The sequence below is a fragment of the Odocoileus virginianus genome, unplaced genomic scaffold (genome assembly GCF_023699985.2).
Source record: "Odocoileus virginianus isolate 20LAN1187 ecotype Illinois unplaced genomic scaffold, Ovbor_1.2 Unplaced_Contig_92, whole genome shotgun sequence".
Classification (NCBI taxonomy): domain Eukaryota; kingdom Metazoa; phylum Chordata; class Mammalia; order Artiodactyla; family Cervidae; genus Odocoileus; species Odocoileus virginianus.
In genome coordinates, this window is record NW_027224409.1 from 1 (window position 1) to 51,533 (window position 51,533).

A 51,533-nucleotide genomic window follows, 5' to 3' on the forward strand; every position below is an offset into this window, starting at 1 on the left:
CTTGGCTTTGTTATACATGAACATATATCTATTTTGGGGGGAGGAGGTCTTTTCCCATATAGGTTCTTTCAATGTATTCAATCAGCTCAGTTCAGTTCAGTCGCTAAGTAGTGTCTGACTCTTTGCGACCACATGGACTGCAGCAGGCCAGGCTTCCCTGTCCATTACCACCTTCCAGAGCTTGCTCAAACTCATGTCCGTGGAGTCAGTGATGCCCTCCAACCATCTTATCCTGTGTTGTCCCCTTCGCCTCCTGCCTTCAATCTGGCCCAGCATCAGGGTCTTTTCAAATGGGTCAGTTCTTCACAACAGATGGCCAAAGTATTGGATTTCTGGCATTTCCATAAGTCCTTCCAATGAATATTCAGGACTGATTTCCTTTAGGATGGACTGGTTGGATCTCCTTGCAGTCCAAGGGACTCTCAAGAGTCTTCTCCAACACCACAGTTCAAAAGAATCAATTCTTCGGCACTCAGCTTTCTTTATGGTCCAGCTCTCACAATCTATACATGACTACTGGAAAAACCATAGCTTTGACTAGATGGACCTTTGTTGGCAAAGTAATGTCTCTGCTTTTTGATATGCTATCTAGGTTGGCCATAGCTTTTCTTCCAAGGAGCACACTTCTTTTAATTTCATGGCTGCAGTCACCATCTGCAGTGATTTTGGAGCCCAAGAAAATAAAGTCTCTCACTGTTTCCATTGTTTCCCCATCTATTTGCCATGAAGTGATGGGACCAGATGCCATGATCTTAGTTTTCTGAATGTTGAGTTTTAAGCCAACTTTTTCACTCTCCTCTTTCACTTTCATCAAGAGGTTCTTTAGTTCTTCTTTGCTTTCTGCCATAAGGGTGGTGTCATCTGCATATCTGAGGTTATTGATATTTTTCCCGGAAATCTTGAGTCCAGCTTGATTCCAGCTTGTGCTTCATCCAGCCCAACATTTCTCATGATGTACTGTGCATCTAAGTTAAATAAGCAGGGTGACAATATACAACCTTGGACAGATTCCTTTCCCAATTTGGAACCAGTCTGTTGTTCCATGTCCAGTTCTAACTGTTGCTTCTTGACCTGCATACAGATTTCTCAGAGGCAGGTCAGGTGGTCTGGTATTCCCATCTCTTGAAGAATTTTCCACAGTTTGTTGTGATCCACACAGTCAAAGGCTTTGGCATAATCAATAAAGCAGAAGTAGATGTTTTTCTGGAACTCTCTTGCTTTTTTGATGATCCAGTGGATGTTGGCAATTTGATCTCTGGTTCTTCTGCTTTTCTAAATCCAGCTTGAACATCTGGAAGTTCATGGTTCACGTACTGTTGAAGCCTGGCTTGGAGAATTTTGAGCATTACTTTGCTAGCCTGTGAGATGAGTGCAATTGTGCAGTAGTTTGAACATTCTTTGGCATTGCCTTTCTTTGGGATTGGAATGAAAACTGACCTTTTCCAGTCCTGTGGCCATTGCTGAGTTTTCCAAATTTGCTGGCATATTGAGTGCAGCACTTTCACAGCATCATCTTTTAGGATTTGAAATAGCTCAACTGAAATTCCATCACCTCCACTAGCTTTATTCATAGTGATGCTTCCTAAGGCCCACTTGACTTCCCACTCCAGGATGTCTGGCTCTAGGTGAGTGATCACACCATTGTGATTATCTGGGTCATGAAGATCTTTTTTATATAGCTCTTGTATGTATTCTTGCCTAATTAATGTCTTCTGCTTCTGTTGGTCCATAGGGAAACCGGAAAGGAAAACAAAGATAATCATCAGGGGAAAAAAAAATGTTTGCAACCAAGGGAAAAATAAGGAATGCATTCCCCAGACATGCAAACAACTCATGCTGTTCAATTAAAAAAATTAAAAAATGGGCCAAAGACCTAAATGGACATTTCTCCCGCATAAGCATCCAGATGGCCATAAAGTATGGGCAACAATGTGCACATCACTAATTATTAGAGAAATGGCAACAAAACTAGATCTAGGCATCTTTTCAAGCCTGTCCGAATGGTCGTTCTCGAAAAGTCTACAGACAATAAATAGCGGAGAAGTTTTGGAGGAAAGGACTCTATCCTGCCTTGATGCTGGGAATGTAACCTGCTCACAGCCAGCTCAAAGGAGAAAATGGAGGTTCTTTAAACAAGTGAAAAGCAAATGAAATTATCAACACTCCCTAACCCCATACTGGAAAAGAAACTCCAAACCGATTAAAGAACTAAAAGAAGGGCCGATTACTCTAAAGCTGTTGAGGAAAATATAGGCAGAACACACTTTGACAGAAATGGCAGCAAGTTGTTTTTGGACCCACTGTTAGAATAATGAAAAATAAGACATAACTCAGCAGAAGGGCCCTCAGTAACCTGAAAAGCTATTGCCCAGCAAGGAAAACCCTAAAAAAAGAAAGGACAACACGCGGCATAGTAAAGCAGTTTGCAACCAAACATAAAAAGTCAGAATTTATCTAGAAAACAGGCAGACAGCTCATAAAGCTCAGTAAAGAGAATAATAAAAAACCCAACCAATAGAAAATGATGCCAAAGATCTAAATGAATATTTCACTAAAGAAGGCAGCCAGAAGGACATAAAGCGCATAAAAGATGCTTAGCATCACTGTTAGATAAGTGCCAGTCACCTCACACAGGGCAGAATGGCCCTCCTCCAAAAGAGAAACAGAGAGTAAACGCTGCTGGGAAGACGGGATTCTTCTACACTGGGGGCGGGGCTGGCAACGGGCAGGTCAGGTCACAAAGGAAAACAGCATGGAGGTTCTTAAACCACTAAATGCAGAGTTACCACTCACTCTGGCAAGCCCACCTCTTGCCTCAGATCCGGAGAAAATCATAATGTAAGGTGATATTTGCTCCCCTATATTCAGGGCAGCACTACTGACAATATTCAAGACAGCAGACGTGAAAGCCTTAGTTGCTCAGTCCTGTCCGACTCTCTGCAACCTCCGTGGACAGTAGCCCAGCAGGCTCCTCTGTCCATGGGATTCTCCAGGCAAGAATGCTGGAGTGGGTTGCCATTCTCTTCTCAGGGATCTTCCTGACCCAGGGATTGAACTCGGGTCTCCTGCATTGCAGGCAGATTCATTACTTTCTGATCCACCGGGGAAGCCAGATAGAAAATTAAAATTAGCCAGAAATAAAACCCAAAAAAAAAACAAAACAAAAGCCAGTGTGGAGCATGAAGAAATGCTGCCGCCTTGTGGCCATTTTGGGTAACAACAATGGAAACCTCTGCTGATGGGTACTTAAAAGTCAGTCTCCAAGCCTGAGGGGATGTGGGAAAAACACCTGTCCTTAACAAATGTCCTTGGGTAGGTTCTGGAAAAAGATTTCAGATCAGGGCAGACGGTCAAGAAGACAATTTTGAGAGATCATTTTTGCTCATAGTGTTGTTTCTTTTTAATCACATGAAAAACTTTCAACATCATGAACCTTATAAAAAATCAAATTACAACGAGGTATCAGCTCATACCTGTCAGAATGGCCTTTGTCAAAAAGTCTACAAACAATACACTTTGGAGAGGTTGTGGAGAAAAGGGAACATTCCTACAGTGATGCTGCCAACGCATGTTGTTAACAGCCAGAACGGAGGACAGGGTGGAGGCTCCTTAAATACTGAAAAGTGAAAGAGTTTACATCTCTCTCTCTAACCACTTGTAGAAAACAAAGCTCCAAATCAATTAAAGAGCTAAATGGAGGGAAGATTATGCTAAACGTCTCAAGGAAAATATACGCAGAACATGCTTTGACGTAAATCGCAGCAAGTTCTTTTTGGATCAACTCTTACAATAAGGAAAATTAAAGCAAAATTCAACAAAAGGGACCTCATTAACCTCAAAAGCTTTTCAACAGCACGGAAAACCCTAAAGGAAAGATGACAAACCTCAAAATGGGAAAAAAATGTTTGCCACCAAATTTAAAAACAAGGATTTCATCTCCAAAACATCCAAACAGTTCATACAGATATATATATGTAAAACAATCAACCCAATACAATATGGGCCAAAGATCTAAATGGACATTTGTCCAAAGAAGTTATCCAGATGGACATAAAGCACATGAAAAGATGCTTTGGATCACTTTTAGTGAAATGCCACTCAAAACTGCAATGAGGTGTCACATTACCCCCCTCAGAATGACCATCTTAGAAAGTGAAAGTGTTAATCACTCAGTCGTGTTTGCTCTTTGCAACCCCATAGACTGTAGCCTGCCAGGCTGCTCTGTCCATGGGAATTCTCTAGGCGAGAATACTATAGTGGGTTGCCGTTTCCTTCTCCAGGGGATCTTCCCAACCTAGGAACTGAACCCAGGTCTCCCGCCTTGCAAGCAAATGCTTTACCATCTGAGCCACCAGGGAAGCCCTTAATCTGCAAAAGATCTATAAAAAGTTAAGTGCGGCTGAGAGCAAGGAGAACAGGGAATCCTCCTACACTGTTTCAGAGATGTATATGGGTGGGTGCAGCCACGAAGGAAAACGGTGTGGCGATTCCTTAAAACACCAAATACAGAGTTACCACCTGATCTGGCAAGCCCACTCCTTGTCTTAAATCCAGAGAAAATCATAATTTAAAATGATACCTGCACCTCTATTTTCAAGGCAGCACTATTGACAACCTCCAAGACAGACCATGCACCAAAGCCATCCTACCATCTCATCCTCTTCATCCCCATCTCCTCCTGCCCCCAATCCCTCCCAGCATCAGGGTCTTTTCCAATGAGTCAACTCTTCGCATGAGGTGGCCAAAGTACTGGAGTTTCAGCTTCAGCATCAGTCCTTCCAGTGAACACCCAGGACTGATCTCCTTTAGGATGGACCAGTTGGATCTCCTTGAAGTCCAAGGGACTCTCAAGAGTCTTCTCCAACACCACAGTTCAAAAGCATCAATTCTTCGGCACTCAGCTTTCTTCACAGTCCAACTCTCACATCCATACATGACCACTGGAAAAACCATATTACTCAGCTATAAAAAGGAAAAAAGTTGAGTCAGTTCTAGTGAGGTAGATGAACCGAGAGCCTGTCATACGGGAAGTAAGTCAGAGAACAACAAATATTGTATATTAATGATATATATGGAATCTAGAAAAATGGTATTGAGGAACCTGTTTACAGGGAAGGACTGGAGACGCAGATATAGAGAATGGACTGGTGGACAGCACTGGGGAAGGACAGAGTGGGATGAATGGAGAAAGATGGCTCGACATATAGACACAACCACGTCTCACACAGATCAGCCGAGAAGTTGCTAGATAGTGCAGGGAGCCCAGCGTCCTGCTCTGTGATGAGCTAGAGGGGTGGGCTCGGGGAGGGGGAGGGAGGGAGATTCTCGAGGGATGGGATATATATGTGTGTGTGTGTATATATATATCATATATATATGTGTGTATATATAATTATGACTGATTCACATTATTGTATGGCAGAAACCAACATAACATTGTTAAGCAATTTTTCTCCAATTAAAAAATATTTTTTTAAAAAAACATTGCCATGCTAAGTCGCTTCAGTCATGTCTGACTCTTTGCGATCCCATGGACTAGACAGTCCATGGAATTCTCCAGGCCAGAATACTGGGGTGGGTAACCTTTCCCTTCTCCAGGGGATCTTTGCAACCCAGGGATCAAACCCGGGTCTCCAACACTGCAGACGGATTCTTTAGCAGCTGAGCCACCGGGGAAGCCCAAGAATGCTGGAGCGGGTGCCTATCTATTCTCCAGGGGATCTTCCCGGACCTAATGAAGCTGAAGAGTTTTGCACAGCAAAGGAAAACACCGACTAAAGAGTGATAATAGACTAAAGAGGAGAAAATAGTTACAAATAATGTCAGGTTCACTAACATGAGGAACCTGAAAAAATAAGCAAGGTAGAGTGTACAACAAAAAAGCAGCAGACTCACTGATATTTTGAATGACTAGTGGTTTCTCGTAGGAGGGCAGGGGCTTAACTATGGTGGGGAGGAGGAGGTACAAACTTCTGGGAGTAAGACAGGTTCCCCTGTCCATGGAATTTTTCAGGCAAGAATACTGGGATTGGGTTACCATTTCCTTCTGCAGGCGATCTCGCCTACCCAGGGATCGATCCCATGTCTCCTGTGGGTCCTGCAGCGGCAGGCGGATTCTTGAACACTAGTGCCAGCTGAGAAGGCCTAAGAAGCCTCAAGGATGGATCGTGCAACACGGGGAATATAGGCAATATTTTATAAGAGCTGTAAATGGAAAGTGCCTTTCAAAATGGTCAATGAAATAATTTTAGAATTTAAAACAAAGGAGGTGAGTTGAGCCTGTGTGTGTGAGTAAAGGCTTCCTGGACTCGAGCCCAGGGGAAGTGAGGGAGGCCAATGGTGAGAGGTCTCGGAGTGGGGTCTAGAGTGTGGGACAGAGGGCAGGCTTTCCAGGCTCCAGCTGGGACCAGGCTGAGAAGGGCGGGGTTTCTCTCTGAGGGGGTCTGGCTGGGGCCTCCAGCATCTGGAGAAGCTCTGTAGGAAAGTGAATGCTCACCTTGGAAGTCAAAGTCATGCCTCAGTTGCGTCTGGGAGATGCTGATACGTGTTAGTAGGTGAAACACTGAGACCTCAGTGGAGGGAAAAGGGATCCAGGGTCCAGGGAAGGGGCGGCACCGAGGACAGAAGCGTCTGGAACACAGGGAGGGGCAGGGAGGAAAGGGAGGACAGGGCTGACCCAGGAGTGTGCAGAGCCGGAAGGGCATGTGACCCACCAGGGTTCTTGGAATCCTAAGTCAACAGACATTGATAAGAGGCCAGACAGGATATTCAGACAAGGTTTTACTGCACCTCTGGGTGCATCAGGAAGGGAGTCAAACAAGTGACAAGATCCCTTGTTTGCTCCTGGGGGGTGAGGGGGTGTCGGGGCGCGTGTGGGAAATCTGGTCCATTAAATAGGGTGAGGGCGGCCTGGGTCCAGCATTGGGCGGGAGGGCTGAATGCGAGGTCTGTGCAGCCCTTGGTGGTGCTGTGTGAGGCATCACGTCCAGGACCCACTTTAGTTCTCCAGCTCTGAAGGGTGACTGGAGTTTTGATCTTTTCTTTTTTGATCTGGTGCATCACTTGCCCCCGCTGCTCGTGTGTGTAGTGATTGTTAGTCCCTCGTGGTTTCCTTGCTGTCTGTGGCTCAAGAAGCTGTGTGTCCACGAGGAAGCACTGCAGCCCAGGTCCCAGCGTGTCTGAAATCTAGAACCTGGAGAGCGGGGAGGGGGGGAGAATGGAGGATGGGGCAGGCCTAGGAGTGTGCAGAGCCCAGTAGAATCTAGAAAAGCCGGGGATGGGGAACGAGTTTAAGGGGCCAGGGGTGAAGAGAGGGGCACTGCCCTGAGGAGTGGGAGGGGAAAGTCAGGGAGAGGATTAACTCTGATCGGAGGGGATGGACGGGGCTGCCTCCCCAGTTTCCGTTCTTGAGGCAAATAGAGGCCTCAGGTGCATCCAGCGCTGTTGGAACCGCCAGCCTCCTGGGCCCCGCCTTGGGAAGCACAGAGCATCTTGGAGTCCACACCGTGGTCCACACGCTTCCTCCGGGGCGGTCCTTACACTCCGGGGGCGCCTCCGTGGCGCAGAGCTTCTCCTTCTCTCTGTTCTGACCCTGTTCTGTCCCTTGGTGACTGGCGCCCGGGCCCTGTGCGCCCCGACCCATCTCAGGGCCGCCCCGGCTCCTGTGGCCGCTCCGCTGAGATCAGGAGCCCGTCTCCGCAGCCCCGGGTCTGCGCCGCAGCGCCTCGCCTGCTGCCGAGGACGCCTCCTCAGGGCTCCCCTCCGGAATGCCCCGTTGGGCCCCTCGCAGCCTTCCAACCACTGGGACTCAGGTCCCTCGGCCCTCCTGCCCCCAGGACCCTGTTCTTCCAATGGCTCCTGGCTTCTCTCCAGATCTCCTTGCCAAAATTGGGCCTCTGTGTACTGGGGCCAGAGTACATCAGAGAGAGAGAGTTTTAAGTGAAGTGGAAAAACTAGCTTTACCGCTTTGCCACTTTTTGACTCGCAGCAGAACTAGGTGCAGTGAGTGTTGGTGACAATGTTGGTGACTCATGTCTCCATTAATTCACACACGGTTAAACAACAAACTAACCTGGGGTCCATACCAGAAATGGACTTAATATTGAACATTTCCCAGATTATGTGAACCTTAGAAATACTTTATTTGTAAGCGCTTACTTTTCTTTAAGTCAATTAAATGGAGCTCATTTAGAAATGAATCTCAGGAATATTAACTAGAGACAAAGACACAAACTGAGTCATACGTATATTTAGATAAGATTAGGTCTCATTTTTTCATCAGCCTTGTTTGACTGTTTTCCTTTCCACATTTTCTCACTTCTCTGATTAAATTCATTCTTCTTTTTTTGTTTTTTCTAATCTCGCTGCAAGGCATGTGGGACATTCATATCCCAACCAAGTATTCAACCTTCACCCCTGAATTTGACTGGTGGAGTCTTAGCCACTAGACCTGGAGTGAAGTCCCTACATTTATTCTTGGTGAAAGTTTTCTTTACAGACAAAAGGCAAGCAGAGGACTTGGCTGGGGGGTTATTCTGGGAAAGCCTCAGAGGGTCCTGCTTGGTTACAATCTCTCCCTTCCCTGGTCTGCCCCTGGCTGGAGTTTCAGCTCCAGGAGAAGGAAGTCAGCACAGAATCGGGCAGACCACAGGAGAGTTCAGATGTCCTTTATATCCTTAGAGTGAAGGCTATATGTTGTTAGGGGGCTCAGTGATAAAGAAAATGCCTGCAATGCAGGACATGCAGGGAACACGCATCTGATCTCTGGGTGCATAAGACCCCCTGGAATAGGAAATGGCACCCCACTCCGTATTCTTGCTTGGGAAAGCCCATGAACATAGGAGCCTGGTGGACTACAGTCACAAAGAGCAACTGAAAAGGCCCACAGGTCATCCATTGTCAGGAGGGTAGGGGTGGTGTGTTGCTGCTAACAGCAAAAATTCTGTTTCTCAATTTTTCTTCGTGTTAGAGCAAACTGTTGTTGAGGAAGCAATAAAGGAAGATAAGCTGGTAATCTCTGTCTTCTGAATACTATTATAATCTTAGGGATGTCTCCCCAGGTTCAAATCAGTGTTGTTGGTTAGGCAGGCAGAGTTGGGATGTATACATCAGAAGGAAACTGAAATCTTAGCCGCAAACATCCCACAATGATGAGTCCTTTTACACAATAATGCATGATGCTGTCTTGTTAAGACTTCACAAAGATAGCATAGATACTGAACTGATACATAAATAGAAATTAAGCCATGATGACTTCAGCTAGTTGGTGACCAAACTTCTTAAAGACATATATAATCTTATTCCTTAAGCAACTCACGCCTAACGGGTTCCATGTCTCCAAATCCATCTGGTTTGGACAGAGAGCAGCAACCATTTGACTAGGTGTTTGAGCAACTCACTGAATGGCCTCCAGGCCAGCCTCAATTCATCCACTTGTAATTTATTTTCTACAGATGTCTATAACATCTCTGTGAGAAGGTCAGCAACTATATTTTCAAGAGTTTCTTTGAGCTTGTTCTTGGTTAAATAAATCAGTGACTCCATGCTGAACAAGGGAGAGTTTCTGTTCCTTTTAGTCTAGGTCCTGAATTTACTTGCTCTGACAGACATATGGGAAGTCTCCATCTCGTAGAGGCTGTGTTTTGGCTATTGCTTACTGTGCTGTTGGATACACTACTTTGTTGCTATCTACAGTACTTTCTTGAGTGTATATGAATGGATATAAGAAAAAACTTTTTATACTTTTATAATGTTTTCTCTAGTGGATATAACAAAAACAATTGTAATATACACTACTTTCCTGGCCAGTAGTGGATATAACAAAAGAGCAGCAGAAGGATATTTTGAAACTCGTGGTTTCTAGTGGGAGAGCAGGAGCTTAAATATGGTGGGGAGGAGGAGGTACAAAATCTGGGAGTAAGATAGGCTCCCCTATCCATGGAATTTTCCAGGCAAGAATACTGGGATTGGGTTACCATTGCCTTCTGCAGGCGATCGCCTACCCAGGGGTCGATCCCGTGTCTCCTGTGGGTCCTGCAGTGGCAGGCGGATTCTTGAAGCCAGCTGAGAAGGCCCAAGAAGCCTCAAGGATGGATCGTGCAACTCAGGGAATATAGGCAATATTTTGTAAGAGCTGTAATGGAAAATGCCTTTCAAAATTGTCAACAAAATCATTTTAGAATTTAAAACGAAGGGAGTTGAGCCTGGGTGTGAGAGTAAAGGCTTCCTGGACTCGAGCCCAGGGGAAGTGAGGGAGGCCAATGGTGAGAGGTCTCGGAGTGGGGTCTAGAGTGTGGGACAGAGGGCAGGCTTTCCAGGCTCCAGCTGGGACCAGGCTGAGAAGGGCGGGGTTTCTCTCTGAGGGGGTCTGGCTGGGGCCTCCAGCATCTGGAGAAGCTCTGTAGGAAAGCAAATGCTCACCTTGGAAATCAAAATCACATCTGGGAGATGCTGATACGTGTGAGTAGGTGAAACATGGAGACCTTAGTGGAGGGAAAAGGGATCCGGGGTCCAGGGAAGGGGTGGCACTGAGGACAGAAGCATCTGGAACATGGGGAGGGGCAGGGAGGAAAGGGAGGACAGGGCTGACCCAGGAGTGTGCAGAGCCGGAAGGGCATGTGACCCACCAGGGTTCTTGGAATCCTAAGTCAACAGACATTGATAAGAGGCCAGACAGGATATTCAGACAAGGTTTTACTGCACCTCTGGGTGCATCAGGAAGGGAGTCAAACAAGTGACAAGATCCCTTGTTTGCTCCTGGGGGGTGAGGGGGTGTCGGGGCGCGTGTGGGAGATCTGGTGCATTAAGTGGGGTGAGGGCAGGCTGGGTCCGGCATCGGGCGGGAGGGCTGAATGCGAGGTCTGTGCAGCCCTTGGTGGTGCTGTGTGAGGCATCACGTCCAGGACCCACTTTAGTTCTCCAGCTCTGAAGGGTGACTGGAGTTTTGATCTTTTCTTTTTTGATCTGGTGCATCACTTGCCCCCGCTGCTCGTGTGTGTAGTGATTGTTAGTCCCTCGTGGTTTCCTTGCTGTCTGTGGCTCAAGAAGCTGTGTGTCCACGAGGAAGCACTGCAGCCCAGGTCCCAGCGTGTCTGAAATCTAGAACCTGGAGAGCGGGGAGGGGGGAGAATGGAGGATGGGGCAGGCCTAGGAGTGTGCAGAGCCCAGAGGAATCTAGAAAAGCCGGGGATGGGGGATGAGTTTAGGGGGCGAGGGGTGAAGAGAGGGGCACTGCCCTGAGGAGTGGGAGGGGAAAGTCAGGGAGAGGATTAACTCTGATCGGAGGGGACGGACGGGGCTGCCTCCCCAGTTTCCGTTCTTGAGGCAAATAGAGGCCTCAGGTGCATCCAGCGCTGTTGGAACCGCCAGCCTCCTGGGCCCCGCCTTGGGAAGCACAGAGCATCTTGGAGTCCACACCGTGGTCCACACGCTTCCTCCCGGGGCGGTCCTTACACTCCGGGGGCGCCTCCGTGGCGCAGAGCTTCTCCTTCTCTCTGTTCTGTCCCTTGGTGACTGGCGCCCGGGCCCTGTGCGCCCCGACCCCTCTCAGGGCCGCCCCGGCTCCTGTGGCCGCTCCGCTGAGATCAGGAGCCCGTCTCCGCAGCCCCGGGTCTGCGCCGCAGCGCCGCGCCTGCTGCCGAGGACGCCTCCTCAGGGCTCCCCTCCGGAATGCCCCGTTGGGCCCCTCGCAGCCTTCCACCCACTGGGACTCAGGTCCCTCGGCCCTCCTGCCCCCAGGACCCTGTTCTTCCAATGGCTCCTGGCTTCTCTCCAGATCTCCTTGCCAAAATTGGGCCTCTGTGTACTGGGGCCAGAGTACTTCTGAGAGAGAGAGTGTAAAGTGAAATGGAAAAACCAGCTTTACAGCTTTGCCACACACGGGGGACCAAGCAGGCTAATGCCCTCAAGACTGTGTCCTGGGACTTCTCTGGGGGTCCAGCGGTTTAGAGTCCACCTTGAAATGCAGTGGACCTGGGTTCGATCCCTGCTGGGGAATCTAAGATCTCACAGCCCAGGAACAGCTGAGCCCTCGCCCCATAGCTGGTGAGTCTCTGCGCTACAAGCAAGATCCCACCAGAGGTAGGGACTATCTCGCACCTGCAAATCAGAACCAAGGCAGCCAAATAAATAGATAAATAAATAAAATATTAACATAAATAAAAGGCTGTGTGTCTGGTCCTGGAGGGGTCTGAGGAGTCTTATGGTGTTCAAGGAGCAGAGCCTGATCAACGCGAGTTCACTCTTCTGTTGGGTCTGTGATGAGGTCACGGGCAGCAGCAGCATCACCCTTGTGGTTCCAGCCGGTCTCAGGTCTTCCTGCTTGTGGGCGGCATAGTTCACTTCTTCCATCTGGCAGGGGTTTCAGATTCTGTAAAAGGGGTCAAAGGTCCTGGCTCCAAATATTACCGATAGCCCTTGAGGAAGAGCTAACAGTCCATGAGTCTGTTTAATAGCTACGATATTATTATTTTCACTTCCTTGACAGTTTCCTTTCTTTCTGTATTGGCTCACTTCTATGATTAAATATATTGTTGACTGAAGTTGTTTTTCATAGATACGAGGCAGGTGCACATGGGTGGGGATCTCCGAAGCCCTCATAAGTTCCTTCTTGGCTCCAGTTCCAAGGGGACTCAACCTATGTAATTTGAGGAAAGGACACAAGAGCTGGAAATAATCTCAAGTTCCAAGCTTCATTAGCATCAACAGTTTGTGTTGAGGAAATATTATTTCTCTCTTTGATTGCCTTGTTATAGCCCTTGGACCAACATTTGAAAAACATGAAAGCATATTACCATGATGATAATGATTAATGATTTGTGATATTTTCCCAAAGAGTCTTCCTATTTTAGAGGGCAACAAGGAAGATGAGTTTTTGAGTGTTTCCATCTGATAAATATGTAGGGTCCCAGTGGTCTTTGCTGTGAGGCTAGAGCTTGAACTGTCTCGTTCACAATTAGTGTTGCAACTAGAGAAAGCCCGTGCTAGCAACGAAGAGCCTGTGCGCTCCATCAAAGACCCAGCCTCCAAGAAGGAGGAAGTAAGTCAATCATGAAACTATATGTACAAAAGAGAGTCTCAGACTGAATTCCAGAAAACAAGGAACCAACACCATTTTACCCTCAGGAAATTGAGGCTCAAATCCTGCCATTTGATTTTGCTTGCAGATTTCTCTCTTCTAAAGGGCCCCAAAATATGAAGATTATTGCAAATGTCAGGAGACAGTCATTTTTATTTACCTGATAAGGCTGCTCAGAGTTCAGCATCTCTGACTTCTGGAGAAACCAAGAGAGAGAAAAGTAACATATTTCCGTTTTACTCACAGAGGGCATTTACTCAGTTGCTGTCAATCACTAGTAGCTTGAGGGGAAGGGCTGGGCTTTATCTAGAAACCCAACAGATCAATAATATTTCATAGCAAAAAAAAAAAAAAAACCCATAAACTTTAAAACTATATTTACAAGTTGACTCAGTATTTCATGTTTTGTTAAACACATTTATAATACCAGCAGGTTTTTTAAAAGGAGATTTTAAATTTTCTTATCCAGTTAGTTGCCTGGTATAATGTGAAATTGATCAGACATCAGTGCTTGTCGAAATGGTCTCTCCTATGAATCTTCTTGGGCAATGAAGACCTTTTGCAAAACCATCAGAGTATAGTAACTGTGTGCTACTGACGTAAAGATCGAAAGTCATGGTGACGCACCTGAGCAGAATGTAAGCGGTTAAGAAACTTGGTCACAATAACCAGAACTGTGACTTGGTAGCAGAACTTGGTATGCCCTGGTATGTCCTAATTATGATGTTAGGACCTACCAGGTTTGTAGTAATTCCATAATTTTTTTTTCATCAAATCTCTATTAATAATATCCATCCCACTTTAACCTGAGAAAGCTTCTCCTTCACTTGATAATGCTCCCCATGGTGTTTAACATACCAGTGATGCTAGTTAATCTAATATTTCCCTCTGAGATGTCTCACAGTTCCTCTGGAACACTCAGAGTTAGCTAGAGAAAGAGACTTACCATCTGTTGTCCAAGGCAGCTCTATATTCCAGGAAAGTTTGTTCTGTTAACAGAGAGAAAACCAACTTCCAGTATTATTGTAGCTTACTATTAATAAAAAAAAAGTCATTTACTTAATTAAATTATATTTTATTTTAGTCAATCCTGAACTGTACACAATTCTTGCTAAAGTCACATCATGAGAAATGCTGGGCTGGAAGAAGCAGAAGCTGGAATCAAGATTGCAGGGAGAAATATCAGTAACCTCAGATATGCAGATGACACCACCCTTATGGCAGAAAGCGAAGAAGAACTAAAGAGCCTCTTGATGAAAGTGAAAGAAGAGAGTGAAAAAGTTGGCTTAAAGCTCAACATTCAGAAAATTAAGATCATGGCATCAGGTCCCATCACTTCATGGCAAATAGATGGGGAAACAATGAAGCAGTGAGAGATTTCATTTTTTGGGGCTCCAAAATGACTGCAGATGGTGTCTGCAGCCATGAAATTAAAAGACGCTTACTCCTTGGAAGGAAAGCTATGACCCACCTAGAGAGCATATTAAAAAGCAGAGATATTACTTTGTCCACAAAGGTCCATTTAGTCAAGGATATGGTTTATCCAGTGGTCGTGTATGGATGTGACAGTTGGACTGTAAAGAAAGCTGAGCACCGAAGAATTGATGCTTTTGAACTGTGGTGTTGGAGAAGACTCTTGAGAGTCCCTTGGACTGCAAGGAGATCCAACCAGTCCATCCTAAAGGAGATCAGTCCTGGGTGTTCATTAGAAGGACTGATGTTGAAGCTGAAACTCCAATACTTTGGCCACCTGATGTGAAGAGCTGACTCATTTGAAAAGACCCTGATGCTGGGAAAGATTGAGGGCAGGCCAAGAAGTGGACGACAGAGGATGAGATGGTTGGATGGCATCATTGACTCAATGGACATAAGCTTGGGTGGACTCTAGGAATTGGTGACGGACAGGGAGGCCTGGCACGCTGTAGTCCATTGGATCGCAAAAGGTTGGACACGACTGAGTAACTAAACTGAACTGAACAGAAAATGTATAATAGATAATATTATATTATATTGTATTATATATAATATATGCTATGTAATCTATCTTATGACATACACATTATATATTATATAATATGTTATATATTATTTAATTATATAATGGGATTTATAGTATATATAATAATTAAAATATAACATGATAATAAAATATATATAATATACTTTACAGAGAGTAAAGTGAATATAACAAAGTATAATAATAAATCTTATTTTATATATTATATATTTGTTTTATATGATACTGATATATCTTATATGTTATATAGCATATATTTTATATCATGTATTTTTATATGTGATAATAAGGTATATATTTATATAGATATTTATATCATGTTTATATGAATATCATATTTATATTTTATATAACATTCTATTTTTATATAAATTTATATTTACATTTATATTTATTTCAATAATTGACTAATAATTTAATACAAGTATATATTACATATAAATTAGTGTATTATTAATTTATATATAACATATTTATTTACATATTCTTATATATGTATATGTAACAACTTATAGTATACATTTACTTAGTTATATTTACATATATAGTTATATTATATCCAATATATAATATATATATCATGTATATAATATATGCAATTATATAGAAATCTATATTATATAAAAATAATATATTATAATATATTATGTAATTATAAAATAATGTATATATTACATATAGAAAATATATTATATATCAAAACAATTATATTAAATATATTAATTATATTTATATTAAGTATATTAAATATTATTTAGTTATTAAATGTTATATAACATACACATAATATTATATGTATATTATATTATATATATATGTTACTGAATAGGACTATATTGCATTAATATGCATATTTGTTAAATAGACAATATATTATTACAATAAACATAACTTACAATTTATATATTATATAAATTAATATATATTAGATGATGATATTATTATATTAATATTAATAATGATAATATATAAATTATATATATGTAATATATATTCATATATGATATGTATTATGTTACATATATTATATATAATAATTAAATTAAAAATACTAGACATATAATATTTATTATATATATTATATATTTTATTTTCATTTTTAGTATAGTTATATATAATCCATTTCAATTATATATTAATATTAAATAATATTGTTTATATGTTATATAAATAATATAGTATATATATAATAGCTTTAAGAATTCTAATAATAAAGTATATGTAAATATACTTTATATTTATATAAACTAAAGTATATATAATAAAGTTTAATAATAACTATATGTAATATATTTTGATATATAACATATATTACATTTTACATGATATGTAATATATCATTATAGATCACATATCATATATTATATGATATATATAAAAGTATATAAGATATATTTAAGCAATATGTGTACAATATATATATCAAGTTTACAAAGTATAATCGTTGTCTTTATATATAATATATATACATAATTCTTATATATGTAATTATTTTATATAATATAGCAATTGCATATGATGAAATGTAAGATGTAAATTAATATATCTCTACATGTATATATATTTATACATAAATTTATATGTATAATCCTCTATATAAATATGTGTTTTATTATTAACATATATGTTATATATATATTTAATGTACTTTGGTATATATTATATATTTGTATTTCATATATACTAAGTATATTAAATATATCCTTATTGGTATGTATAATATTATATGTAATAGTAATACATATTATATATAATTTTTAATAAGTATACAATTGTTTAATGGAAATTTAAAAACGTTTTCAATAAATTTTTATAAATATAACAAAATTTTACATATAAGATATAATAATTGTAATATGATAATATAATTATAATACACAACAATTATAATATATACATACACATCATATATTTATATTTTTATATATTTATATATTCCTATGTCATAATGTCATATATTATTTTATTATTTTTATATATTGTGTTTTCATTTTCATTTCATTTATTTAAATTTATTATATTTTATTTATTATTATTTATTTTTACTAGATGTTAAATCATATCGCATTTTTAAAATGCCTTAAAACTTAAAACCAAGAAACAGGCAATTGAATTTTTTTATCAACAGTAGATTTTGTAACCTATCAAACATCCATATCTTAGGGCACAATTTTCCTTTATGCCGTACAAGATATGTACTTAAGAAACTGAAATATATTTAGTGTTTTTTCATAAAAGGCAAAGGTAAGTAAACATAGACTTGTTCAGAACTCAATGTTTCAGTATTTTATCTATGCCATTTATCTCAGTTATTTATGACAATATAGCAGTGTGAGTGAACTTTCTTGCTGACAAATTTTGCAACAGGTGTGACCTAGTGACTTGCACTAGAACTCAGTACAATGAAAGAATGTTGCTGTCTCCTGTCTCTAGCAATAGACACAGTTAAACAGGCTAAAATGATGTCAGTACCAGAAAAAGACTTCATGAACATTTCCCAGATTCTGTGACTCAGAAATACAATATTTGTAAGCGCCTATTTTCAGTCAGTGCAATAGAGCGCATTTAGAGCTCTATATGTGAGAATATATAATATAATCTCTATATAGTAATCTCAGGAATATTATCTAAAGACAAAGACACACTGAGACATACACACGAGCAGAGATCGGTTCCTCATTTTACATTTCATGAATCGGGCACTGCAATTAAACTTGTCATTTCATGAAAAAGAGAGAGAACAGTCAAATGTACGCACTTGAGGTCAAAGGCTTTTTCTTCCCTCCTCCCACCCCCCTTCCCTGGCTCGGTTGCAATTCTAAGTAAGCCAAGGCTGAGACACAGGCAATATGGGCTGGGTTTGTATAAATACTTAGGGACATGGTGATGGTAGGGGAAGCACACTGATTGAAACCGCCTGCCCTGGCCAGGCACCATAGTAACCATTTGCATGAGTTGTTTTATGACAGGAGATCCTGATAAGGAATATGGAACTAATAAGCCACCACCAACCGGAAGAGTTTGGGAAAGGTCAAAAGGAGACACCGCGTGTCTGTCCACTTCCCAGAATCCCTCTCGCTAGCATCCATCTTGGCTGAGCGATGCGTGTGCCACCAGGAAAGACTCTGAATTAGAATGATTGGCCAAAGACTATCCAGAAACTAATCCCATCACCATAAAACCCAAGACTGCCAGTCACTGTGGCAGAGCAGTTCTCCTGGCTTCCCTTACCCTCCTGCTCTCCACTTGGGTGCCCTTCCCAATAAAATCTCTTGCTTTGTCAGCACATGTGTCTCCTCGGACATAGGCCCTGGAAGGGGTCGTCCTTCCTGCAACAAATAGCGACTCTGGTGGGACTCTTCTTCGCTGAGACTGACATCCTGACCACTCGGGGTACTCAGGGGCCAGCTTGCCTGCCAATGGACCAGACCCAGCGGCCGCAACTGGGACCCTTTTGTCCCTGGTCTCCTCCTGATGCGCGGACAACTGGCCAGAGTGCCCCGACCAGTAAGGAACAAGAGACTTTATTGACCTCTCTCCCCTTCCCTCTCTCTTTCCTCTCCTTAGCCCTTCCTATCCTTCCCGTTTTTCTAGTCCCCCGGTCCTGGACGCAGGAATCTGGTCGAAGGGCCTCAGCTTGAGCTGAGGATTGGAGACTGATCACCTCCTCTTGGCAGAGAACTCGAATTTTCTGGTCTGGTTTCTGGTAGGGCCGAGTTCCAGTCCTCCCTTCTCTGGAAGCCCAGGGTAAAGTCCCGTAATGCCTGGGTATCTGCAGGTGGCAGGAGACGTCTGTAAGGCCACCCCTTTTGCCCCCCTTTCCCGCCTCCTCCTCCTTCTTCTTTCAACCTGGCTTCCTTTCCTCCTTTTGAAATCTTTGAAGACATCTGAAGTTTTGTGTCTCTATAGAAGGTTTTCTGAGAGACTGTATTCTTGTATTTAAGGGAGTGTCTGATGAGGACTGCCAGGTTTATATGTGTGTGTTTTAACTCTGTTCTGTGTTGTGATTTGTGACGGCCATTTTGCTTTGTCTGGCCACCATTTAGACCTGCCGCCATTTTGTTAGAACTTGATTTTCTTTCCCTGTGCCTTGAGACCAGGGCTCTCAGGAACACTTATCTAGACCATCTCTAACTCCTGAGACTGAGAGAAAAAGGAAAAAAAGCCTTTAAAATGTTATTTATTTCAACTTTTTTTATAAACTAGTAAATTTTATATTGTAATATCTAATTCATGACCAAACTTAGAAAATGAAGCTAGATCTTGCACTGTGTCTGTCTAAATATGTCTTGGTATGTCTTTGTCTCTGGGTAATATTTTTTAGGTTAATTTGTAAATGAGCTCTATTTAATTGGCTTAAAGAAAGGTAAGCACTTACAAATCAAATAATTCTAAATTAAACAATAAATTCCAGGTTTAGGTGAACTGGGAAATATTCAGTACTAAATACCTGATATTAATGTTTGTTTGTTGACCTATCTAATATAGACATGTCTTAGAGTAATTAACATCAAGTAAATATTTTCATTGTACCTAGGTTTAATATAAGTTAAATATTATGCCTGTTACAAGTTTGTCAACAAGGAAATTACCTCGAGTAAAAAAAAACTTCTAAAAAATGTAAATGAGGTATGAGTTTGTATATAAGCTCTATTAAGAATAATTATTCTTTGAGAATATCTGTCTACAATAGTCTCTCCAGATTGGTGTAACTTGAATTTCTAAGGGTTGTGCTAAACTAAGTATTGGAAGTCTATTAAATAATTAGGTCATTTCCAAATGAAATAAGATTTTGAAACATTTACTACTAAACACTGATTTCCTTTTACAGAAAAACTAAAGAGATTTGGGACTATAAATGAATAATGTTTGATGCCATCCTAAAATGTTTTAAGAAAGCAAGGGTTTTAGAAATTATCACTGGTATTTATGCTCACCAATCTATAAAATGCTAATATAAAAGTTAGCTCTTGGTTGCTAAAGGAAAGCAGGAAGTGTGCTTTCAGTAAAAAAAAAAAAAAAGGTATGAAAAAATACTAAAAAGAGTTATGCATGATCAGGATTTTCTAAAATTGGATTACAATTAGTTAGATAAATGGATTTTGTTAGGAATGACAGGGTCATAAGAAAACTGGTTAGAGCCAATTAGGTCCAAGATGGCGGAGCTGACTTTCACTAGACCTTGAGCCTTGGTATTTGCACCCATTGTGACATATCAACAAGCTAAATGATACACCCATCAACATTGACTAAATCTGACCAAATGTTCTAAATGCTTTTAATTGATCTTTTTGATAAAACTTCCTAAATCGAATTCTTTTGAAGTTCCTTTGACCTCTAGCTAACTTTGGGGTGTTTCAGAGGGCCCCTGAAACATCCCAAAGAGAGATATTAAACTGTGTTTATTTGGTTGGTTAAATTACATGAAAAAGATTATCAAATGAGTAATAAATCTGCTCATGTTATAATGTATGGTAAAATTACTAATACAGATATCCTAGAAATTATATGGAGTTCTTAACATTTTGATATGTCTTGGTGTTCTAATGAGAAACCTGATGACTTCACAAAAGTTAACAAAGGACTGAATGAACCAGCGAATATGCTTATAACTTTTATGGTTTCTATCTGAAAAATTACAGGTTTGAATCTTGTGTTTTCCGGGAGTAGGGAAAACCTTCCTCTCAAACTAATTATGAAAATAATTTGGTAAAATTATATGTTATAAACAAAACAATTATATTTTCTCTCTATCTGACTCCTCCAGAAATTTGAAACTCTTAGGTTTCCAGTAAGTTTATCAAATGAGCTAGGAAGGTTATCTCACTAACAGGTACAAAAATCTCAAGGAATTTTTGAGACCTTAAAAAGGGAAGAGTTCACCTAGATTTGTTAGGCAAAATCTGTGATAAGCCTTTGGTGTGAGTTTCCCAGCCCTGTTTTATATTAAAAGTTCAGTCTGAGATCCTATAAGTGTTTCAGCAAAATAAAAAGTCTATGATCAATTATGGTTATATAAATCATCAGACCAAAATTAGTGAGAACAGACCTATTTTGCAAACAAACTAGCCTTAATTTGGTTGTATTTGATAAAAATGAGGGTAACTTTAGGGAGAAAAAGATATTTCAAAAAATGTTAAATCCCAGTTTGTTAATGGAGGTCTGCATGTAGTAAGACTCATTTCTTGGATAGTTCTTTGCTGTTATGTGATATTAATGTAAAATTTAATTGAATTCTTAAAGAACACCCTAAGTTTGTTTCTGAAGCTTATCTCAGTAATCTATCTTTGGATGAAGATCAGATGCCTCATGACCTGCAACCAGGACTGGAAAAAGACATAATTTAAGGGACTGTCTCCAACCTGGATGGAAGGACTTTTTATCAGGTACTCTTAACTAGCTCATGCACAATGAAACTGAAGGTGAAATTAACTCTTAGATTAATTCCCACTTCCAAAGGCCCCTACACTGGATTGGTCTATAGAGAAGACAGCTGACCTGATCTCACCTTAAAATGATGCTCAAACAGGAGAAACTACACTACACCAGGATGAGAAGACACGACATCAGAGGTAGACAGCTTGCCCAAGATGCTGGATCTGATTCGTATGATCATTTATAATGTTTTCTTGACTTCTTAGACCTTTGTATATAAATCAAATGCTTTTCTATCATAGGCCTGATCCTATGCTAGTTTTAGAAATCAATCCAATTGTTGGGTTTGTGGCCAATTACCTGTGTCTAGCTCTGGGTTACTTTAGTAAATTTCTCTACTACAAGGCTCTAACTGGTTGGCCCTGAGAAAATTTACTTAAAAAAAAAATTATAGTCATATTCAGGTCACTGTGATATTACTAGATGGGATCCCCTCACTGGGCCAATTAATAATGCCTGCTCTGACTCTGGCCATAAATTTGAGCTTTTTTCTATTACTCAAGCTCAATCAGAGCAACAAGAAAAGTTTCAGCAAAGGAGAAAGAAATCTCCCACAATTATGAGATGGATTTATATAGATAACACCAGGCTATGGTAATTTAGGTTTAAAGTCTCCTCTGTGTTGGAAACAATTAAATCATACTAAGGATAATCAGTCTAGTAACACTAGAAAACTGGGCTATGTGCCTTATAGATGGTGGTGCCAATGTATAATTTCCCTGAAAGATAAAGATTCGTACAGAGTAGACTAAGTCAGACGACCTGGGATATACTGGGCTACATCTAATGGAAGCTCTTAAGTCTTACTTGTGACTTTACTAATACTGCTGGCTATGTTCTTTGTATTTCACCTGTTTTACAAAATTGCTGTTTCTTACACTGCCAAATGTGTGACTGAGGCCTCTGATAGAATAATATATAGTTCCCTATGAGATCGATGATGATAACAGTGTAACTCTAGATATGAGAAAAAGCAACAAGAGGGAATGTCTTTCCTGGACCAAGAGGCTAGTAAGACAGGTGGTCCAGAGAATTTTGGATACTGTTTTATGGCCTAGTCCAGTAACAGCACATTGAGTGGCCTGTCAACAAAATCTTTGCCAAACCTGAGAATGGACATTCTCAGCACCATGGGATAAAATGGTCATGAAATGCCCCCCTCAAAATCATGGTCAAGTTTATGAGCAAAAAGGGGCTCTGCCAACTGAAGATTGACACTTGCCATCTACATCTACAGAGATTAAATCATGGCCACTGCAACTGCTGACTTTCAACGGCCCTGAAAGGAGTTCAGGGTGAAGATCAAGAATGAGGCACTCTGTGCTCTGGGAAAAACTGGCAGAACAGGCCTTCAGATAGTTAGATCTTTTCAGGAGATTTTATGAGTCCCAATTCTTGCATCTTCTCATACCTAGAGAAACACTGACATCATTAATGGTGACATCTGCTTTGGCTATTAAAAAAATTTTACAATTAAAAGTCAAAAATAGAGTACTCAGCTATGGTTCAGACATCCTGGGAAATAACCAGGTGTTACTATGGGTGTAATTTCAGATTAGACATTGTATTGCTAAACACTTGAGTTTTCTGAGTCGTGTCAGGCTTAGATGCCACCATTCTCAAAACAATGTCTGCTGGAAGCTAGTAACTTCTACCTTACTTTTTATAAAACTAGGCAACTGGCCACCTGGCTAAAAGTCTCCCCGAAGTGCCAGGTCCAGACTGGGTTTCAGGCCTATTCTTCTAAAAAAAAGAGAGATTTATTTTGTCTATTAAAATTCCAGTTATCCCTCCTCCAGCTACTACTAATTGGGTCTGTTACAACAAAATGGCAGACCAAGGGATTGAGATTTTAATCATACAAGGCTCAGATCTAGGACTTGGAACTCAGGAATACTTCCAATTCAGTGTCTTCTCCAAGCTGAGGCAGTCCTATGCCCCATTTTGACAGGAAGTTATCACAGTCATAGTTGCCCTGTTCCCTAAATTAAAACTGAACAAGACTCTGTGGGGTGGCGACTCTGGAGTACAGATCTGTTCTGTGTTCTCCATTTCTTGTCTGTAGAATATAGGCTTCATTCAGCCTCCTTGACCTTCCCTGAGTTCCAAAGGGTGGATTCAAACAATTGCTAATCAGGGAAGGGAGGAAATACAGAAACAGAGGAGAAACAATCAAATGGTGGTACAGCCTTGAGACAGGGTCCTGGTTCCTACTCAAAGAAATATGCATAACAATGTCTTTTGAGTTCTTCTACAGAACTGGAGCCCCCACCCAGGTGGAAGATGGTAACTTCAGACTAAACACAAGATTCCTGGAACACAGCTCTGTTGCTTCACCACCAGCCAATCAAAAAAAAAAAAAAAAAAAAAAAAGTCACAAACCCTGCAGCCCTCACCCCAAATGTTGCCTCCTGTTTCTGGGGACCAGTGATGACCATCCTGTTAGGTCTCCTGTTTGGCCCCTGTCTATTTCATCTCTGAGAGGCGCCAACAGTTTCAAACTAAATTGCTGTTATTACAAGAGTGAAAGCTGGTTTCAGATATGGAACACCCCAACTTAGATCAGGTAGAGAGAGACTTCTGCTCTGCTAGGCAGGCCTACGCCCAGGCACAGCAGGAAGAAGTTACAGAAGAAAGAGACCTCCGCCCCAATTCCCAAGAAGCATCTTGAGTATGAAGTCTCTCAGGGGGGAGTTGTTAGGGGAAGCACACTGATTGAAACCGCCCACCCTGGCCAGGCACCATAGTAACCATTTGCATGAGTTGTTTTATGACAGGAGATCCTGATAAGGAATACGGAACTAATAAGCCACCACCAACCGGAAGAGTTCGGGAAAGGTCAAAAGGAGACACTGCGTGTCTGTCCACTTCCCAGAATCCCTCTCGCTAGCATCCATCTTGGCTGAGCGATGCGTGCGCCACCAGGAAAGACTCTGAATTAGAATGATTGGCCAAAGACCACCCAGAAACTAATCCCATCACCATAAAACCCAAGACTGCCAGCCACTGCGGCAGAGCAGTTCTCCTGGGTTCCCTTACCCTCCTGCTCTCCACCTGGGTGCCCTTCCCAATAAAATCTCTTGCTTTGTCAGCACATGTGTCTCCTCGGACAATTCATTTCCGAGTGTTAGACAAGAGCCCAGTTTCGGGCCCTGGAAGGGGTCCCCCTTCCTGCAACAGTGAGGCTTAACATCAACTTTCCTCCTTGGAATGTCTTTGTTCTCTCAGGGTAAGTGTTCTAAAAAACTGAAGTGTGTTATCAAGTCACTCTCTCCAACAGCACATGTAGGAAAAAAAAAAAAAAAAAACCTTCTGAAATTTCAAAAGAGTTTCATCTCAACCATTTTCTCCGAAGTCTAAAGAATATTGTGACTCCATAGTGTTAAACTCTTTTGTCCTTATTGATAGGTTTAAACGTGTAGGTCGAACAGTGGGAATCAAAGGAGCATTTCCCATTTTTGATCAGACAACTATGAACCAAATGCAAACCGACCTCATTAGCTGGTGGAAATCTTATACCAGGGGAAAGACACCAGAAAGCATAAAGCTCAGAGTGGCTGCTTCCAATTCCTGCCAAGTCCTTGCTAGACAAGCAGCCGAGGGCTTGGGGGTGACAAGTGAAGCCCCTATTAAAGCTCTCATATTGGCAGAGCTGCCTGAGCTAATGCTAGACTCTTCAAAGTACACTTGAGAGGGTAACAGGCAGGAAGGCAGGGGTCTCCAAACGGAGGAAATAGGCTGCAAGTGCCAGACATTTTTATCTCTCTTAAGCGGCAGGAGGAAACAAACCGGCAATATTTTTTCTTCTCTATACAAATTTAAAAGGTTTCTCTTAAAATGCTGTGTTGCCATGACACCTGGTTTCACCTGAAGCTAACTACTCTCAAACCTTGAGTTAACCAATACATTTCTTTTTCTTATGGAAATGTTGTCTTAAGCTATGTTAATGTACCCCAGACTCTATCTTCAAGTTGGTTCCTCCAAATGGCCTAAGCTTACTTACTCAGGTATTGTTCCCCTAATCTATGTAAATGAAACTATTTGTTGGTATTCTGCCCTTCTACAAGATTCAAGTCAGTCCTTTTATGGCCAGGGATGAATTATTTGGTACCACTCTAAGATTTATGACATTCCTTTCTTTTCATTAACAGATTGTGAGTGACTATATAACAATAATGTATCCTGCCTGAGGACAGTCTTTGGATTAAACCCTCTGGCTAATTCTGTTATCTTAAAACATAAATTATGGGAGTAGGTCTGGTCTTTACAAGGATGTATCCTGCCTGAGGACAATCTTTGGATTAAACCTTCTGGCCAACTCTGTTATCTTAAAATGTAAATTATGGGAGTAGGTCTGGTGAGGTCTTTACAACCTCCAGACATTCTTTGGATTCATTGAAGAGCATATAACTCCATTGCTAACACTAGCAAAGGGGGAACTCTTTTGCCCCCTTCTGATGCCTATGTCAGAAGCTTTCTCTATCTCCTTTATACTTTAATAAAACTTTATTACATAAAAGCTCTGAGTGGTCCAGCCTCGTCTCTGGCCCCAGATTGAATTCCTCTCCTCCGAAGGCCAAGAATCCCGCGTCTTATTGTTCAACAACAACCTTTCACAATGAAGCCCAAAACCATCTAGCCAAAGCAGAAGGGGCCATCAAGACTGAAAAGGGATGGTGGGAATTGCCAAGTGGCAAATTATTGGTACCGGAGGAGCTGGCACCCACTCTGGTAAGCCAAACACACCAAGCGACCCATCTAGGCCATGATAAACTGGAAGAGCTAATTTGAAAATATTTCTTGGTTCCCCGCCTCTCTTCCCTATGCAGGACAAAATCTCAGAACTGCACTGCCTGCTCACAGGTCAATGCTGCTGTTATGCCCGATGTCCGAATCCCCGAGCGGGAAGAGAGAAGGCTTCCAAGACAATGCAACTCGCAAAAAAGGGAAGTTTATTACTGACTCGAATCAGGGCTCCTGCCGCGCGTCCAACACAGTGGTACGGGGTCAGAGAGCCCTGAGCAGAGGCGGTTACCCAAATTTATAAGGTATGCATAAGCAGTTAGTAGCTGGCTTAAGCGGATTGGTTACATGTTTGCAAAGCAATTTTATTGGTACAAACTTTCGCGGGCTTTTGTTCAAACTTAGGCGTCCGCGGGCTTTTTAGCTCTCCCTTTGTTTCTTACTGGGCGCATATTGATTGGCTGGCTCCAGGTTACCTGATGGGGGCGGGGAATCCCACCATTTCACGGGAAACCGAAACCCAGGTCCGGGCCGCCTGCCAGCCCCGGCAGCCCCACAGATGCCTCTCGGCACAGACAGAAACCTCCAGGGATTCAGCTAAAAGGCACGCTGCCCTTTGAACACCTGGAAGTGGACTTCACTGAAATGAAACCTCACCGACACTACCGTTACCTGCTGGTCATGGTATGTACATTCTCGGGATGGGTAGAAGCTTTTCCTACCCGGACTGAAAGAGCATCAGAAAGTAGCCTGGTGCCTGCTTAGGGAGATAGTTCCCAGATTTGGATTTCCTACCAGCATTGGATCGGACAATGGCCTGGCTTTCATAGCTGATTTAGTATAACAAGTAAGCAAAACTTTAAACATCAAGTGGAAATTACATACAGCATATAGGCCCCAGAGTTCTGGGATGGTGGAAGGAACCAACCGGACACACACAGAGACACTCTCCCAGTGGATCTCAGACTGACTGCTCCTGGGGGGACTTGTTTCCGACGACACTGCTCAGACTCAGGATGACCCCGCAGTCCCATGGCTCTTCTCCGGACAAAATTGTGTATGGGAGGCCCCTCCCAGAATAAAACAGGTGTCAACAAATTTGCCTCAGGTAAAGGGAGATGAGATTTCACAGCAGATGGAACAACTGGGCAAGGTCATAAATCAGGGACCTAAGGTTGTGCAAGAAAGGGTGCCGTTCCCTCTTGGGGAGCAGATTGACCAATGTGTGCCCGGGGATCAGCTGTGGGCAAGGACTGGAAACACGACTCGTTGGCCCCACACTGGAAGGGTCCGTGTGCTGTTGTTCTAACCAGCCCGACTGCAGTGAAAGCTGCAGGGGTCACTCCCTGGATCCATCACATGAGGGTGAAGAGAGCATACCACACAGACCTGGAGGACGCCGAGGGGACTACACAAAGGACCCCACTGATCCCCGGGAAACCAAGATCATCTTAAAGAAGAAAAAGAGATGAAGCTCTACAATCAACTGCTGCTACAAGGACTTGCTGGTATCATCTTGAGACTAACCATAGTTTCAGTACAAAGAGGGACCTGTGCTATAATTAAAGTTGAATGTTGTGTATATATTCCTGATTTATCTGGCTATATATCAGCCACCCTAGATGACATGAAAGGTCAGGTAAAAGTTATGTCTGATGATAATCTTCCTTTTTGAACTTCAGTCCTATCTTGGGTGAAGGGTGATTGGTGGAAAACTATATTTACCATTGTTATAGTTGCCTTGATAGTTCTGCTTTGTGGACCCTTTATTTTACAAAGTATCATGAACTTTGTAACCCAAAGGTTGATGTTCTCCCAAATTGGAGGTCGAAGAGTCAGGGTGCAATATATCCCTGTGAATGAGGCTCATACTAAGAGCATGAAGAAGGGGAATGAAGGAGAAAACAGACAGAACAGGCTCCATCTTGAAAGCAGGACTCCATCTTGGGCCGGACTGTGGACTTTGAGCTCTATGCCCAGTATCTATGGAAACGACATACCAACTGGAAAACCAGGCCCCCTGGATGGAAGAGCCCCAGGGCTCATACCTAGACTCTCTGTTGCCTAAAAGAATACCCTAATTATCTGTGTAACCGAATAGAATCATACATTCTATTATGCTTATTGGGGTATGACCACAGGCCTATTGATAATTGTCCACTGTTAACTACCTAGGCTTAAGGCATATGAATCACGGGTTAACTTTGATTGTATCTTTCTTTTCCTTTGTTCAGACTAGTTTCAGGGAATTTGGGGAGGTGGGTTTGGGCACGTACACTTAGGGTATATAAGGTTTTCAGAAAAACTGGTCAGGGTCCTTGGCTAAGAGGAGACTCTGCCTTGGGCCTGCCCTTGTAATAAACTGCGCTCCACTGTCTGCATTGTCCTTCTGAGTGAGTTTGTTTCCCAGAATACGTGGCTACAACTGCACAAGTAACACAGGGACTAAGAAAGGGTTGTGACAGACAGAGACCAGAGGAGGCACATTGTGCAATAATTTGAGGCAATCAACTGACGTCTGCAATAAACACCCTTAGGGCAAGGACTTAACCCGAGATGTGATGAGAAAAATCTGCAAAAATACAGTGATCACAATGGAAGCAAAGCTAGGAAAGTTCCAGTATTGGAACTTGAAAAGCAGAACATTGAAAAGTAGAAGATGGAAATCTTGGGGAAACTTATCTAAAATTACAGTGAAAACTGAAACCTCTAACTGGCAATATCTTCTTGCCCTTTAGAGCTGTTTTTGTGTGTTACTGTTTGCTAAAGAATGGGCCGATTATTGCTCCTTCAGCGAATATAAATTCAGGACTTGGACTGAGTTGAGCAGATGCGCCCGGAACAGCTGAAGTTCAGAGAAGCTGAAGTTCAGAGAAGTTCACTTTTTCGGCATGGAGATATTTATTTCTTTTACCAAGACCGAGCTAATGAAAACTCTTCAAAATAAACTTGCTGATATTCTTACTGAGAAATTAAGTGAATTTGTAAAATATGAGTTACAGAGTTTACAGAATGTCTTATACAGAATTACAGTATATCTAATGGAGCAGGCTCTGATGCTCCTCAAATGGCTGCTGAAACACCTAGTTAAATGTTTCATCGGATGGGCCCTAAAGAAGATAGGTTCCGTGGCATGGAACCAGCTGGGCCTGAGTTCTTTACACAATAAGATCTTTTCTATATTTAAGGCGATGTTTGGTCACAAGCGATCTGAAGTCTTTATGGTTTAATCTCTAGTTATGAAGGAGTCTTTTGGGCCTAGAAAAGAGAACAACAGTCTCAAAGGCCCCTTGCTGAATCATCTAACTTCGGAGAAAACAAAACAGAACTTTAGTTGCGCCCAGATGCTCCAGGCCGGTTGCATCTATCTGGGACTTATCGCTCCCTGTCCGGAAACCTTCTACCCAATACACCCTCCCAGAAGACTTATCACCCCCTGCCTACAAAAGAATACTACAAAAGAATTCTAACTACAAAAGAATACTCAAAATATCCGGCCTGATTAACGTGTCCCTTATCGCTTCCACAAACCTCCCTATAAGTATGAAGCCTCCTGGATCCCTCTCGGCGGCGCTCAGCCTGGTCGTTAGGCTGACTGTAGCCCTTCCTTGCCTGAATAAAGGTAGCCTACTTCTGTTGAGGTCGTCTTTCCTTTTCTGCCTCGCCTGAACTGTACCTTACAATTTTTCTAAAATAAAAGATATAAGTAAATGCGGTGCAGTGGATGGTCTGTTTCTTTGGCGGGATCTGCCTGATGTCCAGCCCAGGGTCTCTACCGTGGACCCTAGCCTGGGAGCGGGTCTCCAGCAGGAGAAAGCGCAGGGGTGGGGGTGGGAGTCGACAGGAGCCCTCTGTCGGGGGTGGAGGCCAGGGGGCTGGAGTGCACATCTGGTTCAGAGAAACGGGAAGGGGAGTGGAGGTCCGCAGGCTCACATTGTGGACTTGAGACCAGACAGGTTTGGAGAAAATCCTGCTCAGTAGCCGAATATTCAGGGAGGCTGCGGTGGCACTGGATGGTTTGAGAAGGCAATTTCTGAAATCAAATCACATCCCAATCAGGATGTACACCCGTGGAGCCCGGAGGAGAAATGGGCGCCTAGAGGATAAAGTGGGGGAATGAAAGGGGCAGAGAAACCTTCCACAGGCTTCCTGATTGAACCGTTAAGGCCCAGGGCCACAGGAGACCCAGATCTGGCCTTTCATAATATAGAGTTACAGCTTTCCCCAGCGATCCAGTGCTTAGGAGTCCACCTGCCAATGTTGGGGACAAGAGTTCAGTCCCCAGCATCGAAACATGTATATTATCTAGGGTGAAACAGATCACCAGCCCAGGTTGGATGCATGAGACAAGTGCTCGGGCCTGGTGCACTGGGAAGACCCAGAGGGATCAGGTGGAGAGGGAGGTGGGAGTGGGGACCGGGACAGGGAATACATGTAAATCCATGGCTAATTCATTTCAAAGTATGACAAAAACCACTGCAATGTTGTAAAGTAATTAGCCTCCAACTAATAAAAATAAATGGAAAAAAAAAAAAAAAAAGAATTCAGTCCCTATTTCAGGAAGACCCTACATGAACAGTTGGGGCAAATGATGCACAAGATAGGAAAGCAGATCAAAAACCCAATCACCACCTCCCAGCTGGAGAACAAAAGCGGGACCCTGGCTGTGATGCCTGCACACACCCCACCAAGGGTGGGGGGGTGGGGGCAGACCTCGATCTCACCCCTCCAGCCCAACCCCTGACCCAGCCTGCCTTCGCCCCACTTAAGGGACCAGATTCCCCTACATGACCTGACACCCTCCCCGCATCCCGCTGCGTTTGTGTGGGGGAGCCGTCAGTCGGCCTTTGCGCAGGTGTCCAACAACTGCCCCCGGCCTGCCGTCTCTGAAATAAAGCAAACTTTCCTTTCCACCAACCTGGCCGGTCCACTGGTTTGAGTGCGGAGCAGCCGGACCCACCACACTTCTCTCGGCAGCCGTGTGAGGCTACAGGATGACATCCGCCTTCAAGGAGATGCAGTGGAAGCACCTTTTTCTGTGCTAAGGACACAGACATCTCACACCTTCTAGTCCTTTCCCGGGGTTCTGAGGCAACCCAGTGCTCCTTTACACGTTTTAACGTTACAAGTTAAGAGTCAACAGACAGGCCCGTCCGTGCCCTCAGAGACTCCTGCGCTAAAGCAGCTTTGGGAAATGTATCTCCCGCCATCTGCAGTCTCTGCACGGCTTCTGATGGCCACACCGTGCCCAGGGATTCGGGTGCAACGACACTACCCCTAGCAAGCTTTCTCAGCTCTATGGAGACAGAAGCACCTCCGTATTTGATTCTCACACACGTAGCCGAAATTTCCCCCCGTCCAGGTCCCCGGCTCTCAGAGACCACCTCCAGAGCTCCAAACACACCCGGGGTCTTCAAAAACCAATATTGAGCAGGGGCCTCGGCCCCACCCCACTGGCCACTTCCTGCCACCTCTTCTGAAAACCAGCAGCTCTCAGCTCCGCCTTACACACGCCCCCTTCAAGAGGCCACAAGCTCTTTCAAACCTGGCGCTTCCCCTGGGTCCCTGCGCCCTGCGCGGTGCCTCTCCTCACTGGGAGAGCCCCGAGTGACGTTCAGCTTCTGTTTGTAATGACACCGGCCTCTCTGCAGAGCCACTGAGGCACCTCTAGGAATTAAGACGCAGGCACAGCCTGACCGAAAGCAACGAGATATTCGTTATGTTTTGCGAGAAAGCGAGAACGACTTCATTTGTGTGTTAAAGGAATTTATTAAACTGATTTTTCTGCATGCAACTCAACCTATTTTGAGCTTTCTCTCAGGAAAGATTGCTGGTGCTACGAGAACCTGGTTTCTCGTTTCCATTGCACCCAAGATGTCCCATAGGTTGATGAAGTAATAAGTAGAAATCTGGTTTAAAAAACGTTTGAAACGACTTGGAAACAATTTGTTGAATGATACTTGACGTCCTTGTTGCATCTCCAGGAAAACGATCAAATGAACTATGAACAAGCATTGAAACTATTTGAAAACAGAATGACTTCTACACCGTTTTGGTTTTGTTTTTTTTTCCTATCCCTTCGCAATCCAGTTTACGTAGACACATTTAATTACATGTTAGGAGGGACAGTCCCTATACAAAAATAATCAATAGCAAGTATATTTTCACACTAAATTTTTACCCTTCTTTTACTATAGTTTCTTAGAAAATACTCCATTTGTAAATTCGAATTTAGCTGGCCAATTGAGTCTTCTGGCTCTGCATTTTGAACACTTCCATTTTCTTGTTTTTGTAGAGCCTTGGAGTGTCTCTTCTCTCTCGTTTTTGCCTCTCAAATTCTCGTTGCTTTGCAGCAGGCGTAGCTTGCTCCTATCCTTCCTGTGCCTTTTGGTTTCACGTTTTCTTTGGATCGTTTGATAGAGTATATTCTCGTGCTACAGTGGCCTTGTGACAAAGCCGGTTCAGCGGGATGTTGGCGGTCTTCTGGGAAAGACTGCTCACCTTGTTCTAACCAGGACTGGTCAGCTTTTCTCAGCTGCCTGCTGAGTCTTTCCTCTGCAGCTAAGTAGAGATGGTGCGGGTGGTCAGGGTGTTAGGGGAAGCGCACTGACTCCACCCTGGCCAGGCACCTAGTAACCATTGCCCTGAGTTGTTTCACGACAGGAGGCTCTGGCAAGGAACACGGGACGAAGGAGCCTCCACCAACAGGAAGAGTTCGGGAAAGGTCCAAAGGAGACACCACATGTCCGACCACCTCCCAGAATCCTTCTCTCTGGCATCCATCTGGGCTGCCGAAAGCGTGCACCACCTGAAGGACTCTGAGTCAGAATGATCGGCTAAAGACACCCCGGAAACGAATCCCACCACCATCAAACCCGAGACTGCAGGCCGTGTGACAGAGCTGTTCCCCTGGGTTCCCTTCTCCACCGGGTGCCCTCTCCCAAGAAAACTTCCCGTTTTGCCAGCACATGTGTCTCCTTGGATGATTCATTTCTGAGTGTTAGACAAGATCCCGGTTTCGAGCCCTGGAAGGGGTCCCCCTTCCTGCAACTGAAGGACGAAGCAGACAGAGCTGGGCTCCGTCTCAGGCCAGGCTGCGAACACTAGGCTTCACGCCTGGTCACCCTCCCAATGGACTCCGAACTTTGTGCCCGGTGTCTTTAGAAGTGGCAGACCAGTGGGAAACCGGACCCCTGGATAAAAGAGCCTCAGGACTGGAACTTGGACTCTCCGTTGCCTAAGAGATTATGCTAATTATCTCTGTAACAGAAAAAAAATCATAAATTCCATTATGTTTATTGGGGTATGACCCCAGTCCTACTGATACATGTCCACTGTTTATCTAGTCTTGGGACACATGAATCACGGGTTAACTTTGATCATATCTCTCTTTTATCTTGTCCAGACTAGTTTCAAGGAATCTGGGGAGGTGGGTTTGAGCAAGTACACTCAGGGTATGTAAGGTTTTCACAAAAGCTGGTCGGGGTCCTTGGCTGAGAGAAGACTTTGCCGTGGGCCCGCCGGTGTAGTAAACTGCACTCCACTATCTGCATTGTCCTTCCGAGTGAGTTTGTTTCCGGGAAGCCGTGGCTACAGCACAACACATGGCGACTCTGGTGGGATCCTTCTTGGCTGCAACTGACAGCCTGACCACTCAGGCTACTCAGCTGCCAGCTTGCCTGCCAATGGACCAGACCCAGCAGCCTCAGCTGGGACCCGCTTTTCCCTGATCTCCTCCTGATGCAGAACCACCTGCCAGAGTGCCCCGACCGGTAAGGAACAAGAGACTTTATTGACCTCTCTCCCCTTCCCTCTCTCTTTCCTCTCCTTAACCCTTCCTATCCTTCCTCTTTTTTCTAGTCCCCTGGTCCTGGATGCAGGAATCTGGTCGAAGGGCCTCAGCCTGAGCTGAGGATTGGAGACTGATCACCTCCTCTTGGCAGAGAACTCGAATTCTGGTTCTGTTCTGGTCTGGTTTCTGGTAGGGCCGAGTTCCAGTCCTCCCTTCTCTGGAGGCCCAGGGTAAAGTCCCATAACACCTGGGTATCTGCAGGTGGCAGGAGACGTCTGTAAGCCCACCCTTTTGCCCCCTTCTCCCGCCTCCTCCCCCTTCTTCTTTCAACCTGGCTTCCTTTCCTCTCTTTGAAATCTTTGAAGACCTGAGATATTTTCCTTTACTCTCTTAGTACTTGGATCTGAAGTTCTGTGTCTCTATAGGAGGTTTTTTGAGAGACTCTATTCTTGTATTTAAGAGAGTGTCTGATGAGAACTGCCAGGTTTATATGTGTGTGTTTTAACTCTGTGTTCTGTGTTGTTCTTTTTGATGGCCAGTTTGCTTTGTCTGGCCATCATTTGGTTTAGACCTCCCACCATTCTGTTAGAACCTGAATTTCTTTCCCTGTGCCTTGAGACCAGGGCTCTGGCTCTGTTCTCAGGAACACTTATCTAGACCATCTCTAACTCCTGAGACTGAACCATAGCTACTCTCGTTTGACTTTTAATTGTAAAATTTTGAAAAAAGTTACCCTCATTTTTATCAAATACAACCAAATTAAGGCTAGTTTGTTTGCAAAATAGGTCTGTTCTCACTAATTTTGGTCTGATGATTTATATAACCATAATTGATTATAGACTTTTTATTTTGCTGAAACACTTATAGGATCTCAGACTGAACTTTTAATATAAAACAGGGCTGGGAAACTCACACCAAAGGCTTATCACAGATTTTGCCTAACAAATCTAGGTGAACTCTTCCCTTTTTAAGGTCTCAAAAATTCCTTGAGATTTTTGTACCTGTTAGTGAGATAACCTTCCTAGCTCATTTGATAAACTTACTGGAAACCTAAGAGTTTCAAATTTCTGGAGGAGTCAGATAGAGAGAAAATATAATTGTTTTGTTTATAACATATAATTTTACCAAATTATTTTCATAATTAGTTTGAGAGGAAGGTTTTCCCTACTCCTGGAAAACACAAGATTCAAACCTGTAATTTTTCAGATAGAAACCATAAAAGTTATAAGCATATTCGCTGGTTCATTCAGTCCTTTGTTAACTTTTGTGAAGTCATCAGGTTTCTCATTAGAACACCAAGACATATCAAAATGTTAAGAACTCCATATAATTTCTAGGATATCTGTATTAGTAATTTTACCATACATTATAACAAGCAGACTTGTTACTCATTTGATAATCTTTTTCATGTAATTTAACCAACCAAATAAACACAGTTTAATATCTCTCTTTGGGATGTTTCAGGGGCCCTCTGAAGCACCCCAAAGTTAGCTAGAGGTCAAAGGAACTTCAAAAGAATTCGATTTAGGAAGTTTTATCGAAAAGATCAATTAAAAGCGTTTAGAACATTTGGTCAGATTTAGTCAATGTTGATGGGTGTATCATTTAGCTTGTTGATATGTCACAATGGGCGCAAATACCAAGGCTCAAGGTCTAGTGAAAGTCAGCTCCGCCATCTTGGACCTAATTGGCTCTAACCAGTTTTCTTATGACGTGTCATTCCTAACAAAATCCATTTATCTAACTAATTGTAATCCAATTTTAGAAAATCCTGATCATGCATAACTCTTTTTAGTATTTTTTCATACTTTTTTTTTTTTTTTTTACTGAAAGCACACTTCCTGCTTTCCTTTAGCAACCAAGAGCTAACTTTTATATTAGCATTTTATAGATTGGTGAGCATAAATACCAGTGATAATTTCTAAAACCCTTGCTTTCTTAAAACATTTTAGGATGGCATCAAACATTATTCATTTATAGTCCCAAATCTCTTTAGTTTTTCTGTAAAAGGAAATCAGTGTTTAGTAGTAAATGTTTCAAAATCTTATTTCATTTGGAAATGACCTAATTATTTAATAGACTTCTAATACTTAGTTTAGCACAACCCTTAGAAATTCAAGTTACGCCAATCTGGGGAGACTATTGTAGACAGATATTCTCAAAGAATAATTATTCTTACTAGAGTTTATATACAAACTCATACCTCATTTACATTTTTTAGAAGTTTTTTTTCACTCGAGGTAATTTCCTTGTTGACAAACTTGTAACAGATATAATATTTAACTTATATTAAACCTAGGTACAATGAAAATATTTCTACTTGATGTTAATTACTCTAAGACATGTCTATATTAGATAGGTCAACAAACAAACATTAATATCAGGTATTTAATACTGAATATTTCCCAGTTCACCTGAACCTGGAATTTATTGTTTAATTTAGAATTATTTGATTTGTAAGCGCTTACCTTTTTTTAAGCCAATTAAATAGAGCTCATTTACAAATTAACCTAAAAAATATTACCCAGAGACAAAGACATACCAAAACATATTTAGACAGACACAGTGCAAGATCTAGCTTCATTTTCTAAGTTTGGTCATGAATTAGATATTACAATATAAAATTTAAATAAATAACATTTTTAAAGGCTTCTTTTTTTTCCCTTTTTTTCTCAGTCTCAGGAGTTAGAGATGGTCTAGATAAGTGTTCCTGAGAGCCCTGGTCTCAAGGCACAGGGAAAGAAAATCAAGTTCTAACAAAATGGCGGCAGGTCTAAATGGTGGCCAGACAAAGCAAAATGGCCATCACAAATCACAACACAGAACAGAGTTAAAACACACATATAAACCTGGCAGTCCTCATCAGACACTCCCTTAAATACAAGAATACAGTCTCTCAGAAAACCTTCTATAGAGACACAAAACTTCAGATGTCTTCAAAGATTTCAAAAGGAGGAAAGGAAGCCAGGTTGAAAGAAGGAGGAGGAGGCGGGAAAGGGGGGCAAAAGGGGTGGCCTTACAGACGTCTCCTGCCACCTGCAGACACCCAGGCGTTACGGGACTTTTCCCTGGGCTTCCAGAGAAGGGAGGACTGGAACTCGGCCCTACCAGAAACCAGACCAGAATTCGAGTTCTCTGCCAAGAGGAGGTGATCAGTCTCCAATCCTCAGCTCAAGCTGAGGCCCTTTGACCAGATTCCTGCATCCAGGACCAGGGGACTAGAAAAACGGGAAGGATAGGAAGGGCTAAGGAGAGGAAAGAGAGAGAATATGGTGGAGGTGTGATAAGGAGATCAAGAAGAGTCGAATCTTCCTGTAAAACAGGGGCAGAGGGGGCAGCCGGAGGCTTTTTCTTTTCTTCAGCCACTAGGATCTCCGTGGCTGCTGCTGCCTGTGGAGGTAAAAAGGGTTGGATCCAAGGGGTTGGGCTGACTATTAGATCTTCCCAAACCAGGATATATGGGACCTGGTCTGGATGTCCGCTTCGAGGTCTGAGGATGATTTCTCGGACTCTCCGGACAGTCCTTAAGTCGAAAGTCCCTTCAGGAGGCCAGCCTACGTTAAAGCTGGGCCATTCAGCACTGCAAAAGATAACCATCCGAGATTTTTTAATTTCTACACTCAGATTATGAGCTCGAGCTCTAACTTCTTTGAAATGGTCAGTTATTAAGGTAAGCGGAGAGCATCCAGATTGGGTCTGTCCCATCGTCAGTCAGTCACACAATGAACAAACAATACACACACGGGACTACTGAGTGGGAGCTGGAAGACGTCTCTTCCTGCTCCCTGCTGGAGACCGTATCGGCGCGTCCGCCTAGGTTTAAGTCCAGCTACAGAGCGGGGCCCCCTTACAGATACAGATGCAGCTGCTGCTACTGCTTACCGGCCGTTCGTCCTCCGAAGCGCGGGTCCTGGAGGGTCCGGGGGATCCCGGACGAGCCCCCAAAATGTTGTACCCGGATCGCGGAATCCCACCAAACACCACAGGAGCCGCGGATCGATGCAAAAACAGTGAGGAACTTTATTACAAGCTCGAGCAGGGACTCTCTTCACACAATGGCGAAGGAGCCCCGAGTGAAAGCGGCGAATCTTTTTTATACTGTATAGCAGGGGAAGCGGGAAGGGAAGCTTAAGGGGATTGGTTAATTCTTCAACTAAGGATGTCTTGTTAGCTACTGATTGGTGGGTTAGAGTAAGGGGGGGTGAGGGACTTTCCTGTCCTCCCCTGATTGGCTCGTTGAGTTTCTTTCTCTCCTCGGGAGGGGGTTTTACTCAAAATGGCGGTGCTATCCTAAAATGGAGTCGTTTGGGTTTCACATTTCACACTACTAAGTGCAACCTTACTTTTTACAAAACTAAGCAACTATCTACGTGACTACAAGTCTCCCCAAAGTGGAAGTCCAGACTGGGTTTCAGGCCTATTCTTCTAAAAAGAAATGAGATTTATTTTGTCTACTTAAATTTCCAGTTATCACTCCTCCAACTACTTCTAATTGGGTCTGTTACACCAAAATGGCAGACCAAGGGATTGAGATTTTAATCATACAAGACTCAGATCTAGGACTTGGAACTCAGGAATACTTCCAATTCAGTGTCTATTCTCCAAGCTGAGGCAGTCCTATGCCCCATTTTGACAGGAAGTTATCACAGTCATAGTTGCCCAGTTCCCTAAATTAAAACTGAGCAGGACTCTGTGGGGCTCTGGAGTACAGATCTGTTCTGTGTTCTCCATTTCTTGTCTGTAGGATATAGGCTTCATTCAGCCTCCTTGACCTTCCCTGAGTTCCAAAGGGTGGATTCAAACAATTGCTAATCAGGGAAGGGAGGGGATACAGAAACACAGGAGAAACAATCAAAGGGTGGTACAGCCTCCAGACAGGGTCCTGGTTCCTACTCAAAGAAATATGCATAACAATGTCTTTGAGTTCTTCTACAGAACTGGAGCCCCCACCCAGGTGGAGGATGGTAACTTCAGACTAAACACAAGATTCCTGGAGCACAGCTCTGTTGCCTCACCACCAACCAATCCAAAAAACAAAAAAAAAAAAGTCACAAACCCTGCAGCCCTCACCCCAAATGTTGCCTCCTGTTTCTGGGGACCAGTGATGACCATCCTGTTAGGTCTCCTGTTTGGCCCCTGTCTATTTCATCTCTGAGAGGAGCCAACAGTTTCAAACTAAATTGCTGTTATTACAAGGGTGAATGCTGGTTTCAGGCAAAAAAAAAAATACCTTGACTTAGATCAGGTAGAGAGAGACTTCTGCTCTGCTAGGCAGGCCTACGCCCATGGAAGCACACTGATTGAAACCGTCCAGCCTGGCCAGGCACCATAGTAGACATTTGCATGAGTTGTTTTATGACAGGAGGTCCTGGTAAGGAACACGGAACTAATAAGCCTCCACCAACCGGAAGAGTTCGGGAAAGGTCAAAAGGAGACACCACATGTCCGACCACCTCCCAGAATCCTTCTCTCTGGCATCCATCTTGGCTGAACAAGGCGTGCACCACCGGAAGGACTCTGAGTCAGAATGGTCGGCTAAAGACAACCCGGAAACTAATCCCATCACCATCAAACCCGAGACTGCAGGCCACGTGACAGAGCTGTTCTCCTGGGTTCCTTCCCCTACGGCTCTGCGCCCGGGTGCCCTCTCCCAAGATGATCTCCTGCTTTGTCGGCACGTGTGTCTCCTGGGACAATTCATTTCTGAGTGGTAGACAAGAGCCCAGGTTTGGGCCTTGGAAGGTGTCCTCCTTCCTGCACCTAGGGTACCGATCTGTGCACTGGGATTTGCCTGACGTGTGAGCCTTCTTTTCCCTGCAAAGCAATAGCTTGTAAGTCTGCTGAATCTTTAGTTTTCTTTGAAATGGGAAGCCTCATGCCTCACAAATGCTCCACGTGAAGGGCTGCAGATGGCTACACCGCCACGTTCTCCGCTTCACATTCTTATTTCTGAATCCAACCCGTGAGACTCCTTCTCCTCGCATCCCCAAACACCCTGTCCATGCCCCACTCCTCCGACCCGTGGTGACCTCCATCTACAAAGAGAAAAAAAATTGAAATCTGATACCGGAGTAAAATTAAGATATAACTAAATGCAGTGCAGTGGATGGTCTGTTTCTTTGGTGGGTTTGCCTGATGTCCAACCCAGGGTCTCTACCGTGGACACTAGAGTGGGAGTGGGTCTCCAGCAGAAAGCGCAGGGATGGGGGTGTGAGTCGACAGGAGCCCTCTGTCGGGGGTGGAGGCCAGGGGCCTGGAGTCCAGATCTTGCTCAGAGAAATGGGGAGGGGAGTGGATGTCCACGGGCTCAAATTGTGAACTTGAGACCAGACAGGTTTGGAGAAAATCCTGCTCAGTAGCCGAATATTCAGGGAGGCTGCGGTGGCACTGGATGGTTTGAGAAGGCAATTTCTGAAACCAAATCACATCCTAATCAGGAAGTATACCAGTGGAGCCCAGAGGGGAAATGGGTGCCTAGAGGATAATGGGGGAATGAAAAGGGTGCATAGAAACCTTCCACAGGCTTCCTGATGTGAACGTTTTAGGCCCAGTGACAAAAATGCCCATATTTGGCCTGTCTTAATATATTGTTACTGCTTTCTGAATATTATAATATTACATTATTATAATATCATATTAGTGAGAGAGTCATTTCCTAGGCAGGTTGATAGGAAGTCTAGGGGTCCCCAAGGAGAGAGGGGTCTGGAATTCTCAAGGAGGAAGAAAGGACAAACTTTTTTTCCCCTCTACATTCCTTAGGATTATATAACAATAATGTATCCTGCTTGAGGACAGTCTCTGGAAAAAACCTTCTGGCTAATCCTGTTATCTCAAAATGTAAATTATGGGAGTAGGTCTGGTGAGATCTTTACAACCTCCAGACATTCTTTTGATTCACTGTAATAACTAATTTGAGAGTATATAACTCCATGGCTAATGCTAGCAAGGGGGTACTCTTTCTGGCCCCCTTCTGATGTCTATGTCAGAAGCTTTCTCTATCCCTTTTATACTTTAATAAACTTTATTACACAAAAGCTCTGAGTGATCAAGCCTCGTCTCTGGCCCTGGATTGAATTCTTCTCCTCCAGAGGCCAAGAATCCTGGCATCTTTGCATGACTCAGCAACAACCTTTCATCTTGGGGCTCGTCCGGGATTCTTCAGGACAAGGTGAGGATGTGTGGAGCTGTAGTTCTTTGTTCTCCTAGCGAACACGTCTCCTGCTGTACTTCACTAACTCTACGGTGTGCTTGTGTGAATGAATGACACGCCCCGCGCGAAGCAAGTGAGGGGCCCTTCTCTGCGGTTCCGCGGGAGCTCATACGGCTTATGGCAGAAACCTGTCGGGGGTTTATACCGATCTGCCAATGCCAAGAGGCACCCAATGTCTCCTTCGGGGACCGACCAGAAATGGGCAAAGCGTGTGGACAGAACTCTCCTTTCTTGGTCAAACTTTACGGTCTCTGACCATTTCCTAACACCCTGGAATTAGAACTACTAACCTAATCTGTCGGATCATAGACTTTCAATGGACTTGTGATTCATGCTGTTACTGTACACTATGACTTAGGTCCCAAACTTGGATTGGTAGTCAGGAAGCATGGAAAGTTTGGAAGCTAGATGGAGCTCTAGCTCCAAGAGCATCTCTGAGGTTAAAGGTTACTCAGATTGGAACTGCAATGGGTTTTTTTCCTTTGGTAACGCTGGCTCTTAGTGGACCAGAGGAGGCTCTTATACTGGTGTGGTGACGCTTGGAAGGAACATCTCAGTTTTATGTTCGTATTGGTCTTATTGTGGTCAGAAATATACTCAGGGTCATGAACAGGCACTCAGGTGACGAACGGTGCCCCCAGTGATCTTAGCCTGGGAGGCATTCTGGAAGGTTACTCTGATTGCACCCTGGGTGGCATCAGAGGTAATGGTGAGGAGCTGGACGTCAGTCAGGGATGCCATCAGGTCTACCCCTGGTGCATCTCCACCCTGTCTCGGTGGTAGAACCGGGAGGGACGAGTATGTCGCCTGCGTCAGTAAGGGACAGACTAAGTCTGACCAGGAAAGGAAAGCTTTGATGTAAAGTCTGTCTACACCCCCATCTAGAGCAGGGAGGGACGCCTCCGGTAGAAAGAGGGCGCTGGTCGCTTTTTTCTCTCTTACAGATGGGAGCTAACAATTCCAGCCTCACTCCTTTGAACTGTATCCTGAAAAACTGGGATAGATTTGATCCCCAGGGCTTAAAGAAGACACACCTGGCCTTCCTATGTGATACTGCATGGCCACGGTATCCATTGGAGGATGGCAAACGGTGGCCGGCTGAAAGGTCTCTTAAGTATAACATTGTTTTACAATTAGACCAGTTCTGCAGAAAACAAAGGAAATGAGTAGAAGTAGCACATGTGTTGCCCTTTTTCTCTCTGTGAAATATGCCAGACTTATGTACTAAGGGTATAGATTTGGGTGTGAAGACTTCAGCTCCCTCCTGTCCTCCTACTTTACTAGATGAGATGGAGGATAGGAGACAGAGAGATAAAGAAAAGCAGGTTTCTCCAATCTATCCCTGGGATCATATGTGCAGAGCAGCCAGAGAGACTGAGGAAGAGACACACAAGCTGTTGCCTCTTCATGAAACACCCACTGGGAGAAATAATCAGTCTATGAGAGTTAATAAGCCTTTTTCTTATCAAGAAATACAAAAAAATCAAGGAGGATCTGGGAGACTATTTAGAGGACCCAGAAAAATATATTAGAGCTTTTAAAGGTGTTACTCTGCTTTATGACCTTACTTGGAAGGATGTGATGTATATCTTGGGACAAACGCTGACTCCCAACTCAAAGACTCGAGTTTTGGGAAAAGCGGTTGCTTATGGAGATGAATGGCTTGGTAATGAATCAGTAGGGAAGAGGGAGGATGAGATAACCGCCCTCCCCACTGGGAATCAGGCGGTCCCAACTACAGAACCAGACTGGGACTACAACACAGCTAAAGGAAGATGGGATCAGAGTCATTTTGTCAGATGTATTCTTGAAGGACTCAGGCAGGCGCGTGCTAAGCCTTTAAACGATGGCAGATTTGCAGACACAGAAGAGGAGAAGGAAGCTCCTGGTAAATTCCTAGATAGACTGAGAGAAGCCCTTCGCGGATTCACTGAGACTGATCCTGAAAGTGAAGAGGGAAAAGTGACCTTAAAGGATAGATTTCTCACTCAGTCGGCTCCAGATATCCGCCGTAAGCTATTAAAACGGGCATATGGACCAAATCAGTCTTTAGATAATCTGTTACAACTGGCTCAGACAGTCTATTATGGTAGGGAATATGAGGAAAAGAAAGAAAGGCAGAAAAGGACAAAGGAACAGGCGGAAGCCCTTGCAATGGCTGTGAAAACTGTTCTTAAACAGCCTGAGAAAAATGCCCAGAGGGACCCAGGTGAAAAAGGATGGGCTTGCTATTACTGTGGAAAGGAGGGGCACCTCAAGCGGGATTGCCCTCAGGCATCTAAGCCGCCCCGGCTCCATGTCCGGTCTGCAAAGGACCACACTGGAGGAGAGACTGCCCCCAGAGGCGTAGGTTTCAGGGGTCGGACTCTCAAGACAATCAGGACTGAAGGTGCCCGGGGGTCCCCACACAAGCTCCCGTCCTAATTACACCTGAGGAACCCCGGGTATTAATAACTGTGGGGGGCCAATCCATCGATTTCCTTTTAGATACTGGGGCAACTTACTCCGTGCTTACTGAAGCCCCTGGCCCACTTTCTTCCCGATCCGCTTCCGTAATGGGACTGTCTGGATGAGCCAAAAGGTATTACTTCAGTGTTTCTTTAAGGTATAACTGAGACTCTGTGCTATTTTCACACGAGTTTCTGATCGTGCCAGAGTCTCCCTCACCCCTTTTGGGGAGGGATATACTGAGCAAGGTCCATGCCTCTGTTTTCATGAATACGGAGCCTTCCCCCCCGCCCTTCCTTTAATTGAACAAAATGTAAATCCTAGAGTATGGGCTGATGGAAAATCTGTGGGTCGAGCACAATATGCTATGCCTGTAGTTGTCAAGTTCAAAGACCACACTTATTTCCACAGAAGAAGAAGTATCGACTGAAACCTGAGGTTAAGGGAGGGCTACAACCCATCATTGAGAATTTAAAGGAACAGGGACTATTAATTCCCTTAACAGTCCATGCAACACTTCTATTTTGGGCATAAAAAAATCAGATGGTAAATGGAGACTAGTTCAAGATTTATGAATAATAAATGAGGCTGTAGTTCCTTTACACCCCGTAGTACCTACTCCTTATACACTATTGTCTGAAATTCCTAAACGAGCCAAATATTTCTCAGTAATTGATTTGAAAGATGCCTTCTATTCAGTGCCTTTGGCAGAGGAAAGTCAATTTCTATTTGCCTTTGAGGACCCTACGCAGCCAGCTTCTCAGTTAACCTGGACAGTTTTGCCCCAGAGATTCTGTGACTGTCCTCACTTATTTGGACAAAGTTTGTCACGGGATCTACAAAACTTTAATAGCTCCAAAGCAGTGGTGTTACAATATGGAGATGATATTTTGCTCTGTGCTGAGACAGAGGAAGCTTGTTCACGAGCCTCAGAAGACTTAAACTTTCTGGCAGGCTGCGGTTACAAGGCATCAAGAGAAAAGGCTCAGCTTTGTCAACAATCTGTTAGATATCTGGGCCTAATATCAGAAGGGACTAGGTACTCCTAATCATATTAGAAGGGACTAAAGCTCTCCTGTACTATTCTACTCTTAAAAATTTACTTATTTAATCTGGCTGTGTCGAGTCTTAGGTGCAGCACCAGGATCTTCCATCTTCATTGCGGCTTTCAAGATCTTTAGCTGCAGCACTGGAACTCTTAGCTGCGGCATGAGGGATCTAGTTCCCTGATCAAGGTTGGTACCCAGGTCCGCTGCACTGGGAGCAAGGAGTCTTAGCCACTGGACCACCAGGGAGAGTCCCAGGGTAAAGAGTCTTGTGAATGTCATCCTTTCCTGTTAATATCCTACCCACCATGTTCTGCCACCAGAACTTCTCTCTCCCAGGAAACAGTGATGGAAGTTAGGATAATTTAGATATAATATTTTTCTGTGTAGCCCTGTGCCCCCAGGACAGAGTGGACTCAGAGTTACAGGTGAATTTCTGCTTACGAAACCATTCCCCCAGGCAAAATAAGGACAAATGAGGGCCTTCCGCCGTAAAGCCCTGTCGGTGGTCCCCCCATGAATGGGTTGACCAGACTACTTCCAGGTGAAAAAAGCTAAGTTTTAGGGGCGGGCGGATTTGAGTTGCTTGCCATGGGCATACGTGGGAGCTGGAGCTGCAGCCAGTGGCTCAGCTCCCTGACTTAAACGCAGAAGCATCTTTGAGATTTCAATGCAGAACATTCCTTCTACGACAAGGTTTCCAGAAAGGAAGCAAAACCACAGACTTGTCAACTGTCAGAGAGTTCAGATACTTCAGGTTCTGAAAGTGAAGCAGAGAGTGAACCAGAACAAGTGTCTGGTTACCATCGATTACTCACCACATTAAAGAATGTTTCCAAGGAAGATGAGAAGGAGGAGGAGGAAGAAGACAGTGTTCTGGATGAGACAGAAATGAATCTTGAAGATGGCGATAGTGACATCAGTGATAAGGAACAGATGGCAGCGGAGTCTGCTGACATGCAGAGGAGTGTGTGTGGCCTTACCTGCAGACCCCAAGGGAAAAGATGTCCACGGGCACCGGGTGCATCAGAGGAGTCCCCCGAGGAGTTTTGGTTCAGTTCACTTCAGTCGCTCAGTCGTGTCCAACTCTTTGCGACCCCATGGACTGCAGCACGCCAGGCCTCCCTGTCCATCACCAACTCCCAGAGTTTACTCGTCGGTGATGCCATCCAACCATCTCATCCTCTGTCATCCCCTTCTCCTCCTGCCCTCAATCTTTCCCAGCATCAGGGTCTTTTCCAATGAGTCAGCTCTTCGCATCAGGTGGCCAAACTATTGGAGTTTCAGCTTCAGCATCAGTCCTTCCAATGAACACCCAGGACTGATCTCCTTTAGGATGGACTGGTTGGATCTCCTTGCAGTCCAAGAGACTCTCAAGAGTCTTCTCCAACACCACAGTTCAAAAGCATCAATTCTTCGGCGCTCAGCTTTCTTTATGATCCAACTCTCACATCCATACATGACTACTGGGAAAACCACAGCTTTGACTAGGCAGAACTTTGTTGGCAAAGTAATGTCTCTGCTTTTTAATATGTTGCCTACTTTGGTCATAACTTTTCTTCCAAGGAGTAAGTGTCTTTTAATTTCATGGCTGCAGTCACCATCTGCAATGATTTTGGAGCCCCCCAAAATAAAGTCTGTCACTGTTTCCACTGTTTCCCCATCTATTTGCCATGAAGTGATGGGACCAGATGCCATGATCTTAGTTTTCTGAATGTTGAGCTTTAAGACACTTTTTTCACTCTCTTCTTTCAGTTTCATCAAGAGACTCCAGTTCTTCTTCACTTTCTGCCATAAGGGTGGTGTCATCTGCATATCTGAGGTTATTGATATTTCTCCTGGCAATCTTGATTCCAGCTTGTGCTTCATCCAGTCCAGCATTTCTCATGATGTACTCTGCATATAAGTTAAATAAGCAGGGTGACAATATACAGCCTTGACGGACTTGTTTCGGAAGTTGGAACCAGTCTGTTGTTCCATGTCCAGTTCTAACTGTTGCTTCTTGACCTGCATACAGATTTCTCAGGAGGCAGGTCAGGTGGTCTGGTATTCCTATCTCTTGAAGAATTTTCCACAGTTTGTTGTGATCCACACAGTCAAAGGCTTTGGCATAGTCAATAAAGCAGAAGTAGATGTTTTTCTGGAACTCTCTTGCTTTTTTGATGATCCAATGGATGCTGGCAATTTGATCTCTGGTTCCTCTGCCTTTTCTAAATCCAGCTTGAACATCTGAAAGTTCATGGTTCACATACTGTTGAAGCCTGACTTGGAGAATTTTGATCATTACTTTGCTAGCGTTCGAGATGAGTGCAGTTGTGCTGTAGTCTGAGCATTCTTTAGCATTGCCTTTCTTTGCAATAGGAATAAAAACTGACCTTTTCAGTCCTGTGGCCACTGCTGAGTTTTCCAAATTTGCTGACATATTGAGTGCAACATTTTCACAGCATCATCTTTTAGGATTTGAAATAGCTCAACTGGAATTCCATCACCTCCACTAGCTTTGTTGGTAGTGATGCTTCCTAAGGCCCACTTGACTTTACATTCCAGGATGCCTGGCTCTAGGTGAGTGATCACACCATCATGGGGGTAGATTCATCCTTAAGGAATGATGCCAAGGTACGTGATTCTGAAAATCAAAAGAAATTCCTTCTCTTTCTGACTTACTTCTCTCCATACAATATGTTCTAGGTTCCTCCACCTCATTAAGACCGACTCAAATGCATTCTTTTTTAAGGCTGAGTAACATTGCATTGTACATATGTGCCACAATTTCTGTATCCATTCCTGTCACTGGACATCTAGGCTGCTTCCATGTCCTAGCTCTTGTGAAGAATGCTGCAACGAACATTGGGAGATGGGAGGGAGTTTCAAGAGGGGGGGACACATGTGTACCTGTGGCTGATTCATGTTGATGTATGGCAGAAGCCAGCACAATATTGTAAAGCAAATACCTTGCAGAAAAAAAGAAAAATTTCTATGATATAATCTTCTTAGTAAGATATCTCTTCCAAATGATAAGTGGTCTTGTATTCATTTTTAAGACCTTCTGATGGTAATATCAGAATAGGCTGTCTAATGACAGTGCATATGGATTTGTTACATATTGTTTCTTTCCAATGTCTACAGAATCACCCTCATTGTACTTTCAGTATAACCCAGTGGGTGACATTCTGACTTGTGGCTAACCCCTTTGGAAAACTAGTCTTCCCACTTGGGAGCTACAGGCAGCCGTAAGTTTATCCCCGCTAAATATGCCTCCTGAACCCGAATGTGCCCTTTGCCCAAGGTCAGCCCATCTCAACTTCCCAGGGTCCTCTTTGCGCCGCTTCTAGCACGATCCGTCCACTAGAGGGCACTCACGCTCCTCTTTGCCATCACCTGAGCCCAAACCCCGTGTGTTCACTGCCACACCCATCAGCCCTCAATCCCTCTCTAGGTTTGCTCGGGGCGAAGCTCCTGGGACAGACGTCAGGGTCCTCCAGGAAGAATCTCACGTGGAGGAGGTGGCAGGATGGACGGCTGACCTGGAACCCACCGCAGGACCCAAGTCACTGCGCGGGGGACGGCTCCAGGCACAGTGGGCAGTGTGGGCTGGACACGGGTGCCCAGACACCTAGGCCACCGGCGCGGGCACTGGGGGAAACAGCTGTGAGCCTGCGGCCCCATCACTGAGGATCTGTGCACGTGGCCTTGGCTGGGCTGCTGAGGAACCTTCCAGAATGGACCCTCCACAGCAGGAGACGAGTCCTCCCGGGCACTTCAGGAGCCCCGTGCCAGGAAGAGTCAGGGGAGATGCATCCATCACTGCGGTACAGGTTCTCCCTGGGGCCTGAGGGAGCAGGTGGGGTCCCAGGTTCACCGTCAACTGCAGATCAGCACCCGGGGTGCTGGGACGGTGAGGTCCTGCCACCCCGCCTCTCAGGACACCATTCCTACGCTTGACACCCCTCCCCACTCCCTCCAGTGCACGAAAACAGATCCCAGAGTCTCTACAAGTAGATTGGACAATGTAGGCACACAGGTGAGATTCAGCAGGTGGACGTGAGGAGGGGCTGCTGTTCCTGGAGGGAGAGCAGTTAGATGGTGGGCCTGTGCAGTCTGCCCAACTGCTGCCGCTGAACCAGAGGGTGGGCGGCTTTCCTCGGAGACTCCAGCGTCGTCCCTGCAAACATCTGAGAATTTCTCACTTCATTCCTGTGCTTCCTGGGTGACTCAGATGGTAAAGAATCCTCCTGCCAATGCAGGAGTCGTGGATTCAATCCCTGGGTCAAGAAGATCCCCAGGAGAAGGAAATGACTACCCACTCCAGGATTCTTGCCTGGAGGATTCCATGGACTGGCGAGCTACAGTCCATCGGGTCGCAAAGAGTTGGACACGACAGAGCGACTATAAACACCACTTCATTGCTTCTAGCCAAGGTGCCTTAATTCTGTTCCCCCAGCCCGTCCTGCTTCAAGTCTGTGTCCTGACCACACTTGGGCAACTCAGTTTGACGGCCTCAGTTTTCCAGATACACCCAGGTCGTCAGAGTGGTCACTGCCGCCTCTGACCCCACCAGGATGGAGGCTGAGTCCTGCCCTCCCGGTGGGCTGTGCGACCAGGCTCTCAGCCTCCATATCCTGATTATCAACCATCTCCCAGGATGATTGCAGCGCCTGAGCAGAGGAAAGAGGCAGGGACAATTGTTATCCATCCCTTGTGTCTGCAAGAAGACCTGCTGGGGAGGAAGCTGGGAAATGAGTGAACTTTCTGTCATTTGGATGTGGTAGTGCTGCCTGGGAAATTTAACATGGAACACAGGGCTGTTTTCCTGCTTTGCAGACACAAGATTTTGAGCGCGGAATCATAGGTTTCCGCTGGGTGTCACCGTCAACAACAGTCCTACCCATTTGGGGCACAGACTGAAAATTCCTCACCCCAGGGAAAGGTTGATGTGGGGGCCAAGGCGCTGCCAGGCTGGCCAGGGCGATCCTCTGTAGGGGCAGCTGCGCACAGATGTGGTCTCTGTTGGGAATAGCAATGCTTCCTCCCTGGGCATCAGTACCCAGCTCCCTGGCTCCCTCCCTCTCCCTGCAGTCCCCAGGCCACCTGCCCATCACAATCTCACATCAACCCTCACAGCAGACTCTGAGCAACTGTCCCTGGGACATCACATGGCTCATTGCCTCTCTTGTCTTTTTTCCCGCTGCCTGCCTGGTGCTATGCAGGGTCCTGTAGGTGCCCTTAAGGGTGTGTGTGTGTGTGTGTGTGTATGTGTGTTTGTGTGTGTGAGATTGGCCCCTGCACATGGATAATATTTCAAGCTGAAGGAATCTGACAGTCATTTAAAAATGTTTACTTTAAATGCAAGAATTCACACTTAGGACTTCTACGTGGAATCAACCAGGGTCTGTCTTGGAGACTGGATCACTCTTTTTAAAAAACTAATTATGTATATTTACTTTGGGCTGCACTGGGTCTTCACTGCCGTGCACAGGCTCTCTCTCGTTACGGCGAGAGAGGGCTGCTCTCTAGTTGCAGTGTGCAGGCGTCTCGTTGCAATGACTTCTCTTGTTGTGGAGCACAGGCTCCAGGGTGTGCGGTTTTTAGGAGTTTCTGCATGACTTAGTTGCCCCATGACAAGCGGCATCTTCCCAGACCAGGATCAAACTTGTGGCCCCTGCACCGGCAGGTGGGTTCTTAACCACTGGGCCACCAGGGAAGTCCGAGCCCATGACCCTTAACTGAACAAGGAGGTGGATGGAAAGAACAGGACGAGATGTATGAGGAGGGAGCCTGTGTGGAGACCAGAAGGAAACTTTGTAATTGTGCGCAGCGAACGGGGCTGAGAGTGAGGGTCTGACTGGTGAAGTACGGGCCCAGCTTAGATGAGAGGCCAGAGAGCAGTGGTGGGTGCAAGTGCTCCCAGAGTGATGTGATCTTACAGTGTGGACCCGGATCGAGGTCTTCGGGCTTCTAAGGTGTGGACGAGACCGAGTGGGCAGCGGGACGGCTAACAGGGCACACAGGCTCGAGATGTGGCCTCCACCGGGACCTCCTGCGCCGGCCCGTCACTCTGTTTCCCGGCTGCCCTGCTGGTGGCCAGACTGTCCTGTACGTGACGGCTAAGGAGTCGTAGAGACGCTGGTCAGGTCATTATCAACCGCTGCATCCCCGCATCGTCCTCGTTTTCCTTGTTCACTTGTGACTAATTGCATACCTGTACTTTGGTGGCCTCAAAGTGAAAGTGATTCAAGGGGCAATTTGTTTTTATTTTATTTGTTTATTTTTGATTGTGATGGGTCTTCACTGCCTCTCGGGCCTTTTCTCTCATTGCAAAGAGCAGGGGGCTGCTCTCTAGTTGTCGCGTGCCGACTTCTCACTGTGGTGGCTTCTCCTGTCATGGAGCACGGGCTCTAGGGCATTTGGGCTTCAGTAGTTGTGCACGTGGGCCCAGTGATCACACGGCTTCCAGGTTCTCGGCACAGGATCAACAGCTGCGGCGCATGGGCTTAGTTGCCCCGCGGCATGCGGGATCTGCCCGGATCGAGGACCGAACCCGTGTCTCTTGCATTGGCAGGCAGATTCTCTACCACTAAGCCACCAGGGAAGCCCTCTTTAACCTCTTATCAATGTCTGTTGACTTAGGATTCCAAGAACCCTGGTGGGTCACATGCCCTTCCGGCTCTGCACACTCCTGGGTCAGCCCTGTCCTCCCTTTCCTCCCTGCCCCTCCCTGTGTTCCAGACGCTTCTGTCCTCGGTGCCGCCCCTTCCCTGGACCCTGGA

General features: G+C 44.3%; 1 long non-coding RNA gene across 2 annotated transcripts; it reads right to left on the reverse strand.

The window, feature by feature from the left end:
• Window positions 1–11,111: 11,111 nt before the first annotated feature.
• LOC110123314 (uncharacterized) lies at window positions 11,112–39,026 on the reverse strand. 2 transcript variants are annotated; one of them, XR_011486671.1, is made up of 4 exons: window positions 37,945–39,026; window positions 14,022–14,064; window positions 13,236–13,271; window positions 11,112–12,634 (listed from the first exon to the last, which is right to left on the reverse strand). It is a non-coding gene; the product is annotated as an uncharacterized lncRNA (long non-coding RNA). The 2 variants fall into 2 exon arrangements; XR_011486670.1 differs by lacking the exon at window positions 37,945–39,026 and adding an exon at window positions 31,189–32,010.
• Between the last annotated feature and the right edge of the window lie 12,507 nt (window positions 39,027–51,533).